Source organism: Pongo pygmaeus, chromosome 19 (genome assembly GCF_028885625.2).
Source record: "Pongo pygmaeus isolate AG05252 chromosome 19, NHGRI_mPonPyg2-v2.0_pri, whole genome shotgun sequence".
NCBI classification, from domain to species: domain Eukaryota; kingdom Metazoa; phylum Chordata; class Mammalia; order Primates; family Hominidae; genus Pongo; species Pongo pygmaeus.
The window spans coordinates 59,236,158-59,289,521 of record NC_072392.2 but is presented as its reverse complement, the minus strand read 5'-3'; the positions used below and the strand labels follow the sequence as shown (position 1 = coordinate 59,289,521).

Below are 53,364 nucleotides of genomic sequence, written 5' to 3'. Positions count from 1 at the left end.
GTTAAAACCACACAAGTATGCATGTTTCACATTGCTAATATTTTTAAAGCCTTTCTATGGCCAGGCATCATGGCTCATGCTCATAATCCCAGCACTTTGGGAGGCTAAGGCAGAAGGATGGCTTGAATCCAGGATTTTACGACCAGCCAGGGCAACATAGTGAGACCCCATCTGTATAAAAAAATTAGCCAGGCATGGTGGTGCATGTCTGCAGTCCAGCTCCTTGGGAGGCTGAGGTGGGAGGATTGCTTGAGCCCAGAAAGTTGAGGCTGCAGTGGGTCGCGATTGTGCCACCAGACTCCAGCTTGGGCGACAGAATGAGACCCTGTCTTAAAAAAACAAAAGCAAAAACAAAATCTGTTTTATAAAAAAGGACATGCCTTCTCTCCTTCCCACGTATTTTCACCTACCCATTCTGGACCCAGCTACAGTTGACTTTTATTTGTCCTTCAGTATATTATCTTCTTCCAGTGACCTGTTTTGCTTCAGTGGATGTGCCTGTTATCATTTCGTTCTTGTTTGCGTTTTGCAGAGAAGGACGAAAGGAAAAAGAATGTGCATGAGACAACCAATGTCAAGCCATCTTTGGGTCCTCATTCTTTCAAGCTCTTATTTCCCTGCTGGGAGAAAGGGAGGGGAGAGGACACTATCCCCATTTTGTAGATAATGAAATTGAGGTTTTGCAAGATCTCATTACTAAACCATGTTCCAATTTTAGCCTTGTTAAGTCTTTTTTTTTCTTCGAGATAGGGTCCGGCTCTGTCACCCAGGGTGGAGGGCAGTGGTGCAATCTCGGTTAACTGCAGCCTCCACCTCCTGGGCTCAAGTGATCTTCCTGCCTCAGCCACCAGAGTAGCTGGGACCACAGGTGCACACCACCACACCCAGCTAATTTTTGTATTTTTTTGTAGAGCTGGGGTTTCGGCATGTTGCCATTGTTAATTCTGATGTTGCGTCACACGACACTTTCCCGGTCTGCCCACCCTGACTGCTTAATAAGAGCTCAGGGAATGCAAATTAGAAAATTAACATAAACAAAACAGCTACAAAAGTCAATGCTACCTGGAAAGTATTATGTATTTCATAGCTCAATATTTTTACACTGGGCTTTGTTGTTGTTTTTTAATGCTCTCTAATGGATTACATATGTAATCCTTGGCCGTCTACATTAATAATAGGTGCTGAATAAATGCTTGATGGGCCTTGAATTGGATGGTGGAGAATTAACAGCTTTTAAAAAAATCTGTTTAATCATATCAGTATGTTTAAGAGGAGAATGGAGAAGTTAAGCATAAAATGCTTCCTACATAGGGAAATGGTTCAGTTTATTTGCATGCATTTATCCTACAAGCATTTTTTTTGGACATCTATTATATGCCTAGTCTAGTAGGGAAACCAATCCAAGGGAGCAGAAAGCTGTGGTACTAATTTTGCAGTGTGAGAGGATGAGGGATTATTATGCAAGGTCCTCCCCACTTTGGGCCAAATGGCTCGCCACATCAGCCAGGACCCTCACACAGGACCATTGGACCCTCACAGGCACCTGCTTTCTGCTGAAGCAATTGGTCATAAAGCCTTTCATCTGAAGCCAGTAAGTGGCTCGTGTCCTAGAGCGGGGCACGGGGTAGGCTCTGGAGCTAGAGCAACTGAGCTCAAATACTGATTTCCCTTAGACAATCTGTAGAAAAGGCTCAGCCCAGTGCCTGGCACAAAGTTAAGGAGTCAAGAAGATGATTGTTATCACACATGGCACAAGTCTATTTTGAATTGAGGTGGAATGAAGAATATTATATTTGCTCTTTATGCACATTATTTGTTTAGTTCACACAATAATCCCCCCATTTCACAGAAGAAGAAACTGAGGTTCAAGAAGTATAAATAGCATGCCTGTGGAAAAGCGAGGATTTTCACTCTTGTTCTGATTCTGTGAAGCCCACACCCTATCTGTGGCCCCAGCCTGCCATGAAAATCAACCAGAAGGAAACTTCCTGGCAGATCTGAGCGCACACCAAAATGTCATGGCTATTTTGTTCACTCATGTTTTATTCTTTTTACATATAAAATGGAAATCCTGGCCTTTCAAGCATTGGAGAAACAGAGCTTAGAACTGTGGGATGGTTGGATTGTATTATACTTTTATTTTACAGGAGTTCAGCCTTTTTGATTGTGGCACTATGCTTTCATATTTCTTTCTTTTTTTTTTTTTTTGGGAGGCAGGGTGTCTCACTCTGGTTGCCCAGGCAGGAGTGCAGTGGCACGATCAAGGCTCACTGCAGCCTCCACCTCCGGCCTCTCGAACTCCTGGCCTCAAGTGAGCCACCCAAAGTGCTGGGATTACAGGCATGCGCCACCATGCCCAGCCTTATATTTCTTTTGAGGGGAAAAAAATGTTGTTTTCACTTGCTCAAAATGATTTTAAAAGATAAAAAAAATCCAAACCCTTGCCCACGTGAAAGTGACTAAGGTTATTCTAACACATGACAACATCTTTATGGAGCCATTCAGAGGTAATTTTCCAGGGTAGCTTGGAACAAGCCAAGGATTGAGAAAGTTCATGTTGCATATAAGGTAACTGTAATTCCCAATGATAAGGAATTATATATATATATATTTTTGAGACTGAGTTTTGCTCTTGTTGCCCAGGCTGGATGCAATGGTGCGATCGTGGGTCACTGCAACCTCCACCTCCCGGGTTCATGCAATTCTCATGCCTTAGCCTCCCAAGTAGCTGGCATGTGCCACCACACCTGGCTAATTTTGTATTTTTAGTAGAGACGGGGTTTCTCCATGTTGGTCAGGCTGGTCTTGAACTCCCGACCTCAGGTGATCTGCCCGCTTCGGCCTCTCAGAGTGCTGGGATTATAGGCGTGAGCCACCGTGCCTGGCGAGTTATATTTATTTTCGATTAAAATAATGTTAATGATTTATCCTGAGCTCATGAGCTCAGAAATCAACAGAGTCAAGTGGAAAGAACCTTGGCTTTGGGGTTGGACAGATGGATTTGAAGCCTGGCTGCATGTTTACACATTCATCACTTTGAGAAAGTCACTGCAATTATGAGGTCTCGTTTCCATCATCTGTAAATAGGGAATACCAGCAACCATGTAAGTTATCGTGAGGTCAAATATAATGACAGCCATAAAGTGCCCAGCACAAATGGGTCTCCGCAAGTGTCACTTGTCTTTTTACTGATTGATTGGAACTCACTATGGTGAACACTGTGAGCACGTAGGATATTTAGGATTCAGCACTCATCCCTCTAAGCCCACCTCTACATAGGGGACTGACACCCAGAGAAGTTAAGTAATCATGGTTACTGGGCCTAATAAGCAGCAGCCCTGTTAGGCAACGAAGCTACTGGTCCTTGCACCATACTACTTGCTTTTACTTCTGGAGGAGAGTGTGTATGTTTATGGAAAGAAGAAAGGTAGGGGGGCATCAACTAGAAGAATCATCCTTGAATTTTATGCTAACCCTCTCTGGTGGTCTTCAGTATAGCAAAATGCACTCATTATCCCTGCACTCTGGTCTGGTGTGCAGGTAACGTGCTGGAGAGGAGGAGGCCCGATGCTGTCAAATTCACTCACTTCCGCAGCTTCCCCTGGACGTGTCTGCCTCAAATTCTGAGCCACTTCGCCAGAGCAAGGCCACGCAAGCAAAGCAACCAAGCAGTCGAATTGGGGATGTTTTATTTATGGCTTTAATAATGAAGCCTCTTGGGGAAATTTTAGTTTCCCATTCCCAGAAGCGAAAATGCGTCTACAGAATGTTCTTTAAATTTATTACTGTTTATGTTTTTTTCCTACCACAGTCTTTGCACCACCTTAATAGAGTTTAAAACATCCCTTCCCAAAGCAGACAGGATGATCTGTGCTGTCATTCATTTGGCTGGTTCTTGACCAAGCCAGCACACTGTTAAAAATTGAAAATACAGGTTGATAATGCTGCTGCTGATGACCTAATCCTATGTTGAACCTGTTGTGGTTATTATTAAAACTGCTGCTAATTCAACAGGACCTTGTTTCGGCACTGCCCAGTTCTCAGTAACTTATTTCCAGGGCAGCTGGAAGAACTGCACCCGTATCTCTTGGAGGCACTCAGGCTTGAAGCTGTTTCCATGGAGATGAGACATACCCAAGGTTCAGATTTCATTTCGTTTTAGATCTCAATGATATTATAAAAGAAATAGTTTACTGGCGAGAACTCTCAGCCATCTGAGAGAGGAGGCTGGAGGGAAAAGAGAGCTGCTGACCTCCTGGAGCCCTTGCTGTAGGAGGGACCGCTTTGGGAGTTTTTGTTTAACAAGGGAGACTGGGTAGTCATCCTGCAAAGAAAAGGTCAGCGTTCTCTCAGAAGTAACTGGCATGGACTTTCTGAGTCCAGTGCATCAGACATTTCCTCTTGCCTTGGGTAAACCCAGGTTTAGCCTGAGGGAGGCTTGCTTGAAAAAGCAAGCAGTGGGACAAGGCAGGCAGAACTCAACATGAGAATGCCTGTATTTTTTTTTTTTTTTTTTTTGGAGACAGAGTCTCACTGTGTCATCCAGGCTGGGGTGCAGTGGCACGATCTCAGCTCACTGCAACCTCTGCCTCCTGAGTTGAAGCGATTCTCCTGCCTTAGCCTCCTAAGTAGCTGGGATTACAGATGTGCGCCACCATGCCCAGCTAATTTTCGCATTTTTAGTAGAGATGGGGTTGCAACATGTTGGCCAGGCTGGTCTCGAACTCCCAACCTCAGGTGATCCACCTGCCTCAGCCTCCCATGGTGCTGGGATTACAGGCATGAGCCACCGTGCCCAGCTAATTTTCGCATTTTTAGTAGAGATGGGGTTGCAACATGTTGGCCAGGCTGGTCTCGAACTCCCAACCTCAGGTGATCCACCTGCCTCAGCCTCCCATGGTGCTGGGATTACAGGCGTGAGCCACCGTGCCCAGCTAATTTTCGCATTTTTAGTAGAGATGGGGTTGCAACATGTTGGCCAGGCTGGTCTCGAACTCCCAACCTCAGGTGATCCACCTGCCTCAGCCTCCCAAAGTGCTGGGATTACAGGCGTGAGCCACCGTGCCCAGCTAATTTTCGCATTTTTAGTAGAGATGGGGTTGCAACATGTTGGCCAGGCTGGTCTCGAACTCCCAACCTCAGGTGATCCACCTGCCTCAGCCTCCCATGGTGCTGGGATTACAGGCGTGAGCCACTGTGCCCGGTGGAGAATGCCTACAAAAGTCTTTTCTACCAGTGGGCACGAGACGCACAAGCATGTGGTTTAAAACTCGGGCACCAGAGTCAGACCTAGTTCTGTTGCTAGTTAGATGTGTGACCGTGTGTGACCGTGGATAGATCAGTTGCCTTCCTTTTTTTTTTTTTTTTTTTTTAAGAGATAGGGTTCTGGTCTGTCACCCAGGCCACTGGAGTGCAGTGGCATTGTCATAACTCATTGCAGCCTCAATCTCCTGGGCTCAAGCGATTCATCTCGGCCTCCCAAGTAGCTGGGACTACAGGCCTGCACCACCACACCTGGCTAATTTTTGTATTTTTATTTTTGTAGAGATAGAGTCTTACTATGTTGCCCAGGCCTCAAATGATCCTCCCACATTGGTCTCCCAAAGTACTGGGGTTAAAGGCGTGAGCCACCACACCTGGCCAGATCAGTTACCTTCTGAGACTCAGTTGACCCATCTATAAAAAGGGGTTACAGGCCGGGCACAGTGGCTCATGCCTGTAATCCCAGCACTTTGGGAGGCCGAGGTGAGTGGATTGTTTGAGCCCAGGAGTTTGAGACCGGCCTGGGCAACATAGTGAGACCCTGTCTCTATAAAAAAATTAAAAAATTAGCCAGGCATGGTGGTGTACACCTGTAGTTCCAGCTACTTGGGGGGCTGAGGTGGGAGGACTGCTTGAGCCTGGGAGGTTAAGGCTGCAGTGAGCTATGATCGTGCCACTGCACTCCAGCCTGGGCAAGAGAGCAAGACCTTATTTCAAAAAAAAAAAGTTACTGTGAGGACTAAGTGAGATCATGCACATAGAGAAAGCCTGGCACTGTATACCTGAAGAAATGGTCATGATTTTTGCTTCAGTAGTGTGAGGGCAAGGCATGGATTTATGTTACTCAAAGTAGAAAATGCATGGGAAAGCCGGGCACAATGGCTCATGCCTGTAATCCTAGCACTTTGGGAGGCTGAGGCGGGTGGATCACCTGAGGTCAGGAGTATGAGACCATCCTGGCCAACATGATGAAACCCTGTCTCTACTAAAAATACAATAAAATTAGCCGGGCGTGGTGGCGTATGCCTGTAATTCCAGCTACTTTGGAGGCTGAGGCAGGAGAATCGCCGGAACCTGGGAGGCAGAGGTTGCAGCGAGCCAAGATCGTACCACTGCACGCCAGCCTGGGCAACAGAGCAAGACTCCATCTCAAAAAAAAAAAAAAAAAAAAAAGAAAAAAAGAAAATGTATGTGAAACACTGCACAGAGGAGAAGGATTCTCAGTATCATGGATGATAATGATCCCTTTTTTCGCATGTACTTTCTTTTTTTTTTAACTTTTAGGTTCAGGAGTACATGTGAAGGTTTGTTACATAGGCAAACTCATGTTACAAGGGTTTGTTGTATAGATTATTTCACCACCCAGGAATTAAGCCCAGTACCCAATAGTTGTCTTTTCTGCTCCGCTCCCCGCTCCCATCTTCCACCCTCAAGTATACCCCAGTGTCCGTTTCCTTCTTTGTGTTCTAAGTTCTCATCATTTAACTCCCAGCATGTACTTTCTAAACATGTTTTATTTTATATTTCTTTCCAGGGAATTTGGCAAATGCTAAATATCCCCAAAGACAATCACTCGCACATTCTTTCAACAAATATTTATGAGCTAGGCTTTATGCTAGGGGTAAACAGACAAGGTCTCTGCCCTTAGGGAGTTTTCTCAGTCCCCTCTGGGAACGCTTATGCAACAAGGGGAGTGGGTGGTTGCCCAGTGAAGGAAAGGTCTGAGTTGCCACAGCAGTTACTGGTTAGACTAGAAAGTAAAGTTCTAGAAAGGCTTCCCATGGGCCTTGCCACCATGGCCCCTCTTCCACTGGGTCCCTGTAGCACTTGGCCCAGGCCTCTGCTATGGTCCTTATCAAGTTGTATTATCTGTGTCCCTCCCTAGCCCTTCCTTGAGGGCAGGGACCCAGACTCTTTTCTTTTTAGAGACAGGGTCTTGTTCTGTTGCCCAGCCTGGAATGCAGTGGCATGTTCATAGCTCACTGTGGCCTTGACCTCCTGGGCTCAAGTGATCCTCCCACCTCAGCCTCCCAGTGGGATTACAGGCGTGAGCCACTGTGTCCAGCCCAGACTCTTTCTTTACAGCTACCCAGACTAAAGGTTCAATGAAGGGTTGATGAAGGAATAATCAAGTGGATATACGGATGTTCAAAGAATTCTTCCTTTCAACTCTAACCCAAAAGGAAACTCATGATATTTATTGAATATATGTGAAAGAAAGGAAAGATTACTTTAGATTTTACCTTATTCTACTGGAAACTCTAAGGTAAATGACAGAGAAGCTTAGAGGACGGGAAATGTAAGTAAAGCATGTAGAAAGATGTTTTCTACAACCAATGTTGGGGGGGCAAGGAAGGTCCTCAAATGGTTCCATTCAGTCCAACTTAAGTACAAGTGGTGGGAAGAATGGGGTGATTAGCAGTTACTCATGGAGTAGCAAAGCGGCAGATTTCTCCACATGGGCTGTGTCGGACAGGGAGCTGAGCAAAGTCTTGGGAGCACAAACACGAATCCCTTCAGGGGGCTGGTCAGAGGGCCCTGTGCTCTCTGTTGCCCAAAGGAAGTTCTCACAAGTAGAGCCTGGATGCAGGCAATGTATGAGCCCACGAAGTCAGAGGCTGCACAGTCAGTGAGCATGGACTGCAAAACTTTCAGTGGGGTCTCTTTAGGACCAGCCTCTTCATCTCCAGGCCCCACTAATCTCTCTTATTCCTTGTTCTTTGCTCTAGGGAATCTCTTTCCTTTCCTTTCAAGTGAGAGATGGAGGTGGGGAAACATGGCTTTCATTTATGGTGTTTTCTCCCAAATACTTTGCCCTTACTGAGAATCTTCTTTTTTTTTCTTTTTTTTCTTACCCTTGGTGGCCTAGGATTATGAAACTCAAGAGCCAGAGAGATAGATACACATATTTTTTTCAAATCAGATATAATTTACAAACAGTAAAATTCACCTTTGAAAAAAAGGTGGGTGTCGTGGGTCACACCTGTAATTCCAGCACTTTGGGAGGCCAAGGTGAAAGGATTGCTGGGGCCAGGAGTTTGAGACCAGCTTGGGCAACATAACAAGACCCTGTCTCTACAAAAATAATTTTAAAAATCAGCTGGGTGTGGTAGCTCACACGTGTAGTCCTAGCTACTGGGGAGGCTGAGGCTGGAGGATCACTTGAGTCCAGGAGTTCCAGGCTGTGTACCACTGCACTCCAGCCTGGGTGAGGGAGTGAGACCCAGTCTCTAAATAAATACATAATTATAAAGGTGTACAGTTTTACAAGTTCTGACAAATGTACACAGTCATGTATACCTGTCATACACCTCAGTCAAGATAGAGAATATTTTCATCATCTCAAAAAATTCCTCATGTCCCCTTTGTAATCACCTCTCCTCCAGCCCCAGCCCCTGACAATCCTGTTTTCTGTTCCTATAGTTTGCCTTTTTCAGAATGCCATACAAAGCGTTTTGAGTCTGGCTTCTTTCACTTAGCATAATGCTTTAGAGATTCATCCATAATGTTGCGTGGATCAATAGGTTGTTCCTTTCATTGCTGAATAGTATTCCATTGTACGGATATGCCATATGTTCACCAGTTGATGGACATTTGTTTTGTTTCCAGTTTCTGGCTATTCTGAAAAACCTGATATAAACATTTGTGTACAGATTTTTATGGATATTGTGCCTCCATTTTCATTTCTCTTGGGTAAATTTCTAGGAGTGGAGTTGCTGGGTCATATGGTAAGGCGGAGGTTTAAATTTATAAGAAACTAGGCCAGGTGTGGAGGCTCCCGCCTGTAATCCCAGCACTTTGAGAGGCCAGATAGGTGGATCACATGAGGCCAGGGGTTCCAGACCAGCCTGGCCAACATGGTGAAACCTCGTCTCTACTAAAAATACAAAAATTAGCCAGGCATGATGATGCATGCCTGTATTCTCAGCTATGAAGGAAGCTGAAGCACGAGAATTGCCTGAACCTGGGAGGCCGAGGTTGCAGTGAGCCGAGATTGAACCACTGCATTCCAGCCTGGGCAACAGAGTAAGCCTTTGCCTCAAAAAAAAAAAAAAAAAAGATGGCATATTTAAAAGAACACCTCACCCCTGACCCAAAATTACATTATTTCTTAATGGTTCTAAAACGTCCTTTGACGGCTGGGCACGGTGGCTCACGCCTGTAATCCCAGCACTTTGGGAGGCTGAGGCAGGTGGATCACGAAGTCGGGAGATCAAGACCATCTTGGCCAACATGGTGAAACCCCATCTCTACTAAAAATACAAAAATTAACTGGGCATGGCGGTGTGCACCTGTAATCCCAGCTACACGGGAGGCTGAGGCAGGAGAATTGCTTGAACCTGGGGGGCAGAGGCTGCAGTGAGCCGAGATCATGCCACTGCACTCCAGCCTGGGCGACAGAGCGAGACTCCATCTCAAAAAAAAAAAAAAAGGCTGGGTGCGGTGGCTCACACCTGTAATCCCAGCACTTTTGGAGACCAGGGCGGGTGAATCGCCTCAGGTTGGGAGTCAAAATTAGCCAGGCGTGGTGGCGCATGCCTGTAATCCCAGCTACTCTGGAGGCTGAGGCAAGAGAATCGCTTGAACCTGGGAGGTGGAGGTTGCGGTGAGCCGAGATCTCGCCATTGCACTCCAGCCTGAGCAACAAGAGCAAAACTCCATCTCAAAAAAAAAAAAAAAAAGTCATTTGACATGAAGAGTCATTTAATCCTTTTGAAGAATCATATTTAATCCTTTTGAGGAATCATTTTGTTACTTTAAATCATGTCACTCCTCACTTCATTAGCATACAAATTTGCTATTTATTTATCTATCAGTTTTGAGATGGGGTCTCACTCTGTCACCCAGACTGGAGTGCAGTGGCACGATTTTGGCTCACTGCAACCTCCACCTCCCTGACTTAAGCAATTCTCCCACCTCAGCCTCCTGAGTAGCTGAAACCACAGATGTGCACCACCACACCTGGCTAATTTTCTGTATTTTTGGTAGAGACGTGGTTTCGCCATGTTACCCAGGCTGGACTTGAACTTTCGAGCTCAAGCCATCCACCTATCTTGGCCTCCCAAAGTGCTGGGATTACAGATGTGAGCCACCATGTCTGGCCAGTCTCGCAATTTATAATCTGGGCTATTTAGTTCAAGGCTCCAGTGAGACTATTATGACCTCTCAAAGAGGCTGCTTAACCAGCATCTAGCAAACTCAAGCCTGAATGGAGACTACAACCTCCTCCTTCTGCCTGAGTATTGAAAGAAAGGCATTTCTTCCAGCTGTGTATGGGACTGTCACACCGGGGTCTCCGTCTACCCAGAGTTGCTTTCTTACACACCCTGTGTAGCCAACGGCTAGAGCTGTATCCGGCAGCTTACTCTGAGGGTCTGTGCGTCCCACTTCCTTTCCTCCAAGGGGAAATTGCTGCACCAATCACCAGTCACCTCTGTTTGACCAAATTTGAGAAAGAGCAAGGGGCAGCAGGGAATAGACTGGTGGGACTTTTGAAGAATTCAGGTAATCTGCTGACTGGTGGGTAATGCTTACTTTTCGTTTCTAGGCAATAAATAATGACTTACAAGCGAAAGGCTACTCCTAGTTTCAGACACCATCTGGATCCATTTCCCCCAAGGCCTAGTATCCAGGGTGACCCAGTATGGTGGCAAATGTAAAGCCTGCTGAAATCGAGTGCCCATGTTTGAGAACCAGACTCCAGACATTTGGTTCAAAAAGTGATAGTGACACAATGGGGTCAAGTGAAGCTGTCAGGAAAATAGCTGCTAATAATAGCTCATTTGTATTGAGCACTCACTCTGTGCCAGACACCAAATGTTCCATATGTACTTTTTGGTTTTTTTGGAGACAGTTTTGCTCTGTCACCTAGGCTGGAGTGCAGTGGTGTGATTCTGGCTCACTGCAACCTCCGCCTCCCAGATTCAAGCAATTCTCATGCCTCAGCCTCCCAAGTGGCTGGGACTGCAGGCACACGCCACCATGCCTGGCTAGTTTTTGTATTTTTGTAGAGACTGGTTTTCACCATGTTGCCCAGACTGGTCTCCAACTCCTGAGCTCAGGCAATCTGCCTGCCTCAGCCTCCCAAAGTGCTAAGATTACAGGCACTCTTAAGAGAATGAGCCACTGCACCCGGCCTACATGTACTTTTTCATTAGCCTTCACATTAACCCTCTAAGGTAGGTCCTATTATTAACTCAGTTTTACAATAAATAAAACAGAGGCTGAGATGGTGACTTCTTTTTTTTCTTTTTTTTTTTCAAGAGATAGGGTCTTGCTCTGTTGCCCAGGCTGGATTGCAGTGGTGCAATCATAGCTCACTGCAGCCTTGAACTCCTGGGCTCAAGAAATCCTCCTGCTTCAGCTTCTTAAACCACTGGGATTACAGATGTGAACCACCATGGCCAGCCTGGAGTCTATATTTTAACCACTATATATTCAGCCTCCAACCCAAGCCCCACTATAGCAAAAATCCCCAGGGAAATAAGTCCAACAAAGGGAAAATGTGAGGACAAAGTGTTTCCAAGATTTCAGAATCTACTTTGAAGATCAATTCATTTCAAGAAGCCATTTATTTATTCATTTAACAAATATTAGGCTGGGCACAGTGGCTCACGTTTGTAATCCCAGCACTTTGGGAGGCTGAGGCGGGTGGATCACCTGAGATCAGGAGTTCGAGACCAGCCTGCACAACATGACAAAACTCTGTCTCTACTAAAAATACAAAAATTATCCGGGCATGGTGGCGGGCACCTGTAATGCCAGCTATTCGGGAGGCTGAGGCAGGAGAATCATTTGAACCTGGGAGGTGGAGGTTGCGGTGAGCTGAGATCATGCCATTGCACTCCAGCCTGAGCAACAAGGGCAAAATTCCGTGTCAAAAAAAGAAAAAAATAAATAACAAAAAACCAAATATTTATGAACATGTACAGATTGCTGAGGATACAACAGTCACAACATAACTATGGTTCCTGCCCTCACAGACCTTATATTCTCTAAGAGGGACAGTTTGTAAAGAGAAAATTACAATAAAAAATAATTTGCTTCATCAGAGGACTGAAGGGGTGGTGTCAGAGAAATAGGTGCCTATATCTGATTATGAGTGTGAGGAAGGGCTTCCCAGGGGGCATCTTCGGAGGTGAGTCTCAAAGAATTTGTGGGAATCACCAAATGGACATGCTGTGTGTGTGTGTGTTTGTGTTTGTGTGTAATACGTGTGTGTGCATATGCACAGGGGTTGCACAGAAAAGAAAAGGAAGAGGCATTGTGGGAAGAGGGGACATCTGGCCCAGTCCTCAGACCTGAGACTTCAAGTGCCTCAGGTATGCCTGGAACACAGAGTTCAAGGGAAACAGCAGGAGACAGGATCAGGCCACACAAGGAGGTTGGTGCCAGGTCTTGAAGGGCCTTGTAAGGTGTTTAGGTTTTAACTCATAGGCATCAAGAAGTCATTAAAGAATTTCAAGCTTGTTTCCTTGCTTACGGGGTGGGGGGAAAAAAGATTTTCGAGCGGAAGCATGACATTGTCAGATACACATCACATTTCCACTTGGACAGTTATGGAAGGAAGGACTACAGAGAGGCGCAGAGGCTGGATGGAGGCGAGAGGTGATTGAGGAGGATGTAGCAATATTGCAGGTGAGAAAAAGTGAAATACCTAACCAAGGGCAGTGCCCGTGGGGACAGAGAGGAAGAAACAGATAAGGAAGGCAGAACCATGGGAGTCAAGGGTTGTTTCACCACGAGGTAGTAGCTTGGTTACCTCACAGGCTATGGCTCCACCCAACACTTCCTAGCAGCGAACTTGATCAAGTTGCTTAACCTTAAGTCTCCCCATTAGTAAAATGGGGATAATAATGGCACCTACAGCACAGGGTCGTGGCAAAAATCAAATGAGATCCGTGTGCTTAGCACAGTGTCTGACACAGGAAGTGCTCAGCTACTTTTCTGTTTTTATCCTTTAGTGAGAGGAAGGGAGGGCTGTAGGCTGGGTCCCAGGTTCCTGGCCTGGGTCATTGCGTGGATGTGCACTAGGTTGAGGGCAGACTCCTGGGGAAGGCTGCAGTACTAAGAACATTGTGAGCTGATCCTCATGGGCCACGACTAAGATTTGTTGTACTTTTTAGCTATGGAAGTAACAAATGATGCTTCTGAATAGCTCCAGCTTCTCTAGAAGAGGAGGAAGACATGGAGTAAGTAATCTCTCCCAACAATCCCATCTAATTTAAGCATCACCATCCTCCCAGTTTACTAGGTTCAAAATCCAGGAGTCAGCTTTGATTCCTCTCTGTCAATACCCCTCAGCCATATCTAACCCCTAGGCAAGTCCTGTTAGCTCTACCCCCAAATGAGGTCTCAAATCTGACAGGTTTTCATCATCTCCAATGCTACAACCTGGTTCAAGCCACCATGTCTTGCCTGAACTCCGGCAATAACCTCCTTATCTGGTCTCCTCACTTCCACTCATGCCCCTTATAGTACATTTCCAAGAATAGCCACAGTGAGCTTTTCAAGGTATAAAGCAGACCTTGCTGCTCCTCTGCAATCAGAATGAAACTCAAAATCTTCAAGGTCCTACATATTCTGTCTGTCACTCGCAGCCTCGTGACCACAAGCACCTGGACATTCTTTCTGTGCCTTGAACACATCAAGCTTGTTTCTGCTCAGGGACTTTGTACCGAGGTCTCCTTGTTGGGAACAAGCCCCCCAAAATCTGGCCATAAACTGGCCCCCAAATTGCCCATAAACAGAATCTCTGCAGCACTGTGACATGTTTATGATGGCCACAACGCCCACGCTGGAAGGTTGTGGGTTTACCAGAATGAGGCCCAGGAACATCTGGCCCGCCCAGGGCGGAAAACCGCTTAAAGGCATTCTTAAGCCACAAACAATAGCATGAGCTATCTGTGCCTTAAGGACATGCTCCTGCTGCAGGTAACTAGCCCAACCTATTCCTTTATTCTGGCCCATCCCTTCGTTTCCCATAAGGGATACTTTTAGTTAATCGGACATCTATAGAAACAATGCTAATGACTGGCTTGCTGTTAATAAATACGTGGGTAAATCTCTGTTCGGGGCTCTCAGCTCTGAGGGCTGTGAGACCGCTGATTTCCCACTTCACACCTCTATATTTCTGTGTGTGTGTCTTTAATTCCTCTAGCGCCACTGGGTTAGGGTCTCCCTGACCGAGCTGATCTCGGCACTCCTTGCTTAGGATGGTTTTTCCTTGAGTTCTCTCATATCTGGCTCTTTCTCACCCACCAGGTCTCTGCTCAAATGTTGGTCCTTTCTAGCCCCACCATACCCCTTCCTCCTCCAGTCACTCTTTATCTATTACCTTGTTTTATTTTCTTCATATCACTTATCACCATTTCCTTCCTTTCTTCCTTTTTTTTTTTTTTTTTCCAGACAGGGTCTCACTCTTTTACCCAGGCTAGAGTGCCGTGGTACAATCCTGGCTCACTGCAGCCTCAACCTCCTGGGCTCAGGTGATCCTCCCATCTCAGCCTCACGAGTACCTGGGACTACAGGTGTGCACCACCACGCTCGGCTAGTTTTTGTATTTCTTACAGAAACAGGTTCTCATCTATGTTGCCCAGCCTGGTGTCGAGCGTCTACACTTAAGTGATCTGCCCACCTTGGCCTTCCAAAGTTCTGGGATTACAGGAATGAGCCACTGCACCCAGCCCTTTCCTTTTTCTTTCTCTTCTTCTCTTTTTTTTCTTACTTTATCTCTACATATAAGTGGTTTCCACAAGGAATAAGACCTTGTCTCGTTGCGTGTATATCCCACATGCCTTGAATAGTACTGGTACATAGTAGGTGCTACGTAAATATGTTTTTTTGTTTGTTTGTTTTTCGTTTTGTTTGTTTGTTTTGAGATGGAGTTTTGCTCTTGTTGCCCAGGCAGGAGCGCAATGGTGAGATCTCGGCTCACCGCAACCTCCACCTCCCAGGTTCAAGTGATTCTCCTGCCTCAGCTTCCTGAGTAGCTGAGATTACAGGCATGTGCCACCACGCCCAGCTAATTTTGTATTTTTAGTAGAGATGGGATTTCTTCAGGTTGGTCAGGCTGGTCTTGAATTCCCGACCTCAGGTGATCCGCCCGCGTTGGCCTCCCAAAGTGCTGGGATTACAGGCGTGAGCCACCGCGCCTGGCCATAAATATATTTTTGAATTGATAATTAAATGACTGAGTGAAGTAATTACAATAAAGCATATTATCACACAGTACAGCCATGGCAGCATTTGAGATGGCTGCTCAACTGTGTATTGGAAATATTTCCATCTGTCTGAGATTTATTTTTTATTTCATTTTAAGTTCTGGAAATATGCTTACCCATATCTGAGATTTAAATTCAATCCTGCCTGATAGTAAAAACTTGGACTAGACTTTTCTCAGAATTCTTAGCAATCTGGGATTCTGGGAGCCATGCCTTTTCCCAGGTCCCAAAGCGTTCTCCTTTCACCTGGTTCTTAGCAATCCCCAGATTAAAGTGCTCCTGTCAGCTTGGCATGGTGGCTCACGCCTGTAATCTCAGCACTTTGGGAGGCCGAAGTGAGCAGATCACTTGAGGTCAGGAGTTCATGACCAGCCTGGCCAACTTGGTGAAACCCCATCTCTACTAAAAATACAAAATTAGCCAGGCGTGGTGGTGTGCGCCTATAGTCCCAGCTACTCGGGAGGCTGAGGCAGGAGAATTGCTTGAACCCAGGAGGCGGAGGCTGCAGTGAGCCGAGATCGCACCACTGCACTCCAGCCTGGGCAACAGAGTGAGACTCCGTCTCAAAAAAATTAAAAAATAAAAAATAAAAAGCTCCTGTGGCCAAATGGTTGCTCAAATGGAAACCTGGCCACCATTCTTAACAGAGCAATCAGTCACCTTCATAAAAGGCACTGCCAAAATTCTACTCAGATTGTTTTATAGTTGATGTCATAACAAAGACTCCCATTTGTTGAGTACATATGACTTCCATCCATCTTGCATGCCTCCTAGCTAATTGCTGCGCCCACTCTGCGGGAGTAGGTGTTATCCTCCTCTTAATCTTGCATGTAAGGAACCTGAGGCCCAGAGAAGCCCTGTGACTTGCCTAAGGTCACAAAGCTGATAAAGAAGGAGCTAGGATTCATCCCAGGTCTGTTTGGCTGCAATGTCTGGGCTGCTTTCACAACAATCTGGGGGCCAACTCCTTAACTCGGGGCAGATGGCCTGATAGCCACCTAGCTAAAGCTAATTTGGGAAAACAGTCCTAAGATAAAGAGTTATAGAAGGCAGATTCTGTAATCAGCCTGCTGGCCCAGCAGGAATGGCAAGTTTTATCTCCTACAGATCAGAACTATTTGACTTGCAGAGATTCAAGGCCAGGATTGTAGGGTCTCTAGAGAAAAGTGTTTTCAGGCTGGGCACGGTGGCTCACACCTGTAATCCCAGCACTTTGGGAGGCCAAGGCGGGTGGATCACGAGGTCAGGAGACTGAGACCATCCTGGCCAACATGGTGAAACCCCGTCTCTACTAAAAATACAAAAATTAGCCGGGCATGGTGGCGGACACCTGTAATCCCAGCTACTTGGGAGGCTGAGGCAGGAGAATTGCTTGAACCCAAGAGGCAGAGGTTGCAGTGAGCAGAGTTTGCGCTACTGAACTCCTGCCTGGTGACAAAGTGAGACTCTGTCTAAAAAAAAGTGTTTTCAAAGACAGTGCGTCCATGTCAGATGTCATGCAAGGAAAAGCAATGTCCTCACAGAGAAGAGAACATGCTAGGGGACAGGACAAGATGCTAGAAAGGCCCTGGGAAGGAGGAAAGATGGATGCTGAGCGTGGGGCAGAAAGGGTAAATGCATCCACAGCAGGAAACTTGGAACGAGGGTTCTGTAGCCCTTGCTCTCTTTCCAGAATGCTGTTTTTTTTGGGAACAAGGTCTCACTCTGTCACTCAGGCCGGAGTGCAGTGATGTGATATCGGCTCACTGCAGCCTCAACCTCCTGCGCTCAGGTAATCCTCCCTCCTCAGCCTCCGAATAGCTGGGACCACAGGTGCGTGCCACCACTCCAGGCTAATTTTTGTATTTTTTGTAGAGATGGGGTTTCACCATGTTGCCCAAGCTGGCCTCGACCTCCTGAGCTCAAGAAACGCTCCTGCCTCAGCCTCCCAAAACGCTAGGATTACAGAGGTGAGCCACCACGCCAGTCCCCAGAATGCTTTTTACTGCACCTCTGGCTGAAGTACCTTTTCATTCTTCTCAGAGCCTTTCATTGAGAGAACTTTTAGCTGAGCAGAAAGAGGAAATCCCAAGTCCTTAAATGTCACCTTCTCAGAGAGGTCCTCCCTCATCTTCTCATCTAAATCAGACACCTTCTCCTCACCATCGTTATTCTCTATCACTGTCCCCAAGTACTTCTCTCAATAGCATTGCTCACAATTTGCAATTATTTATGTATTAATTTTCAAGTTCTTTGTCTGGCTCTTCCCCTAGGGCAGAGACAATCTTGTTTTATTCACCAATGTGCATTCAGAACCTAGAACAGTGCTGGCACAATGTAAATATTCAAAAACTATTTGCTGAGTGGTGGCAGGAGTGAATGGTGTTAGGGTAGCTGATCCTTAAATTGGGCGGTCTTTGTGGCGTGTAAATAAGTGATGGTGTAGGCTGGTTGTGGTGGCTCATGCCTGTAATCCCAGCACTTTGGAAGGCTGAGGGGGGAGGATCACTTGAGGCCAGGAGTTTGAGACCAATCTGGGTAATGTGGCAAAACCCTGTCTCTACAAAAAAAATTTTTTTTTTTAGACGGAGCCTCGCTGTCGCCCAGGCAGGAGTGCAGTGGCGTGATCTCGGCTCACTGCAGGCTCCACCCCCTGGGGTTCACACCATTCTTCTGCCTCAGCCTCCCAAGTAGCTGGGACTACAGGCGCCTGCCACCTCGCCCGGCTAATTTTTTGTATTTTTAGTGGAGACGGGGTTTCACTGTGTTAGCCAGGATGGTCTCGATCTCCTGACCTCGTGATCCGCCCGTCTCGGCCTCCCAAAGTGCTGGGATTACAGGCGTGAGCCACCACGCCTGGCCTACAAAAAATTTTTAAAAATTACCCAGGCATGATGATATGCTGCTGTAGACTCAGCTACTCAGGAAGCTGAGGTGGGAGGATCACCTGAGCCCACCGAGGTCAAGGCTGCAGTGAGCTGTGTTTGCACCACTGCACTCCAGCCTGGGTGACAGAGTGAGACCCTATCTCAAAAAAAGAAAAAAGACAGTTTTCTCATCCCCCTCAACATCTGCATGTAGGTAGAACCCAGGTTAGAGTTAACACAAAGGACACAAGGACCACTCTCTTGCCCATTGAGGTGAGGGGAATTCTGGGCTGCCTCTATGGCAATGAGCCCAAGTCAATTCAGTGTCCGCTATCTCCTCTGCCACAGAAGCCCCTAGTCAGTTGGGGGGCAATGTTGGGTGAGGGGAGGTCATGGGGGGGCTGGCCCCACTTTGTGCTGCCAGCAGTGCTGGTTGGCTCCCATCAGATATATGTGAGCTCTTGGCAAGCAAGAGGGAAGAGAGCTGTGGCAAGAACAAAGTCCAACCCCACCCCCACCTCCCCAGACTTGCAGGCTGCTGAGGGACGCCAACTGGGACTGGGCTAAAGAGATCATTATTTGTCATCTAATAATCAGGTGTCTGGGGGCAGGTTATTTCTCAGCATTTTGAAAAACAGGGCACCCATGATATTTTGTTTCTCCTTTGGCCTTCCTGATAGCAGGGTTCACCCAGAGGCCTGGCTGACCTGGTTCTTTTAAGGGGGACCTTGAAATATAGATAAACACCCAGCCTCATGGAAGCCCTTCTGTACCCTCGGCTTGCCCGTTTTTTTCTTGGTGCCATCCTTTGTTTATGAACTGTGGGACTTTTTTTTTTTTTGAGACAGAGTCCCCTTTTGTCACCCAGGCTGGAGTGCAGTGGCGCAACCTTGGCTCACCAGAACCTCCACCTCCCAGGTTCAAGCGATTCTCCTGCCTCAGCCTCCCCAGTATCTGGGACTACAGGTGCCTGCTACCACACCCGGCTAATTTTTGTATTTTTAGTAGAGACAGTGTTTCGCCACGGTGGCCAAGCCGGTCTCGAACTCCTGACCTCAGATGATCTGCCCACCTTGGCCTCCCAAAGTGCTAGGATTACAGGCGTGACCCACCGCGCCCAGCCTATTAACTGTGAGACTTCTGAGAACTGTTAATAGGGAAGATAAATGGAGCCAGGAGACACCTCACTTTGGCTTCAGTGGAACCCGTTGCGGTCCAGATTGTGCCGCTCTTTGGAATTTCTGAATGGTATGAATCCAGAGGAGAGAAACAATGTTCTGCTTGTTCTCATGGGCCCTCATACCACAGATGTTTACATCATGGGCCTGCACATTGAGAGGTGCTGGTCATGTTTTCCCACTAGTGTGAGGGGTTTGGATGATCTTGGCTTGTCCTCACATTTCCCCATTTTTTATTTTTTGAAAAGAAAATTAAGACAGTTTATTGATCACTTACTATACTCCAGGCAAAGTACTTGGCATACTTTTCAAAGTTGTCTCATTTCATTTGCATTAAAATCATTTCAGGATATATTATTATCCCTTTTTTATACATAAGAAGATGGAGGTTCAGAAAAGTGGAGTAAATTTACTAAGCCCTCTCAGCTCAGAGGCTAAGTGAGAATTTGAACTCAGGATGTCTGGCTCCTAAACCTGTATGTTCTGCCCATTCCGGGCCCACAAGGGATGGGAAGTCTGGAACAAATTACTGGGTGGCCTGACTTCATTGCTTCTCAGTATGATCTAATGCTAAAGCACATTTAGCTTGTTTGCCTTTCCTGGGGAGAAACAGAGGAAGGGAAGAGGGGTGGAGTAAAAAAAATTTATTTTTTTTTTTGCTGGGGTTCAATCTGGTCTCAGCATCCCATCCCATTTGGACAATCTGATCCTTTTTTTTGAGACGGAGTCTTGCTGTATTGCCCAGGCTGGAGTGCAATGGCACCATCTTGGCTCACTGCAACCTCTGCCTCCTGGGTTCAAGTGATTCTCCCACCTCAGCCTCCTGAGTAGCTGGGATTACAGGCACCCACCATCAAGCCCAGCTAATTTTTGTATTTTTGTAACGATGGGGTTTCACCATGTTGGCCAGGCTGGCCCTGAACTCCTGAACTCAGGTGATCCGTGATCCGTCCACCTTGGCCTCCTGAAGTACTGAGATTACAGGCGTGAGCCACTGCACCTGGCCCTGAGCCTCTTTAAGTAGGCCACTGTGTTACTGTCGTGACAGAGAAAAGGTGACACTGGTAGGGGCTAACCCCAGGTTGGCCTAGAACTGGCCGTTCCAGTGAGCTGAGGGGTCTGCATAATTGGATAAGATAGCCACACTCTTTCAGTCCTGCCCAAGAATATCTGTGAGAATGAAATAAAAGTTAGCCTGTATCCATGTCTCCTGCGCTAAACAAAAGGAAGCTCAGTGAGACAGAACCCCCAAAGCAGTGACTTGTCTTGCAGGCCAATTACGTTGTCTCCGCAGCCTCTCTGCAGCTATTCTGGCCTCTGCTTTCTGGGATGGAGCCTCTGCTCTGGGGGCCCTCCACAGCCCAGCTCCAGGAAGGTGACTGCTTCCTGGTTTGAGACGTATTATTAAACTGTAATCATACTGTGCATGGAGTCAGCCAAAGCAGTGGCTATTAATAGGGAGGTGAAGAAAGCTGACTCAGAAGGAAGCTGACTTAGGCTGGAAGGGAGAGCCCGGCCACCTTGGCCTACAATTCTCAGCAGGAGGTCAGTGAGAGAGACCTGAGCTCACTTCGTTCCTGGGCAGGAGTCAGCATTATCTGGATTTCTCAACTTTGGAAATAGAAACCCGAAGCAGTCCTGATCAAAGGGATATTGAGCCGTCTTTCCCAGGTCCTTGGGGAGTCTCCGAGCCCAGAGTACTGATAGCTTAAATAGCTATGACTCAGCAGAGCAGCAACTCTTCCCTCCCGATGTCATGAGTAGATGAGACTTGGAAATGGGCCCTGGGACTCCATTTCTGTGACCTCCCTCAGCTGAGAAGCCAGTGCTGAGCCAGCCCTTAGCTGGCCGGACAACCCACTGGCAGAGACACCCAATTAGGGAGATTCTGTTTCTGGCTCCTTGGAGGTGACCATTTTCATTTCAGGTGAAGGGCCACAGTAAATGAAGGGCAGGGTGCAGGAGGGCCTCACACTGTGCAGAAAGGACATTTTTAGCAATTTCTGTCAATGCCATGCATTTCTCAGAGAGTTCAGACTTTAGCCGTCTGGCAGGCTCCCCATCGTCAGGTAGCTGGAAGCAAGACAGATCCCCGAATCTGGCCCAGGATATGCCCCGGAGAAACAGGACTGCCCCTGGATGCACAATACCCCTCACTCTGCAGCAGCCACCAAACAGCCTTCACACATGCTGCTTCAGCTCGTTCTCACCAACCCCAGCAGGTGGGTGGTATCAGCCCTCTTAGCGAGGAAAACAGATTTCAAAAAGGTGAAGTGAGTTGGTCACACAGCTAGCAGGTGACAATGACGAGACTAAAACCTCAGTCTGCCGCCGGAGGAGAAGCCAGGCATGAGCTGCCCTTGTGCCCCTGGCACATGCCCATCTGTGCCACTTCCACCTAGACCCAGGTGTCCCCGACTTTGTCGCTACCCCAGTGCTCACACTGAGGCCAGGGTAGTGAAGATCTGGTGTGTTGGGTAGGGGGTGCTGAGAGGTTGGGGGAGCGCTATGTCATTCTCTCGCCTTTCTTTCAGGTGGGTGGGGATGCCGAGGTATGTCTTCTCAAACTGGAAGATTCATTTTGGTTCCTGGATCTCCGTAGAAGGAGGTTTGGATGGAGGTAGGATGTGGGAGGTGTTTTCTCTTCCTCCCTAAAAATACTTATTAAGCACCTCTTGGTTTCAGCTCTGGGCAGCCTGGGCGCTTTCAGATTATAGAACAATTTCATGACACCATGGATCTGGTATTTTCCGCTGCTGTTTTTCACATAGTCTTAATATAGTTTTACCTGATAAGAACTATCCACATGTGTATATCTTTTTAGAGTTCTAAGATAGCATAATCTACATACTTAGATGTACCTATAAAATATCTTTTTACAGAATAAGGGGCATGCTATTAAGGAATGACTTTTCTTCCACTGATTGTCACGTGGATCACCTCCTGAACCTGAAGGAGGTTCTGGAACTCCAGACACCGGGTCCTGAGCTCTAGCAAGTAGCTGAGGGAAGAATTTTCAGCCCCCAGCTGCCACGGGTTCTCAACACAGAAGCAGGACCAGACCAGGCTTTTGGGAATTTGTTCATCATTTTACAGCCATATCACGGCCTATCCTGAGCGGGAGGGCTGGAGAGTAATTTCTTGACCCTCAGGCTCTGAGCTATTGTTTTGGGGTCATGCATACCCTTTTGGTCAATTATTTTTTCTGCCTTTAGCCATAACAAGCAACAGGATGGTGCACCATCCAGGTTCAGAAATCTGCCTCCTCTCACTTAGTCAAAGTTAATTAATTCTCACTGTACCTTGAACTAGGTCAGCTGCAGGGCTGTGCTGGGCCTGACCTGCTGTCAGGGGAGGGCATTTCTTGTCTGTCTCTTGATGTGGTGTCCTGGGCAGGGAAAGTGGGAAGGGGGTAGGTTTCACCTTTGCGTGGGATCATCTCTCCTCCTTTCTTCCGGGGAGGTGACCATTTTCAGATCTGTGGGTGGGGAGGAAAATCTTCTCTTCCAAAAATAATCTCTCTGCAGTGGGGTTTGAAGCTGGACCAAGCTGCTAGCGCTATTTTTACCCAGCTTGCAGTTCAGGGTGTAAATAGCAACTCTGGCTGTTTTTTCCCACAGCTGACAACAGAGTCAACCTCTTCGAGGCAGGAGCATTCTGGCATTTTGCACAGAGAAAACAGAACACAATTTGCCCTCGGGCCCAGTTGATGATTCCTGGACCGTGGGGTCGGTATCCAGGGCTGGCATCTCCACGGTTCTTTTATCTCAGTCTCCACTATAAACACCAGGCCCCATGAGAGCTGCTGGGCTGAGGCTCATTTAAAGAAGCTTCCTGCGGAATGATGAGGGAAAAAAGGCAGGTTGGTAAATCCCCGCCTGCGCCCGCTGAGGGTTCCAAGCGCATGAGCAGCTCCAGGCTCCAGCTTGCTGTCCCCCTTGCCCTCCTTGCATTAGCAGGCACTTCCTCTAAGGCTGCTGCCCTGGGAGGGTTTCTTGCAAACCCACTAGATCGGAGGAAAGACAGAGAAAACATCCACTTAAGGCTGCCCAGTTGACAGCATGTCTCTAAAAATATATGTCTCCTAATTTTCGAGTGATTGAAGGCCCCACAGCCTTCAGCACTGGAGTCATTTAGAGGTCATGGTGAAAGGACTGGCTCCCTCCTTGCCCCCATTTAAGCTGTAGCTGCGAGAAAGCCCCCAAAGCCTTGGGTCATGTCTCTAACAGGCACCGGTGAGTGGGAAGTTCAGCCTCATAGAAGTCCCCTTGCTGGTGCAGGTCATGAGGAAGATGAACTAGCAAAGCTGAGATGCGCCCATCACGGTAAGCAATTCTCTATTGCTTCTCTTCTGGGGAATGAATAGGCTTCATTTGCTTTTCCCTGAGGCCAGGTTTCTTACCCAAATCTGTCCCTGGAGTCTTTGGCCTGAAATAAGAAAGGAGTTTTGAGTCAGCAGGAGAGCCACTCTTCACTATGAATTACACAACTCCTTGTGGAGCTGCCCGTACCCTTCCCCCAGGCACACATCAATCAGTCGAAGTATTTCTCAAATATCTACCCCATACCCAGAACTGGGCATTTAGGTACGTGGTTCAAGTTTCAGATTCTTCCAGCAAGTGGTTTGTATGGGGTAAGAAAAAGGATTGGAGGTCAGGTAGGCAGCTGAGTAATCCCCAACTCTGCCTTTTTAAAAGTGGTTTCAGTTGCGCATCCTCGGAATTGATTCTGGGCAGCTGTTAATTGCAAAACTCACTGCCAATTATTGATAGCTAAAGTGGCATTGGAGAGCTTCTCATGGTAAAAATAGGGGCAGGTAATAGATGAGAAAATAGCTTTACATTTGAGAAGAGAGGATGGGAACATGTTGTCTCAATCTTGCTGTGTTCGAGGTTTCCTTTGTCAGCCTAGGTTCTCTCCCAAGACTGCCAGCAAAGTCTACTTAGTGACCTCCAGCAAATAGTCCACCAGCAAGCTACTTAAGATTAGAGCAGACCGGACACGGTGGCTCACGCTGTAATCCTAGGACTTTGGGAGGCCGAGGCGGGTGGATCACGAGGTCAGGAGATCGAGACCATCCTGGCTAACACAGTGAAACCCCATCTCTACTAAAAATACAAAAAATTAGCTAGGCGTGGTGGTGGGCGCCTGTAGTCCCAGCTGCTTGGGAGGCTGAGGCAGGAGAATGGCATGAACTCGGGAGGCGGAGGTTGCAGTGAGCCGAGATCGCGCCACTGCACTCCAGCCTGGGCAACAGAGCAAGACTCTGTCTCAAAAAAAAAAAAAAAAAAAAAGATTAGAGCAAAACTTTGTCTTGGCAGCAAGAACAGGGGGGATCCCTGCTGAGTTCAGGGCATCCTGTTTCTCACTGGGCTCAGTCACATTAAACAGCCAATACCAGTTTTAGGAAAATCCATGTTGAATTTTAAATGTACTTTTGGCTCATTTTGGGGGTTATGATTGTCCAATTCAGCTGGTAGTTTGTGCACCAAACTTCAAATCGACAAACGATGGTTATTCAAGGAAGTTTCTTGAAGCCTAGATGGTACATGTTTACCTTAAAAAGCAAAACCAAAAAATTCCAAAAAACAGAAACAGGAAAAAGTGCCCTGGTGAGTAAAACCAAAAGCATGTGGCAGACAGACACAATGCAGGCCTGAGTATTTTGAACAATGCTCATGGCCCTAGCTTTGACACTGGGGAAACTGGAAATGTGGTCGCAGACTTCCTATGTCAAGTGTTTCCCTGGATTTCCTGGAATCCAACTTGAAGTGCCATTTCCCCTGGTGCCACCAAGGAGTTAAGCTTTGGTTCTGTTCTCCCAGTGACTAAGAATGCTCTGTGTGGCTCTGAGATCATCCAGAAAGAAACTGACAGTCGGCGTGGGAAGTGTGTGAGCTTTCAGTGCTCTTGAAATGCCTTTGATGGGCATGGTGAGAGAGCAAAAGGCTTATTGCCACCTAGTGCCCCTGATTGTGTAATTTCGTCGTGAATTCTTGTTTCTTCTTTTGAATTTTGCATAATTTTAAATGAAGATCTCTAACTCCTTGGGGAGCTTGATGTTGTGATGTGTGAGTTATTCTATGGAGCTATTCTATGTGAGCTATTCTATATTTTAGACAGCAAACGTATCCCACCACTTGGAAATATCACCCATTTTGATTGAAAACAAAGTAGAATCAATGACCTGACCAAATCACACGTGTGTGTGTGAGGGAGACTGGGTCTTTCCACTCCTGATGTTTTCTTTCTTCTGAAAGGAGTCCAAACACTCCTGGCTTCTCTCCACCCGCCCCCTCTTCCCTGAGAAGGAGGAGTGGTTTAATATGACTGGTGAGTTTGGAAGGAGGAACTGTGCCTTATATCATCCTCTCTTCTTTTCTTCTTGGGAGCAAGCTTCGCTCCCGCGGGGTGGGAAGAGTAGGCCCATTCCAGCTCAGCTGCCTGTCATCGAGCCGCCAAGTCTGCCTAATTCTGAAGTTGAGTATCGGGAAGCTCGATTGTCTGATGATATAAGCCACGTTCTCTAATATCAGCTTTATCAGTAGAAAAGGTTATTTTTGGTCCTCATCTAGCTTGCGGCTATGTTCTGATTCAATTCAAAATTCACAGAGAAGGGAGCAGACTGCTATTTTGGGGCCTCCTCAAAGACCCCAACATATTTACTGAAAGATTTCCTGTGATTAGAAAAATCCCAGTGTTGGGGTAAAGTCCAACTTCTAGATCTACATCATCACTTTCTTATATAACACCAGATTCCTTAGCTGTCAGCTGAGTAAAAGAGAGTTTATGGGTGTTCCTTGCAGCTAAAATGCATCCATTCAAAAGTTATTTATTTAATCCTTACCACGTGCCAGGGGACACATAAGTGATCAAGAGAAACAGTCTTGGGCCGGGCGCGGTGGCTCACGCCTGTAATCCCAGCATTTTGGGAGGCCAAGTTGGTTGGTCACTTGAGGTCAGGAGTTTGAGACCAGCCTAGCCAACATGGTGAAACCCCATCTCTACCAAAAATACAAAAAATTAGCCAGGCGTGGTGGCAGACACCTGTGGTCCCAGCTACTTGGGAGGGCGAGGCACAAGAATCACTTGAACCCAGGAGGCGGAGGTTGCAGTAAGCCAAGATCACACCATTGCACTCCAGCCTGGGTGACGGTAGTGAAACTCTGTTTCAAAACAAAAAAAGAAAAAAAAGAGAGAGACACAGTCTCTGCTGTCACACAGTTTATAATTTAACTAGGATGTATCAATTTAAAAGTTTAATGTTTCAAGTGAAAGAAAACAATCTCAAATAGGCTTGAGTAATACAGGAATTGTCTCACTGGAGATCCAGGCATAATTTGATCCAAGATTCAAACAGCATGGATCCATTTCTTGGCTCTGCTTCCTTTGAGTTGGATTCATTCTTTAGCCACCACATGTTGGAACCCCTCTCTCCTGGCAGCTTCAAGCTTTCCACGACAGCTGCAGCAGATCTAAGACATACCATTTACCAGGCTGACTAGAGTCCAAGTTCCAGCAATCCCTGGAGGTCCATCCTGAGAAGGCCATCTCAGGTTATAGACCAGCACATAAATCGGGAGCTCACAGGACAGAAGACCACTGATTGGCTCACGCCCAGTGGGGCCCACCCCCTGATACGGGAAAGTTGGGCCTTTTCCACTTCCAGAAATTTGGGCACCTATTTGGAAGGGAGAAAGGGCCACAACTGATAACTGTTTATGATAGAAGGAAAAACAATAAATATGCTTATACTTCTGCTCTGAGGGAATCATTCAGCCTGCAGAAAATGGAGACATCTCATTACTACCTGGCAAGTCAAACACAGGCCTGGGGATCCAGAGATGTATTTGGATTCCAAATACGTATGGACCCCTATACACATGTGTGGACCCCATACACATGTGTGGGCCCCTATACACAGCTGACCCTTGGGGACACTGTAAAGGTTGATACATGATAGACTTTGCTCCTTGATCTGGCCCTTCAGTAGTTACCCTTGGACTGTATTCTGCTATTCTGCTGTGTGATAGCGTTTCTCTTATTAATTAATTAATTAATTTATTTATTTATTTATTTGAGATGGGGTCTCACTCTGTCACCCAGGCTGAAGCGCAGTGTTGCAGTCTAGGCTCACTGCAACCTCTGCCTCCTGGGTTCAAATGATTCTCCTGCCTCAGCCTCCCGAGCAGCTGGGATTACAGGCGCATGCCACCATAGCCGGCTAATTTTTGTATTTTTAGTAGAGATGGGGTTTCACCGTGTTGGCCAGGCTGGTCTCGAACTCCTTGCCTCAAGTGATCTGCCTGCCTCGGCCTCCCAAAGGGCTGGGATTACAGGCGTGAGTCACCACAGAGGAGAGTATGTGCCTGAGAGAGATGATGAAAGGATGACTGAGATGATATTCGCAAAGTACGTGGCACAAGTCACCAAAAAACCTAAGCTATCTTTTGGTGTGTGTTCATTATTCTTTCAGATTTAAGGACATTCAGCTGGTGGTTTAGGGGCTAAACATTAACCACAGTGGGGCGAGTCAACACAACATGAGCTGTGAGCCGTGAAGATACACAGGCCTTCGGTGTTCTAAGTTGAATAGACCTGTGTGAAAAAACATATAACCAAAACGGATTGAAAATAGACAGAAATGCAGTCAAACATGCAGGGTAGAGAGAGTGCTCCAGCTAAGACCTCGGCCAGTTCTTTTTTTTTTTTTTTTTTTTTTTCGGGACAGAGTCTTGCCCTGTTGCCCAGGCTGGAGTGCAATGGCGCGATCTCGGCTTACTGCAAGCTCCTCCTCGTGGGTTCAAGTAATTCTTGTGCCTCAGCCTCCCGAATAGCTGGGATTACAGGCGCAGGCCACCACGCCCGGCTAAGTTTTTGTATTTTTAGTGGAGATGGGGTTTCACCATGTTGGCCACGCTGGTCTCGAACTCCTGACTTCGTGATCTGCCCGCCTCGGCGTCCCGAAATGCTGGGATTACAGGCATGAACCACCACGCCTGGCCCTTGGCCAGTTCTTAAGAGGCAAGAGTACTTGCTGAACAACTTAAAGTGCCGGTGGTGCCTGAGCAATCCTTTATTTCTTCATTCAGCAAACATTTTTTAGGTATCTTCTATACAAGAAGCTATAATAAAAACACACAATCAGTTTATGAGGCAGGCACTTAAATCCTTTTTAGAATAAAGAAGGGACCTCCCTTTATAAATAGGTAAATTATTATAAAAATTATATGCAAAGCTAAAATGAATTAAAGATCTACTATTACACAGGAGACAGAAAAGAGAAAACTAGTTTCAGTATTTGGGTGGAGGCTGGAGAAGTGGGCTATATCTGGGATGGAATGAACCAACTTTGTGTTAAGTCATAAACAAATGTATAGGGCTAAGTGGAGAGATGGCAATCAATTATACAAAATCTTTTTCGGTTGCTCAAAGAAATGTGACCCAGTCCTCTGAACGCCCTACAGCAGCAGTTTATTTGTACCTTGCCTACTGCTCTCATTCTAACTTGTGTCACAGTCGGTTATTTATTCATTCAGTTATTTGGTTACTCATTGAACATTGATGCAAGGCTTGATATATGCTAAATATTGTGCCAAGGGCCAGGATACAAAGTAGAGCGAGACATGGTTTCTGTAGCTCAGTGTAGGAGGGAAGGAGGCATGAAAAACAGAATTATAGCCTGAGCACAGTGCCTTCCACATGTAATTCCGGTACTTAGGTGGGAGGATTACTTGAGGCCAGGAGTTGGAAGTTGCGGTACACTATGATTGTGCCACTGCGTTCTAGCTTGACAGAGCAAGACCTTGTCTCTAAAAGAAAAAAAAAATTATGATCTAACATGAGAGGTGCTATAATAGAAATATGCCCTGAGTGCTTGGAGGTGAAGTCTTCACAAAGGAAGTGATATTTGAGTGGATCTTGACAATAACAGGAGTTTCCTAGGCTGGATTTCCAAAGTAGCTGGAAAGCCCCTGAACGAGGAGCCAGAATGGTGTGTGAGGAAATGCTGAGTGGTTTGGTATGTGGGGATCTTTGGGTATGTAGGGAGAGTGTCAGCAGAGGAGGCTGAAAACATAAGTGGGCTAAAAGGTAAGTCACACAGAGCTTCATAGATCTTGCTATGGGCTTTGAACTGTATAGACAAAAGGATTTGTTGAAGAATTTTAAGTAAATGATTGACAAGATCAAGTTTGGGCTTTAGAAAGATGTTCTGGCAGCGGTCTGAAGGAAGAGTAGTAGTGGGGAAGGACTGGAGGCCAAGAAATCAACAGGGAGGCTATTTCACTAATCTGAGTCAGAAGTGATAACATCTTGATGATTGAAAAAGAGGAAACAGAATGGGTTCAAGGAAGAACTGAGAGATTAAATCAACAAGGCTTGGTTATTGGTTGGAAGGAAGATTATGTAGGGAAAGAAGGCATTAAGAATGACTTGGGGCTGGGTGTGGTGGCTCACGCCTATAATCCCAACACTTTGGGAGGCTGTGGTGGGTGGGTCCTTTGAGCCCAGGAGTTTGAGACCAACCTGGGAAACATGGCTGAAACCTCATTTCTACAAAAAAAAAAAAAAAAAAAAAAAATGCAAAAAATTAGTCAGGCTTAGTGGCACGTGCCTGGAGTCCCAGCTACACGGGAGGCTGAGGTGGGAGGATCACCTGAGCCCAGGAGGTTGATGCTGAAGTGCATGATGATCAAGCCACTGCACTCTAGCCTGGGTGGCAGAGTGAGACCCTGTCTCAAATAAATAAATATAAATAAATAAATAAAAGAATGACTTAGAAGTCACTAGTCCATGCAGCTGAGGAAACAAAGGTGCCATTAACCGCAGTAGGGAATAGAAGAACAGGAGGAAAGATAAAGACAGGATAATGACATGCTGTGTTTAAGATGCCTGCATGACATTCAAGTGGACAAGCCCTACTGGCAGTTGGAAATCTCTGCCTAGAGTTAATGGGAGAGCTGGAGGCTAGTGATTCAGCTGGGAATAAATAGGTGCCGAGGCTATGGATATAAAGGGCACACACCCACCAAGTACAGCTGGAAAGTGAGAAGATAAGAGACACCAGCACAGACCCTACAGAGCACTAACATAAATGGATTGATCAAAGAGGAGCCAGAAAAGGAAAGTAAAAAGAGGTGTCCAGAAAACAGCCAGGAGAACTGGCAGAGACCAACATCTTAGAAGGCATAGGAGACAAGAGCAGGAGGCAGTCAAGTAGGTCAGAGCTGCTGAGAATTCTAGTGTAGCATTTGTGACATTTCCCCATTAAAGAGCAAAGCCTGTGACAGTAGGAACTCCTGGCACAGTACTTTGTATAAAGCAGGCAGTATCTGTGTCACGATCTATAGATAGACATATAGATGTACCAATTTGGAGACTGCTAGTAACTGCTAGATACCCAGAGACCTCAAATCTGGAAACATTGCAATTTTAAAGTGTCATTTAAGGGTCAAATTAACAATAAAAACAGTACTCTCTCTCTCTCTATATATATATATATATATACATTTTTTTTTTTAAATTTTTTTTTTCAAGATGGAGTCTCGCTCTGTCACCCAGGCTGGAGTGCAGTGGCGCGATCTTGGCTCACTGCAACCTCTGCCCCCCAGGTTCAAGCGATTCTCCTGCCTCAGCCTCCCAAGTAGCTGGGATTACAGGCGTGCTGTAATTTTTGTACTTTTAGTAGAGACGGGATTTCACCATCTTGGCCAGGCTGGTCTTGAACTCTGACCTTGTGATCCACCTGCCTCGGCCTCCCAAAGTGCTGGGATTACAGGCGTGAGCCACCGCATCCAGCCAAAAACAGTACGATATTAAAGAGATTCTAGCTTTCCTCAAATTCCATTAAAAATTATTACTACCACCTTGTGTATTTCTTCGTATTTGGTCTTCCAGAGAAGATACATGGTCCGCAATATAAAATGAGGAAGCTGGGGCAATATAATTTATCAGAACAGAGGAGTTCAGTTGCAGTTGCTGGAACACAGAAATTGGTGTCAATGTGTTTGGCCTTTACAAAAGTCATTCTGAGGGCAACATCATGGTGTTTTAGGAACTAAGCAATTTCTTCCTCCTCTTTCTCCCCCTCCCCCTCCCCCTCCCCCTCTCCCTCCTCCTTTCCCCTCTCCTCTTTCTTCCTCTCCTTCCTCCTCCTCCTCCTCTTTCTTATTCCTTCCATTCTGTTGCCCAGACTGGAGTGCAGTGACCTTGGCTCACTGCAACCTCTGCCTCCCAGGTTCAAGCAATAATTTTTTGTATTTTTAATAGACACGGGTTTTTGCTATGTTGGCCAGGCTAGTCTCGAACTCCTGACCTCAAGTGATCCACCTGCCTCGGTTTCCCAAAGTGCTGGGATTACAGGCGTGAGCCACTGCGCCTGGCCAGCAATGTCTTCTTCAAATGTCATACAATGTTACAGTTCTTTTTCATTTGTCCGTTCTTTCAACGTTGAGCACCTCATATGTTCGAGACACTGAGTTTTGTCAGCCTCTTGACATCTTTCCATCCCTCAAGGAGCTCACAGTTCAGGGGGGACATAGACAGGGGAATACAATGGAAATATACTGAGAAGTGCTGTGCCAGAGGTAAGCACAGTGGGCAAATGAAGACAGAGAAAGACAACCCAACTCAAAGGGCAGCAAAAGAGGGCAGTGGTGTAAAGTCTTTCCAGAAGAGACAATGCCTGCCAGGTGTTACAAGGAGGGGCAAGCTTCCAGATCAAGGAGACAGCAACTGTAAAAAAAAAAAAAAAAAAGAATTCAATATGGCTGAACACAGAGTACAAGGAGGGGAAGAGTGAGAGATGAGCTGGGTGGGTGGGGACCTCATCAGACCCCGGAAGCCCTTCTAAGGATTCGGAGCTTGAGCCTAAAAGCAATGAGGAGATGCTGAATGATTATGTTAGAGGACTTCAAAGGAAGTCGTTTGCTTCTCATATTTTTCTTATTTCCCATTCTCTCTCTCTCTTTTCCTTCCTTCCTTCCTTCCTTTTTCTTTTTCTCTCTCTCTCCCTTTCTTTCTTTTTATTTCTTCCTTTCTTTCTGAAATTGTAGCTGATCCTTCCTCCCCTCCCTCCCTCCCTCTCTCTCTCTCCCTCTCTCTCTTTCTTTCTTTCTTTCTGAAATTGCAGCTGATCTGGTCTACACCCAAAGAGAATAAGTGCAAGGGATTTATTTACAGTATGTCCATGGGTGGGTGTAGAAAAAGATGGAGTTGATCCCTGAAACCAGACTTTTGATGGCAGTAAGTAGAAAAATGAGAGGATCCCAGGAATAATTCCTATCTCCCACAGACTTTTCTTCCATCTAAATCTGGAGATGCCTGTGTTCGATTTTAATGAGGAGGCTGTTACCTCCAAGGTGTGGACAGGAACCTTTTTTTTCTTGCCAAATGAGCAAAGAAAGGAATCTTAATTACAGAGAGGTCTACACTCTTGCTACTTGAAACTGGGTCCCTGGACCAGTAGAATCAGCATCCCCTGGGAACTGGCTGTACAGACAGAAATCTGAAGCTCCACCCCAAACATACTGAATCCAAATCTGCATTTTAAACAAGATGCCTGGGTGATTCCCATGCACATTCAAGTCTGAAAAGTCCTGATCTACAAGATAGGAAAACTGCCTAGTTGGTAAAACTTAGGGCACTGTGTTGCAATCTGTGTTTTGTTTTGCATGACTGATTGATGAGTAATCAGTTTGTCAGCCTCTATGATTACTAATTTATGTCCAAAAGCAAACTCAATCAGGGGCTAAACCCTTTCTACTCTACTGAACATTTCTAAGAAATCTCCACAGAGCCCACGATGTTGTGATCCATTTAAATACAGGACTTGCTCTCTGGCTGATGAGTAAAAGATTCATTCTTTTTTTTTTCCTATTGTGGCAAAATGTGCATAACATAAATTTACCATTTTAACCATTTTTAAGCGTGCAGTTCAGTGGCATTAAAGACATTCACGCTGTTGTGCATTCATCACTACATCACCTCTAGTGTTTTCATCTTCCCAAACGGAAACTCTGTACTCGTTAAACAATAACTCCCCATCACCCCCTACTTCCAGCCCCTGGCAACAACCATTCTACAATTTTTTTTTTTTTTTTTTTTTTGAGAGAGAGTCTCACTCTGTCACCCAAACTGGAGTGCAGTGGCGTGATCTCGGCTCGCTGCAAGCTCCGCCTCCTGGGTTCACGCCATTCTCCTGCCTCAGCCTCCCAAGTAGCTGGGACTATAGGCGTTCGCCACCACGCCCAGCTAATTTTTTTGTATTTTTAGTAGAGACGGGGTTTCACCATGTTAGCCAGGATGGTCTCGATCTCCTGACCTCGTGATCTGCCCACCTCAGCCTCCCAAAGTGCTGGGGTTACAGGTGTGAGCCACCGCACCCGGCCCACGATTCTATTTTTTGTCTCTATGAACTTGACTACTCTAGGTAGTGCATTGAAGTGGAATCATACTGTACTTGCTTTTCTGTGACTGTCTTATTTCACTTAGCATAAGGTTGTCAAGTTTCATCCATGTTGTAGCATATGTTGACATTTCCTTCCTTTTGAAGTTGAATATTTTGCTGTATGTATCTACCATATTTTGTTTACCATTAATCCATCAATGGACACTTGATTGGCTCCCACCTTTTGGCTCTTGTGAATAATGCTGCTACAAACATGAGTGTAGAAAGCTTCATTTATGCCAGCATGCAGGTCCCCTCTTCTAGCTTACCAATATTATTTTCTAGAGAGATGCCAAAACAAACATAAATTCACAGTTAAGGGATGCTCTCAATGGATTTTCTCTCTCTCTCTGTCTCTCTCTCTCTCTCTATTTTTTTTTTTTGTTGTTGTTTGTTTGTTTGTTTGTTTTAAGCAGAGACAGGGTTTCACCATGTTGCCCAAGCTGGTCTCAAAGTCCTGAGCTCAAGCGATCCACCCACCTTGGCCTCCCAAAGTGCTGGGATTATGGTCATGAGCCTCAATGGATTTTCTTTAATATATCAAGTCTCTAGTTGACTCCTTACGAAGAAAAGAGAATTTCCTGTTGTTGGGAGCAAAATGTCCGTTGCAGTTAGTCTCTGTCCGGGAGTCGTGCCCTCCTGAATATAAACTCAGGGCCAGAGCCAAGACTTCAATTTCTGAAGCACAAGTATTGATTTGGTGACACCATTGTCTTCCCCTGATGCTATTCCTATCAACCCAAATTATCTGTGTGAACATAGGAGCCATTTTTTCCGGGTGTGCTGGGCAGCTGGTGACAAGCTGCTTGCCGATAGGCCCTGACAGAGATGAACACTTGGCTGCTGTTGGGCAGTCAACACTGTCCTTGCCAGGGCGTTTCTGGGCAAAGGAATCTGCAGCCCTGAAGCCGATGAGCATACACCACCCCAACAGACCCAGTGCTCCATGCTGATTTCAGCAACCCACAGCAAGGCTCAGACAAGGGAAGAGGCTCTCAGCTTATGGGTGAACTATTCCTTTTGTTTTGTTTTGAGACAGGGGCTTGCTCTGTCACCCAAGTAGCATGATCTTGGCTCACTGCATTACTGCAGCCTCAGTCTTCTGGGCTCAAGCGATCCTCCTGCCTCAGCCTACTGAGTAATTAGGACCACAGCCGTGTGCCAACATGACCGGCTAATTAACAAAAATTGTAGAGACAGGGTCCCCCGTGTTGTCCAGGTTGGTGTTGAACTGGGCTCATACAATCCTCTTGCCTCAGCCTCCAAGGGTGCTGGGATTACGGGCATGAGCCACCGTGCCCAGCCTGCGTGAACTCTTCTAAAGAACTACGTAAAGGGTATTATGTCTCCCAAAATGATCCGGAGTCTCATTTCCTGGTGTTGCTTCAGGAAGCTGTGGGGTCAGCTCCCCTTGTATGCTTTCCCTCAGGCGCCCAGTGGGCTGCTCTGACACTTTTCACTTCATCCCACTATTTCACCTCTGGGACAACTTTTTAGGTTGCCACATATGTGCAAGGATGAGAAGGATACAATCATACCACCTCATTTGGAAAATACACGCTGAGACTCTTGATTTCATCTTCTGTGGAATGACTTTTGCTTTGCAAACTAAATCTGGATGTTAAGACAGGGGAACAACCACAAGTTCCCCATTTTCATGTTAACTCCTGGCCCTCAAGGATGATTAACTTTAGAAACTGAAAACACATTTGGGCTAATCGTTTATGAGATCTGATTAAGAGCTTTACAGAGAAGATTTGCACCACTGTTAAGAAAGGCTCTAGCAATTCAGGAGAATGCACATGTAAGAGATTTCCTTCCACCGGATTAGAAAGAAGAGCTAGAAAACACAGCTGAAGACACAAGAGAGGAAGAGGTGAAGACCTGCCTGTACGAATCCAAAGAAAAAAGTCTGTATGTGGGTGAACACATCTGAAGAAGTCCCATGAGAACCACTGACTAAAATGTAACGTGACGAAATAACATGTGTGTGCAGCCACGTTAATGTGTGACATGTGTAGCTGCAAGGATCTAGTGAAAGTCTGGGAACATGCATAAAAGAATTAAGTATTTGTAGGCCACTGTCTAGAATTTACAATTTGCCTCCTCCCAGATTTGTCCTGATCTGTCCACTTGCAATGCCCTTCTCTGTCCTTTCCTTCTCCATTAGTACATGCTTATCACCTTATTCAAGAGCTAAGGAGAATCTCACCACCTGCAGGAAGACTGCCCAGACTGACCCCTCTTAACTGTAATAATTCTTTTTTTTTTTCTTTTTTGAGACAGAATCTCACTCTGTCATCTAGGCTGGAGTGCACTGGCCCGATCTGGGCTCACGGCAACCTTCGCCTCCTGGGTTCAAGCAATTGTCCTGCCTCAGCCTCCAGAGTAGCTGAGATTACAGGTGCACGCCACCACGCCTGGCTAATTTTTGTATTTTTAGTAGAGATGAGGTTTCACCATGTTAATCAGGCTGGTCTCAAACTCCTGGCCTCAAGTGATCTGCCTGCCTCCGCCTCTCAAAGTGCTGGGATTACAGGTGTGAGTCACCGCGCCCGGCCTCTTAACTGTAATCATTCTTTTGCACCCTCTCCAAATGTGTGTATCCTACATGTCCTAGGGGAGCCCACACGGCATTAATGACATCTTTCTTAATGATCATTTTCATGCCACTTTCTGTATGTGTGGTTTGTATCCCTAAACCAGTCTACAAGCTCCTTGAGGTGGGGACTATTTGGGAGGAGAAAGGGTGTGGTTTGTTTGGTTGCTGTTGTTCTTGGCCTTTTCTCTTGGATATCCTAAAGCAGTGCTTCTTAAACTTTAACAAGCACATTAAATGCTTATTATTGTTACATGTTATATGCTTATTAATGTTACCTGTTAAATGTTTAATAATGCTAAATGCTTCTTACTAAAATGCAGAGCTGATTTAGTAGGAATGAGTTGGGCCTGAGATCCTGCATTTCTTTGTCTTTGTTTCTTCTCTCTCTTTCTTCCTTTTCTTTCCTTCCTTCCTTCACTTTCTTTCTTTCTTTCCTTTTTTTTTTTCTAAATGGAGTTTTGCTCTGTTGCCCAGGCTGGAGTGCAGTGGTGCAGTCACAGCTCACTGCAATCTCGAACTCCCGGGCTCAAGCAACCCTCCCACCTCAGCTTCTCAAAGGAGCTGAGACTACAGGCATGTATCACCATGCCTGGCTAGATTCTGCATTGCCAACCTAAGTGTGGCTATTGGTTGGAGGACCACACTTTTTTGAGTGGCAAGGCTTTTAACTCAAGGCTTGGGCCTCAGAAGGGAATTTTCCTAGAATACTACCAAAAGTCTTGCTTGTTTATGTTGAAGCACTACTCTGGGAGTTAAAAGCCTTGCCACTCAAAAAAGTGTGGTCCTCCAACCAATAGCCACACTTAGGTTGGCAATGCAGAATCTAGCCAGGCATGGTGATACATGCCTGTAGTCTCAGCTCCTTTGAGAAGCTGAGGTGGGAGGGTTGCTTGAGCCCAGGAGTTCGAGATTGCAGTGAGCTGTGACTGCACCACTGCACTCCAGCCTGGGCAACAGAGCAAAACTCCATTTAGAAAAAAAAAAAGGAAAGAAAGAAAGAAAGTGAAGGAAGGAAGGAAAGAAAAGGAAGAAAAACAGAGAGAAGAAACAAAGACAAATTCTACCTAGCAATAAGGCTTTTCCTCTTTGATCACTAGACTGCCCCCTAAATTAACTGAAGCCTGAGGACATGCTTTTGTTATAGTGCAGTTGTTTGAATTTGTGTTTAAATCTAGGAATACAAATAGTTTTACTAATGTAATTTGAGAAGATTGGTGAGTTATTTTGGGTATGCATGGCCTAGCCCTGCAATCCTAGGATTCTCTTGATAAGCGCCACAATTATACCAGCTGATCCCATAAGAAGGGAAAACAGTCTAGCCCGCATAGAGTGCTGACAGCTGTAACACCCCCTTCTGGACGAGGGGGCCTTCGCTTTTCCTCCAGGTGGGTTAGGTAGCTGGAAGCAGACATAAAGCTTTTATTTTCCTGTGCCTGGTAAGTCTCTGTTTCCTGTGGAAAGTCCCACTTCATCAGAGGCAAAGAATTCTCTTAGTTTCACCTCTGAAGCTAGGAAAATTAGTCTTTAACCATACTAAATAGACTTCAATAAACGTTTTTCTATTTTCTTTTTAAATAGAGACAGGGTGTCCCTATGTTACCCAGGCTTGTCTCAAACACCTGGGCTCAAGTGATCCTCCCACCTCAGCCTCCCGAAGTGTTGGAATTACAGGCATGATCCTAGCCAATAAATGCTTTTTAACTGGGAGGGACAGACCAGAAAGATAAGCCGGCACTAATGAAACCAGAAAGACACTTGGCTGGACTCCTAGCATGACACCAGCAAGAGGAAAGTCAAGGCCAGATGCCATCGCTCACACCTGTAATTCTAACACCTCAGAGGCTGAGCTGGGAAGATCGCTTGAGGCCAGCAGTTTGAGACCAGCCTGAGCAACATGGCAAGACCGCCCCGCCCATCTCTACAAAAAGAGTAAAAAATTAGCCGGGCCTGGTGGTGCATACCTGTAGTCCCAGCTACTTAGGAGGCTGAGGTGCTTGGGCCTGGGAGTTCAAGGCTGCAGTGAGCTATGATTGCCCCACTGCACCCCAGCCTGGGTGACAGAGCAAAACCCTGTCTCAAAAAAAAAGAGAGAGTCAAGTCTCTCAGGGCCTTGGTTTATTTATCTGTAAAATGAAGGTATTGGGCTGGAAGATTCCTAGCAGCCCTAACAGGTTAACTAACAGCCAACTTGGGAGAAAGGCAAAGAGACAAGAATTCCACCGCTGGCTACTTGACAGCACAATGTGACTGGAGTTTCTTGGCTGACTTGTATTCTCTCACTGGTCTCAGCCCAAATGCTTGCCCTGATATGGTACTAAGTTATCCCTTCTTAGAAAATTTGGTGCCTCACATCTGCCTGCCTGTTGTAGAAAGACCTGAAAAGACACGCTCTGTGCTGCCACCTAGTGGTTCCTGTTCTATCAAGGCAGGGTAGACTCTTTTCTGTTCTCCATTCACCGGCTATGAGGGTCTAACAGGAGAGACAAAAAAATAATGCACTTCCAGGTGCCACCGCTTTAAGGGAATCAGGGACTATGACTAAGAACTACAAGGTCTTCTAAACTTTATAATTTCCTCTGTATTGTTATTTCCTGTTTCGCTGCAGCGATTAGCAGTAAAACTCTAAAAACAAAAATGACCAAGGTTGTTTTTAAGGTCAGCAAGGAAGCAGGGAACTGGGGAGAGACAGCACTCCAGGGTTTGAGGTAAACAACACCAGGAGATGGAGTGGGTGGAAGGAGCTGAACAGCGGAAAGGAAAGAGGGTGAAGTCCTCTGGCTTGTTTGAAAAAGGAAAGAGGGGGCGGGAGGATGAAGTTGCCTTTTAGCTGGAATGAAAGTCATCATCTTAATAGCATTGTCATTCTTTCCTGTTTTGTCTTTAGATGCACAAATCTGTTTTCAAGCCTGGAAAATGAAGCAAATGTATGGTTTTCAGCTACTGTTGCAGTTCGGGGGCCTTTGTAGCAAATGATACTCCCCTAGATTAAGGATCCGAAATACAAATGTCTATAGAAAGGCCACGCAGATATGGTACCTGGATGGAGGCAGCCAGAGGTAAAGCTGTTGGGAGTGGTGGGGACTGTGGTAAACAGGAGAGCACTCACTCCATCTAAGGAAGCAGAAGCAACCAGTCCCAGGTGATTATGGGCCTAACCAAACCGTGTACCCACATTGCTAGATCTTTCAAATTTTCAGGAGAAGCTGGAAACTTGGATTATTATGTGAAGTCACCTTGTTTTTAAATGCTGGCAGCTAATGTTGCTTAAAAACAAACAACAGTACTCTGTGAGCCAAATAAAACATCAATGAGACATATTTAGCTCAAAGGCCAACTCTTTGAAAACATGAATACAGAGCATTTTGCAATCTGGAATGCTAAAGCACTAATATGATTTTTTCAAGGTGTGTGGTCTTCTTCTAAATAACAAATGACAAGGCAACAAGCAAATACCAGGTAAATTGGGAACTGCAAAATGCTTTGTGTTACTATTTGTTAAAATTGACTATTGTGCCTAGAAATTTATATAAAGAGCTAGTTTGTTAATTTTTCATGTCCAACTGGAAAGCTCCGATATATTCCTTCAATAAATCATGAGACATTTATTGAGCACCTAATATATGCAAAGTAAAGATAAATAGGCTGGGTGCCGTGGCTCACACCTGTAATCCCAGCAGTTTAGGAGGCCGAGGCGGGAGGATTGTTTGAGCCCAGGAGTTCGAGAAGAGCCTGGGCAACACAGGAAGACTTCATCTCTTCATCTTCATCTTACAAAAAATTTTAAAAATTAGCTGGATGTGGTGGTGCATGCCTGTAGTTCCAGCCACTTGGGAGGCTGAGGCAGGAAGACTACTTGAGCCCAGGAGGTCAAGGCTGCAGTGAGCCATGATGGTGCCATTGCACTCTAGCCTGGATGACAGAGCAAGACCCTGTCTTAAAAATAAATAAATAAATAAATAAATAGTCTGGGTGCCGTGGCTCATGCCTGTAATCCCAGCACTTTGGGAGGCTAAGGCAGGTGAGTCACCTGAGGTCAGGTGATTAGCTGGGCATGGTGGTGGGCCCCTGTAATCCCAGCTACTCGGGTGGCTGAGGCAGGGAGAACTGCTTGAACTCGGGAGGCGGAGGTTGCAGTGAGCTGAGATTGTGCTACTGCACTCCAGCCTGGGCAACAGAGTGAGACTGTCTCAAAAAAATAAAAAAAAATAAAATAAAATAAAATAAAAATAAATAAAAATTTAAAAAGATAAATAAAACTTTTTCTATAAAAAGTGTCAGATAGTATTTTACTTTATTTCTTTTTTTCTTTGTTTTTTGAGACAGAGTCCCAGTCTGTCTCCCCAGCTGGAGTATAGTGGTACGTTCTCAGCTCACTGCAACCTCCACCTTCCGGGTTCAAGCGATTCTCCTGCCTCAGCCTCCTGAATAGCTGGGATTACAGGTGCCCGCCACCACGCCCAGCTAATTTTTGTCTCTTTAGTAGAGACGGGGGGGTTTCACCATGTTGGCCAGGCTGGTCTTGAACTCCTGACCTCAGGTGATCCACCTGCCTTGGCCTCCAAAAGTGCTGAGATTACAGGTATGAACTATGATGCCCAGCCCAAATAGTAAGTATTTTAGGCTTTGAGGTCCATTCAGTCTCCATCACAACTACTCAGATCTGCCTTTGTAGTCACAAAGCAGTCTTAGACAATACATAAACTAATGGATATGGCTGCTTTCTAATAAAACTTTATTGACAACAGGCAGCAGTCCAAATTTGGCCTGTAAGCCATAGTTTGCCAGTCTCAGATGTAGAAGATTTAAGAGAGCTTGCAGCCTAATGCAACAGTTTTATTTTTAAATAGTTACATGTTTATATTTTGCCTACTAAGACGAGGAATTAGAGTAATATCGCTATGGTTTTTAAGTTATATTTTGGGTGATTTTTTTTTTTTTTTTTTTTTGATACAGGGTCTCACTCGTCACCCAGGCTGGAATGCAGTGGCTCCATCATGGCTCACTGCAGCCTCAACCTCCTGGACTCAAGCGATCCTCCCCTCAGGCTCCCAAGTAGCTGGGACTATAGGCATGCATCACCACGTCTGGCTAATTTTGTATTTTTTGTAGAGACAGGGTTTCGCCGTGTTGCCCAGGCTGGTCTCAAACTTCTGGGCTCAATTGATCCTCCTGCCTCGGACTGCCATAGCGGTGGGTTTACAGGCGTGGGCCACCATGGCTGGCCAAAAACGTCATATTTTTGACTGAAACAGTTACTTCAGTGGAGTGGTTCGATTCATCTGTGTTTTGGTTGGACTTGAAACTGTTGTGTGGTTCTCACCTGTAGTCCCAGCTACTCAGGAGGCTCAGGTGGGAGGGTCGCTTGAGTCTAGGCAGCAGAGGTTGCAGTGAGCCAAGATTGTGCCACTGCACTCCAGCCTGGGTGGCAGAGCAAGACCCTGTCTCAAAAGAAAAAAAAAAAAGAAAAGAGGCCAGGCACGGTGATTCATGCCTGTAATCCCAGCACTTTGGGAGGCCAAGGAGGGCGGATCACCAAAGGTCAGGAGTTTGAGACCAGCCTGGTCAACATGGTGAAACCCCGTCTCTACTGAAAAAAAAGAAAAAAAAGCTGGGCGTGGTGGCATGCACCTGCAGTCCCAGCTACTCAGGAGGCTGAGGCAGGAGCACTGCTTGAACCTGAGACATGGAGGTTGCAGTGAGCTAGATTGTGCCACTGCACTTCAGCCTGGATGACAGAGACTCCGTCTCAAAAAAAAAAAAAAGAGAAAAGAAAAGAAACTGTAGTGAAGAGGCAACATGAAGCTGAGTACACTTGATTGTTTCCAGAGTCCTAGAACTTCCTACCTGGAACTTTCAAAAATATGTTCTAAAGAGAGCAAATGAAGCAGTATATAATTTTATTTATTTATTTATTTATTTATTTACTTATTGTGGAGACAGAGTCTTGCTCTGTCGCCCAGGCTGGAGCGCAATGGTGGGATCTTGGCTGACTGCAACCTCCACCTCCTGGGTTCAAGCGATCCTCCTGCCTCAGCCTCCCAGGTAGCTGGGACAACAGGCGCCCGCCACCATGCCTGGTTAATTTTTTGTATTTTTTAGTAGAGACGGGGTTTCACCGTGTTAGCCAGGATGGTCTTGATCTCCTGACCTCGTGATCCGCCCATCTCAGCCTCCCAAAGTGCTAAGATTACAAGCATGAGCCACCACGCCCAGCAAAAATTTCTTAATAGGGATGCTTCCATTTGGCCTCATGACCCTTCCCTCTTCTTCCGACCTAGAACACAGATGCAATAGCTTAGAGGTTCAGCAACCTTTTTGTGACCGCAAGGACAAAAACAACAAACTAAGGATGGTGGAGTGGAGAGAAAGAGGAAGCTTTAATGATATCATTGAGCAGCTCCACTAGCCCTGAGTGGAATACCTTTGGGTTTCTTATTACATGAGAAAAAATACAGTCCCCATGGAGTAAAACCATTATTATCTGGCTTTCTATTACCTGCAACCTAACCCTAAGCCTTTCTATTTGGGGCTATTTAGAGTTTCCTCCTATTTTCACAGTCCATCAACATTGCTCAGGAAATGAAAACGCAACAGCGATCTGGCATGAATGCAGTTGTATTAACTCCCCAACTCTTCCTGTGCCACTTTAAAAAGTTGAAGTTAACGTTATTTAAAATCTTGTTACAAACTCAAATAACATATAAAGATCAAAATCCATTGAGTTTCTTAGGAAGAAGTCTTATTACAATACATCAACATCAAGTTCAAAGAAAATGTTCTGTAATACATCTTCTAAGAAAATCAAAGCGATTGTCAACAGATTTTTTTGAACTTGTTTTAGGTAGCAAATATTTTATGCCAACACACTATCCAAAATGTGTTTAAAAATGTATAAATAGGGCCGGGCATGGTGACTCACACCTGTAATCCCAGCACTTTGGGAGGTCAAGGCTAGAGGATTGCCTGAGCCCAGGAGTTCAAGACCAGCCTGTGCAATATGGTGAAACCCTGTCTCTACAAAAAATACAAAATTAGCCTGGGATGGTGGCATGTGCCTGTAGTCCCTGCTATTTGGGAGGTTGAGGTGGGAGGATCACTTGAGTCTGGGAGATGGAGGCTGCAGTGAGCCAAGATGGTGCCACTGCACTCCAGCCTGGGGGACAGAGCAAGACCCTGTCTCAAAAAAAAATAAATAAATGAAAATAAATTACATATATATATATATATATATATATATATATATATATGACTATAGTCTACATTTTAGAGTTTTTTAATTTTTTTGAGATAGAGTCTTGCTCTATTGCCCAGGCTGGAGTGCAGTGGCGTGATCTTGGTTCACTGCAACCTCCACCTCCCATGTTCAAGTGATTCTCCTTCCTCAGCCTCTCAAATAGCTGGGATTACAGGTGCCTGCCACCATACCAGGGTAATTTTTGTATTTTTAGTAGAGACGGGGTTTCACCATGTTGCCCAGGCTGGTCTTGAACTCCTGAGCTCATGTGATCCGCCCGCCTCAGCCTACCAAAGTGCTGAGATTACAAGTGTGAGCCACCACGCCTGGCTACATTTTAGAGTTTTATGTCCTCCAAACTCATCATGTTTTGTGACATATACATTAGATGATTATAAAGATCTTTCAAACATCAGAGCTTCCACTTGCCAAATTTAGGACAATTTGATGTATTTTGTACATCAAAAAATAATGGATTATAACACGTTAAATGAAATGTAAAAGCCCTATGAATTCACAGTGATTCAGAAGCATGCCAGCTAATAAATGTAGACAAATGATAGAATTTGAGTTTGTAACTGCCAATGTAATAATTTGATTCAGTCTGGCTATCATCAATGATAAAATCATTGAGTGAAAGGATGTTGGGGAATAGGATAATTACATGGTTCCAGAGTTGCACCCCACAGATGAATTAATAAATTCAGGCCAGGCACGGTGGCTCACACCTGTAATCCCAACACTTTGCAAGGCTGAGGTGGGCGGATTACCTGAGGTCAGGAGTTCGAGACCAGCCTTGCTAACATGGTGAAACCCTGTCTCTACTAAAAATACAAAACTTAGCCAGCTGTGGTGGCACATGCCTGTAATCCCAGTTACTTGGGAGGCTGAGGCAGGAGAATTGCTTGAACCCGGGAGGTGGAGGTTGCAGTAAGCTGAGATCGTGCCACTGCACTTCAGCACTCCAGCCTGGGCAATAGAGTGAGACTCTGCCTCAAAATAAAAAATTAGTAAATTCAAAGGGAAAATGTATCTTTACCATGGAGAAATCTGGTGAATACCCTCTTAACCAAGCAATCAAACTTGGCATCACTAATAGTAAAACAATGGTTGGCCTCCTGTTGTAATGCACTAAGAGATACACAACACCCATATATAGAATTCTGCTGGAATTGTTTAACCTGAAAATAAACATAAGGGAACAATCAAGGAAATTCAGAATCTGGAAAAAATCTGCAAGATAACTGGCCTGGATTCGAAAAAAGTTCAATGTCATGGAAAACACCAAAAGGTGGGGATTTTCTGAGACTAGGAGAGACCAAGGAGATACCCAGATACCATATGTAAACCTTGAGTAGATCCTGGATGCGAGGGGGAAAGCCTGCTAGATAAGACATTTTTAAGATCATTGGAGATAGTATATTAAATTGTCTTCTTGAATTGATGTTAATTTTCTTATTCTGATTGTAGTGAGTGTTATTGTGGTTATATACTAGAATGACCTTTTCCTAGGAGATCTGTAATGAGATATTTAGGGGTGAGGTGTCATGACAGCTGCATACTACCTTTAAAAAAGTGTGCTGGCCGGGCATGGTGGCTCATGCCTGTAATCCCAGCACTTTGGGAGGCCAAGGCGGGTGGATCACGAGGTCAGGCGTTCGAGACCAGCCTGGCCAACATAGTGAAACCCCGTCTCTACTAAAAATACAAAAAATTAGCCAGGCATGGTGGCGGGATCCTGTAATCCCAGCTACTTGGGAGGCTGAGGCAGGAGAATCGCTTGAACCTGGGAGGCAGAGGTTGCAGTGAGCCAAGATCGCGCCACTGTACTCCAGCCCAGGTGACAGAGCGAGACTCCGTCTAAAAAAAAAAAAAAAAAAAGTGTGCTGTGTGTATGTACGTGTATATAGCAGAAAATGTGGTGAAATGTTAATGATTGGTTAATCTATGTAAAAGGTTTAGGATGTTTATTGAACTATTATTCCAGCTTGTTTGGAAGTGTAAAACTTTCCAAAAATAGAAACGTCATACTATGCCTTGGAATTTTATTGTAACTGTTATTTTTCTGGTAGATATTAAGATGTACTAGCTAGACATTCTGACACAAGCTGTAGGTATCACATAAGCATTATTCAGTAAAGACTATTTGAGTCTGGCCTACTACAAGCCAGACATGATTTTAGGCAATTAGGATACTTGAATGAACAAAACAGAGATCTCTGGTCCTGTAAAGCTTATATTCCGGGGGGGAGAGACAGACAGATACACTAAACATAATAAGTAAATAAATTGTGGGAAAAAACAGTCGAGTAGGAGTTAGAGGACAATTTGGGAAATACTAAAGTGGAGACTTAGATAAATAAATGAAAGAAGCACAGGGATTGATTTAGGGGATATTGAGATAATGTCCAAATTTTCTGTTATTCTAGGATATGCTGGTTTGGTTTCACCTGAAGAATACTGCACCTTTTAATCACACAAAGCCATTTCAAGTATTCCTAGTTAGGATTCACAACTGGTGTGCATTTCAGGCACACCAATTCTGAATCCTAACTAGGAATACACTGGTTCTCTTTCACCTTTTACTGAATCCCAACTAGGGTGACCAGGTGTCTTGGTTTCCCAGGACTAAGGGGTTTCCCACGACATGGGACTTTCAGTGTTAAAATTGGGATAGTCCTGGGTGAACTGGGATGGGTTGGTCACCTTAATACTGCCACTGGCCACTTGTGTGACTTTCAGTAAATCATTTAGCTTCCAAGAGTCCTGATTTCCTCATCTATAAAAAGGACATTATACATACATATATATACATATATGCTCCAATATGGATGAATCTTGGAAATATTATGCTAAGTGAAAGAAGCTAGACACAAAAGGTCACATATTATTATTTTTTTAATTGTTATTATTATTTTTTGAGACGGAGTCTCACACTGTCACCCAGGCTGGAGTACAATGGCACAATCTTGGCTCACTGCAACCTCCGCCTCCTGGGTTGAAGTGATTCTCCTGCCTCAGCCTCCTGAGTAGCTGGGACTACAAGCATGTGCCACCACTCCCTGCTAATTTTTGTATTTTTAGTAGAGACAGGGTTTTGCCATGTTGTCCAGGCTGGTCTCGAACTCCTGACCTCAGGTGATCCACCGGCCTTGGCCTCCCAAAGTGCTGGGATTACAGGCGAGAGCCACCACGCCTGGCCAAAAGGTCATATATTCTGTGAGTCCATTTCTCTGAAATGTCTAGAATAGGCAAATCCATAGAGACAGAAAATAGATGAGTGACTACCAGGTCCTGCGGAAAGTGGGGAATGGGAGTTGACTGCCTCAGGCATGTGCAGATTTTTTTTGGGGGGGTGGGTGAGGAAAATGATCTAGAATTAGATGATAATGGTTGCACAATTTTGTAAATATACTAAAAACCACTGAATTGTACATTTCAAGAGGGTATATTTTATGTGAATTCTATCTCAATGAAGTTCTTATTAAAAAAAATACAGGTCAGGCTCGGTGGCTCAGGCCTGTAATCCCAGCACTTTGGGAGGCCGAGGCGGGCGGATCACGAGGTCAGGAGATCGAGACCATCCTGGCTAACACAGTGAAACCCCATCTCTACTTAAAAAAAATACAAAAAATTAGCTGGGCGTGGTGGCAGGCGCCTGTAGTCCCAGCTACTCAGGAGGCTGAGGCAGGAGAATGGCGTGAACCCGGAAGGCAGAGCTTGCAGTGAGCCGATATCACACCACTGCACTCCAGCCTGGGCGACAGAGCGAGACTCTGTCTCAAAAAAAAAAAAAAACAAATACAATAACATGGAGTTACCATATAGTATGGTTTGGATGTTTTGTCCTCTCTGAATCTCATGTTGAAATGTGACCTCCAATGTTGGGAGGTGATTGGAAGGCCCTCCTTAACTGGAGGTGTTTGGGTCATGGGGTCGGATCCTTCATGAATGGCTTGGTCCTGTTTTCACAGTAATGAGCAAGTTCTCACTCTATGAGTTGACTCAAGATCTGGTTGTTTGGGGGACCGTGGCACCTCTCCAGCCCTTGCTCCTTCTTTCACTGCGTGACGTACCTGCTCCTCCTTCACCCCTGCCATGATCATAAGCTCCCTGAGGCCGTCACCAGCTTCAGCACCATGCTTCCTGTACAGCCTGCAGGACCATGAGCCAAAATAAACCCTTTTTCTTTATAATTACCCAGCCGCAGGTATTCCTTTATAGCAATACAAACGGACTAACATACCATATAACCCAGCACTTCCACTCCTAGATATATACCTGAAAAAGAAATAAAAACATGCCCACACAAAAACTTGACATGGATATTCATAGCAGCATTATTATTATTTATTTGAGACAATGTCTTGCTCTGTCATCCAGGCTGGAGTGCAGTGGTGCAATTGTGGCTTACTGCAGTCTTGACTGACCTCCTGGGTTCAAGCAGTCCTCCCACCTCAGCCTCCCAAGTAGCTGAGAATACAGGCTGACATCACTGAGCCCAACTAAATTTTTTTTTTTTTTTTTTGAGACAGAGTCTCACTCTGTCGCCCAGGCTGGAGTGCAGTGGCACAATCTTGGCTCACTGCAGCCTCCACCTCCCAGGTTCAAGCGATTCTCCTCCCTCAGCCTCCCGAGTAGCTGGGACTGTAGGTGTGCACCACCACACCAGGCTAATATTTGTATTTTTAGTAGAGATGGGGTTTTACCATGTTGGTGAGGCTGGTCTCGAACCCCCAACCCCAGGTGATCTGCCCGCCTTGGCCTCCCAAAGTGCTGGGATTACAGGCGCAAGCCACCGCACCTGGCCCCAAGCCCAACTAATTTTTTATTTTTTATAGAGATGGGGTCTCACTATGTTGCCTTGGCTGGTCTCAAACTCTTGGACTCAAGCAATCCTCCTGTTTCAGCCTCCCAAAGTGCTGGGATTACAGGCATGAGCCATTGTGCCTGGCTGCAGCATTATTTTTAATAGCCAAAAAGTGGAAAAGACTCAAATGTTCATCAGCTGGTGAATGGACACACAAAATACAGTATATCCATGCAGTGGAATATTATTTGTCAACAAAAAGAAATAGAATACTGATGCTACGACATGGATGAACCTTGAAAATATTGTGTTAAGCGAAAGAAGACAGTCATAAAAGCATATTGTATCATTCCATTTATACGAAATGTCCAGAACAGGCAAATCCATGGAGACAGAAAGTAGATTAGTGGTTTCCAGGGACTGGGAGAAATGGAGGAAAATGGGTGTGACTGCTAATGGGTATGGGGTTGCTTTTGGGAGTGATAAAATGCTCTAAAATGTATCGTAGTACCGGTTGCACAACTCTGTGAATAGACTAAAAACAATTGAATGGTACACTTTAAATGAAAGAATAGAATGGTATGGTAGGCAGATTATGTTTCAATAAATCTGTTAAACAAGTAATAGAGAAAAAATATTTTAGATAAAAAAATGATTATAATGTCTGTGTGAGGTCTAAATGTCTTTGCTCTCCTCCCCTGAAACACACATAGTTATCACACCAAATTATCATTGTGTATGTCTTTGTCTGTCTTGTCCACTGAACTGAGACCCCTGGGATGACAGAAATTTTCTAATTCATCCAGGGATAGCCCAGTGTGGTGAGGCATGCCTATAGTCCCAGCTACTTGGGAGGCTGAGGTGGGAGGATCGCTTGAGCCCAGAAGTTAGAGACTGCAGTGAGCTATGATCATGTCACTGCACTCCAGCCTGGGTGACAGAGTGAGACCCAGTCCCTAAAAATAATAGTAATAATAAAAATCAAAAATAGGCCAGGCACTGTGGCTCACGTCTATAATACCAGCATTTTGAGAGGCCAAGGAGGGAGGATTGCTTGAGGCCATGAGTTTGAGACCAATCTGGGCAACATAGCAAAACCCCATCTCTAAAAAAAATAAAATTGAAATATATATATTTCACACATGGCCAACTTTCTGATCATGTAAGCTGTGCAGTCTCACAAGACCCTATGATCAGAAGGACTCCACACTTGGTTCAATTCCCTGCTGTCACTGTCTTGAAATTTTTAATACTACGGTTTCTGAATAAAATGTAGGTGCCCCTCATTTTCATTCTGCATGGGGCCCTGAAAATGGTGTAGCTGTCCTGAATGCACTTTTGTACCCACATCACTTAGTTTAGTACTGATGCACGGTGGGTGCTCGATAAACATGAATTACTTTTCCCAGTCCCAGTACCCTGAGAAAAGCCCAGTGACCTTCCACACCGATTTACCTAGAGCTTCCTACCTGCCAGGGACTGTATTAGCTGCTGGGATACAGGGGGAGCCAAAGCAGGCAGCTGAGACTCTCTTTCCCCATCACTGCAGGGCAAGCATTGAGGAGGAAGCTGTTCACGAAGCCAGACGTGCCTACCTAACTACTATCTCCAGCAGCAATTACAGCATCTGACTCGTTTGTGCTTTTAGTCAGAGAAAAACGCATCACCTTGGAATCCTGATCTTGTGAGTTCTTTGTTACAGGAAACAGAAGGTTCTGATGAATTAGGATGGGACTTTAGTTCTTTTCCATGGTGTGAATTTTTCAGTGTGCTTGTGAGAGATCACATTGACATCTATAATTAAAGAGATCTGTCATCAGCATCTTTTAATTCAATTCAGTTTCTTTCTTTTTTTTTTTTTTTTTTTTGAGACAAAGTCTCGCTCTTGTCCCCCAGGCTGGAGTGCGATGGCGCGATCTCGACTCACTGCAACCTCCGCCTCCCAGGTTCAAGCGATTCTCCTGCCTCAACCTCCTGAGTAGCTGGGATTACAGGCGCCTGCCACCACGCCCAGCTAATTTTTGTATTTTTAGTAGAGACGGGGTTTCACCATGTTGGCCAGGCTGGTCTCGAACTCCTGACCTCAGGTGATCCACCCGCCTCGGCCTCCCAAAGTGTTGGGATTACAGGCATGAGCCACCACGTCCAGCCTGTTTCCTTTTTTTATGCTATTTAAGCTACCAAAAAGTTGTTTATTTTATTTTTTTGAGACAGGGTCTCTCTCAGTTGCCCAACCTTCAATTCAGTTTCTATGTAGAAAACACTTTGTTAGGTACTGCTGGTACAAAGACTGTAGCTGGGATTTTCTTTTTCTTTTTTTTTAGACTGGGTCTTGCTCTGTCACCAAGTCTGGAGTGCAGTGACACAGTCGTGGCTCACTGCAGCCTCAACCTCCTGGGCTTAAGCTATCCTCCCACTTCAGCCTCCATAGTAGCTAGGACTACAGGCACACCCCACCATGCCTAGCTAATGTTTTATTTTTGTAGAGACGGGGTCTTGCTATGTTGCCCAGGTTGGTCTTGAACTCCTGGCCTCAAGTGATCCTCCTGCCTTGGCCTCCCAAAGTTCTGGGATTATAGGTGTGAGCTACTGTGCCCAGCCTGTGCTGGATATTTCTTTTTTTTCTTTTTTCTTTTTTTTGAGACAGAGTCTTCCTCTGTTGCCCAGGCTGGAGTGCAGTGGCACAATTTTGGCTCACTGCAACCGCTGCCTCCCGGGTTCAAGTGATTCTCGTATCCCAGCCTCCCAAGAAGCTGGGACTACAGAAGCACACCACCACGCCTGGCTAATTTTTGTATTTTAGTAGAGACGGGGTTTCACCATTTTGGCTAGGTTGGTCTCGAACACCTAACCTCAAGTGATCCACCCAGCTCAGCCTCCCAAAGTGCTGGGATTACAGGCATGAGCCACTGCACCCAGCCTCAATGGCTGGATATTTCTGAGCTGGATCACATGAGCATTTTGACAGAGATTATGGTGAGCTACAACTTCGTGAGGAGTTAGCAGAGAGAGCAATAAAATTCTTAATAGACCTGCGTTCCGCTTGCTACATTTTTTTTCTTTCCTTTTTTTTTTTTTTTTGGAGACAGAGTCTCGCTCTATCGCCCAGGCTGGAGTGCAGTGGTGCGATCTTGGTTCACTGCAAACTCCGCCTCCTGGGTTGAGGCCATTCTCCTGGCTCAGCCTCCGGAGTAGCGGGTACTACAGGCGCCCGCCACAACGCCTGGCTAATTTTTTTGTGCTTTTTTAGTAGAGACGGGGTTTCACCATGTTAGCCAGGATGGTCTCAATCTCCTGACCTTGTGATCCGCCCGCCTCGGCCTCCCAAAATGCTGGGATTACAGGCGTGAGCCACCGCCCCTGGCCTTTTTTTCTTTTTTTAAGAGACAGGGTGTCACTATGTTGCCTAAGATGTACTCAAATTCCTGGGCTCAAGAGATCATCCTCCTCAGCCTCCAGAGTAGCTGGGACTATAGGCATGAGACACCACTCCCTGCTAAACGTATTTTTCCAGCGGCAAGACCTGAGGGACAATTCCTTAATCTCTCCAAAGTTTAGTTGTTTATCAGTTAATACAACCCTGGTGTCACAAGGGCTGTTGTAAACATTACATGAGATAATGCACGTATCACTCTTAGCACAGTGTCTGGTTCTTAGTGAGAATGTCACAACAGAAACAGAACCTAGGCCAGGCACGGTGGCTCAAGCCTGTAATCCCAGCACTTTGGGAGGCCGAGGTGGGCGGATCACCTGAGGTCGGGAGTTCGAGACCAGCTTGGCCAAAGTGGTGAAACCCCGTCTCTACTAAAAATACAAAAATTAGCTGGGCGTGGTGGCAGGCACCTGTAATCCCAGCTACTCGGGAGGCTGAGGCAGGAGAATTGTTTGAACCCGGGAGGCGGAGGTTGCAGTGAGCCGAGATCGCGCCACTGCACTCCAGCCTGAATGACAAGAGTGAAACTCTGTCTCAAAAAAAATAATAAAAAGAAAAGAAACAGAACCTAAAACATTCTGTAAAACTGGGCTGTTTTGCGTCATCATGACTCAATAGTACTGTTCCTGGCACACAGCTGCATATCATAAAATACCTCTGCCCGCAAATTCCATTTTTCCAGCTAGAGGCGAAGGCAAACAATTCCAGCCAACATCACCTAACACTGTGAACACAGTGAGGTCCCTTTCTTCCCTCTCAGCCTTGGTGGTGACGCCTCTCTCTGCCCCCATTCCCCTAGGCATACAGTGAGCTTTGCTCTTTGGGGAGGCTAAGCAGGGGGATTGGGATGCCTGCAGCTGCTGGCAGGAGTGCTAGGGAGAGGGGCCTTGACCTGTCCTGGCATCTTTAGTTTCTGGAAGCCCACTCCTTTCTAACACGGTTTGCCCACTGAGCACTTAAGAACTTGTGCCCTGGAAATAGACAGGACTGGGTTTGAATCCCAGCTCCATGACTTACATTCTGAGTCATCTCTATTTAGTGACCTGTGTAATGAATATTTCCTACCTGTCTTGGTTCAGGCTGCTATAGAAACTATCATAGACTAAGTGGCTTAGAAGCAACAGTGTTATTTCTCACAGTTCTGGAGGCGAGAAGTCTGAGATCAGGGTGCCAGCAGGGTCAGGCTCTGGGGAGGGCCCTCTTCTAGGTTGCAGCCTGCTGACCTCTGCTTGTATCCTCCCTCATATGGCAGAAAGAGGGCTGGAGAGATCTCTGGGTCTCTTTGCTAAGGGCGCTAATCTCATTCGTGATGGCTTTACCCTCATCA

General features: G+C 45.7%; 1 long non-coding RNA gene across 1 annotated transcript; it reads left to right on the top strand.

The window, feature by feature from the left end:
- Positions 1 to 23,097: 23,097 nt before the first annotated feature.
- On the top strand, positions 23,098 to 50,308 carry LOC129017425 (uncharacterized). The gene is made up of 3 exons (XR_008495070.2): positions 23,098 to 23,371; positions 23,739 to 23,834; positions 50,154 to 50,308. It is a non-coding gene; the product is annotated as an uncharacterized LOC129017425 (long non-coding RNA).
- Positions 50,309 to 53,364: the final 3,056 nt, after the last annotated feature.